Below are 60,948 nucleotides of genomic sequence, written 5' to 3' on the forward strand. Positions count from 1 at the left end.
GATCAAAGGCAGCAAAAGATAAAGTTGGATAAGGTTGAGTTGACTTACATGATTGTAGTCTATTGCAATATATGATTTGAATCCTGACAAGGACTCTGGGAGATCATTTCAAAATGCTGCTGGGATAACTCTTGGAACTTGGAACAAAATTATGGCCCACATTAAGCAAAACTGAAATGCCAGAACTGATGTCACAAACGAAAGATGTGATAAAACACAATTCAATCCCTGAGCCAGTTTTCTGACCCAGGTGCCACTAAATAGAGACCAGTTCCTCAGGAGTCCCTATGGCAAGTGAATATAGTAAGGATTCCTAGTCCTTTGCCAAAGGGATTTATAGTCATTTATGTAGGGAACCATACACTGGAAAAGTGGAATATTAAAGAATGGAAGTACAAGGAGGTTCATTTATATTTTCTCTACTTTGTATATATTTGAAGTTTTCCATAATACAAAGTTAAATAAAAATACAGAAAAGGAGTGTGTGTCAATGAATACTGTTTAGGTGGCGAGTATAGAAAACCAGGAAACTAAAACTCACCTTCCCCTCATCTCTCAGCAGCACTGTTCTAGGCACTGGGGATGCAGCAGTGAGCAAAACAGGTGAGAAGTCTTGCCTTTATAAAGGTAAGTTTCTAGTGGGGGGAGACAGACAATAAACAAAATAATTAAGACTAGAAAAGTGTGTGTGTGTGTGCAGACCCTGCTTTTTCTTCCCTTCCCTGAGGGTAGAGGATATAGCCTTCAGAGCACATGACTGGTTCAGGGATGAAGGCAGTGCCATGAAAATATCCTAAGAAAGCACTAGGATCACAGATTACATATACAAGTTCTCCTTGGATCCTATTTTTATGGTATAAACTATATTTCTACCATAAAAGGACTTACAGCATGGTAAGAATCACCTATAGGGAACACAGAGTCAACTATGCCCTCCACGAGGTTGATTTTTACTATGGGCATCACGAGATGCAAAATGTCTATAGCAGATCTACACCCTACAACCTCTGTCATTCAAGTTGGCTGGGAAGACCAGAGTCTCTTTCCCAAGATATTAAGCAAAAGCTCCATTATGTGTCATTGGCTCTGATTGGGTCATGAACCCTAAACCAACCATTGTCACCCGATGAATGAACTGCATTGATTGACTTAGGACTGCGTCTCCTGCGCCTTTCCTGAGCTGAGGGCGGAGTCTTGCTCAAGGACTATTCACATATTACAAATGGCAGGATTTGTTTTGACAGTAGAGTCAACAGGACTTGATGATGAAGTTTAAAGAAATAATAGAGCAGTGATTTTCAATGGGGGTACCACCACTCAGAAGGAAGTTTTAAAATTTTATGGGAGTATTTCTGATTGTCACAATCAGTGAAGGGGAACTACAGATATTTAGTAGGCAGGAGCTAGAGACACCCTGAGGCTCAGCCAAGGAAGAAAAGGTATACAGAGCAGTTTGCAAAGAGCAGATAGACCTCAGTCCTGCACCATTTCCACATATCTTATCTAAAATTAATGTCTGCTCTACAACGAGGTGGGCTACAAAGAGGAGATTTGTTTTCTATGATACTATCATCACCCCTGACCCATATCATAAAAAAGAAAATTATTTTGTCCCCATATTTACAAAGAATAAATAAAGAAGAGTTCGTTTATGAGTACCATACTTCCTCCTTTCTTCTTCTTTTTTTACTTTAAGAGTCTCAGTCTGTAACTTGTCTGGACACATTATCAACTTACACACTTTAATTAAGGATGGTTTCCTGGTTCTCTTATTTTATCTCCTTGGGGGAAAAGCACCATAGATTGTGAAGCCCTTCTGATTTTCCCGATGATCCTTAGGGAGGGAGGGGCCTCACACAATCAAATAGGGAAAATGGGACAGCCTGATGCTCAGCAGAGGAGGGAAAGTGCAGCTGTAGTCAAAACTTATTACACACGACACACAATACTGCGGGGGAAGGCCTGGAGAGGGGACGGGTGAGAGAGGGAGGAGGTCAAGGGGGAGGGGACATTTGTAATACTTTCAACAATGAAGTTTTAAAAAGAAAAAAACTTAGTACACACTTAAGTGGAAAAAGCTATTCAAAAGAATATTAATAATATGCATTTTTAAAACATTATAGCATTTATCTAGGGAAACATTTGAATCCTATAAACCAATCACAGTGCTTGTCCAAGAAGTAGAGACATCAATGATTCATTGTTGGTTAAGTTTTTTAACACAGAATACCTGGTATGAAGATTACTGGGCTATAGAGGGGCTGATTTTTTTTTTCAACATTGGAGTAACTGTCATTTTTCTAAAACTAATTTCTAATCCAACATTGGTTTTCAATCAGTGTCCACGTCCACTCAGATCTCTGCTCTTTTGTGTTCCTGACCTTTCTATTCAGAATGACTTCTGATCTTCTCTTAAATCCAAATGATTCCCAGAAGTAGACACAGGAATCTCATTACTTTATTGTGGATGGTTAGTTTCCACTGCTGAGTAACTCATCACCCTAAAATTTAGTGACTTAAAACAACACCATTCATTATCTCACAGTCTATCTGGGTCAGGATTCTAGGTACAGCTCAGCTGGTTCGTTTGGCTCAGGGTCTCTGATAAGGCTGCAACCAAGATATCATCTGGAGCTGTGCTCATGTGAAGGCTGAACTAGGGATGGTCCGCTTCTAAACTGGCTCATGCGGGTGTTCCAGGATTCAGTTCCATGCAGGCTTCTGAAGTGAGGGCTTCACTGACAATGGGGCAGAGGTTGTGCATAGTTTGTTTTAACATGAGCCTCTCTATATAGTAGCTTGCTTCATCAGAAGAAGCAAGAGTGAGAGCGGGCGGGAGTGGGGTTTCGGGTGGAGGGATGATGAAAGTCATAGTTTTTATCAAGAAATCTTGGAAGTGATTTCTCATTATATTGCTGTATTCTACTCTATTCATAAAGCCACTAGGTTCACCCGCACTCAAGGAGAAAGGATGACACAAAGGTATAATTTAACTAGGAGCCTTTTGAAAAGCTACTAACCATAAAGCCCAAGCATTTGCATATTAAAATATATTATATATTTATACAATATTGTGGGAACCCCTTTCACGTCCCGCGTGGCTCAGGGCTCCGGTTCAGGGTTCGGGTTCTGGAGAAGGCCGCACACAAATGAAAAGGGACTTGAAAAGTATTAATTTGGGAATATTGGGGGCCAGGCGGGAGCCCACCTCTAGTGGGAGGACAACTCCCGCTCTGGCTTTGCTATCCCTTTTATTAAGGTTATGGGATACACTCATATCCTTTAGGCAGGAAATTCCAATAATAGCCAATCAGCAAGAATTTACATAATACTAACAGGTGGAAGCTGCTTTGGCTACCAATGTCTCAGCTAAACAATGAGTGATTAGCTCCGACCTTTCAGAGAAATTAAGGTTGACCAGCCTTACGGATTCCCTGTCCACATCTCTCTATTAGTGACAATGATCGGTTTCCGGCAAATATAAGCTGTGTTATAAATTGCATTTCTTATTTCTCTATTTATTATGTTTAAGGCATTTTATTAATATTTTACTAGGTTTAAGTTATATTGTCAATGAACTTCATTTTAGAAGATAAAAGAGAGTACTGCAAAAAATTTGTTATAAAAAAAAAGACATTGAGTCTGACAGAGTGGGGGAATACTATGCCAGATTATGTACAGTTCTAATAGAATTGAAGCATTAGAGAGCTTGACATGGAACACAGAAAGGGAATAGAAGTTCTTGAGAAGCCAGTGAGATGGGAATCGGGGCACATTAGAGGGACGGAATTTCAATAAGGACAAAATAAGTATTAAAGAAACTCAGAGGAAACAGGATAATGATTTTCAAATATCTGAATGGCTATCTTGTGGAAGAGGAGTTATATTATATCCAATATTGCCCCAATCAGTAGAATTAGACCAATAACTGGTATTAGAAGTCATGATGATGCATGAATAGGAAAGAATAAATTTTTACCAATCAGAGCCACACAAAGATAAACAAGGCAGCAAGGAAATGGATTTAACAAACCTTATTGCATGCCTGTATAGGCTCCATGCCTATGCTGCCTCATCAAATGATGGAAGATTAGGACAGGAAGTGACTGGAATAAATACCATTAAGATCCCTCCTAACCACAATGTTCTCTAATATTACAAACTGACAAATGAACTCACATTGACTAAGAAGCTGTTTTATGAATACATCTATGCTAGACTTTGTTTGTATTCTTGAGGAGCTTGTCTTCTAGGAGAATAACTTTGTCTTTTTAGTTTATGTCCTGCTTGTGTGGAAGAAGTCAGCATCTTCTCAAGGTTACAGATAGTAAAGGGCAAAAGATACAAACTAGAACAAGGATAACAGAGGCAAATTGATAAAGTCCATTAGAGGGTTACATTAAATAATCTCTTCATTTAAAAATATGTATTGAACAACCTCCATGTGCCAGCTCTGTCTTAATTATTGGGAACTGTGCTAGAGGGTAGTTACAACTTTAATAGCAAGATCTCCTGAGCTGAGTGAAAGCAGGACAGGGAGAGAGAAGGACTGAGCAGCACATAACCACCTCTGAACATTTCAGCCACATGATACACTGACAACTTGGTGGAGGTTAATTATGATAGCTAAGAACATTTCATATTTGACACAGATGTGGAAAGTTTTTCTCGGAACATCCAGCGATAAGGCAGAGAGGAACTGTCTATCATTGGGCTTCTAGAGGCAGAGCATGAGAGAGAATATTTGTCCAAGAGGTTTACTTAGAGAGCAATCTTAGGAGAAGAGGAGCACAGGAGTCAGGATAGAGCAGGAGGAAAAGCCAAGCAAGAATGTAATTTCAGTCTGATCCCACAGGGAGATTTGGAATGGTGATTGTGCACAGAGTTCATCCTACCTTCAGGCAAGGGGCGGCCATTTATACCCCTGTGTCATTCAGTTATTGGCCACAGTCCATGTGGATTTAGCAACATGAGTATGATTTATGACCTTAATGGAAGCCGGTCCAGTGGTGAAGTAGGGGCACAAACCTACTTAGTATACTCAAGAGAGAATGGAAAGGGAGAAATTGCAAACAGTGGGTATAGAGAGCTCTTTTGAGAAGTACTACTGCAAATGGGAGCAAAGAAATGGCATCATAACTGGATAGATACATGGGGTCAAGTGGTGAATTTTTAAATAGAAAAAAAAGATATTGTCCTATGGTGAGAGGAATATTTTAATAGAGTAGACAAAATTGATGTTGCCAAGAGAAAGGCGAGATTTAAGGGAGCAAATGGAATAGAAGCCAGTGAATAAGTGGAGGGTGTGGCCTTAATGAGGATAATTCATCTCTAGGAACACAAAAAATATATAGAGAGAGTATAAGGGAATATATTCATATAAATAGGAGGACAGTTATGGTGATGGGAGCACGTAGAAATTCTCTTCTGATTGGTATCATTTTTCTCTGAAATAGAAAGCACAGACATGAGTGAAAAGTGACCAAGAAAGGGCACTGAAGAAGATAGAAAAAATATAGGTTTGAGGAGAGAGGAGAAAGGGTGAAATACTCACCTAGAAAGTGAGAAAGTAAATGGAGTAGGAAAAATTAAGGTTATAAATATCTTTACTAATACAAATATCTTTTGAGTTGATGTTTTGAGATCCCCTAAGCATACAGTCTGAAAATAATGGCATCTGATATTCTTTCTATGTCATAATATGTCCTTTATTTCTGTTTCCTTCTCATCATACTAGCCAAAACTTCAAAAACACAAAGTTCTGTTGATTTTTTTGTCTCAAGTATCTCATTCTACTCTTTTCTCCTAATCTCAACTATCACCACCTTAGGACACACTAACATCTTGCCTAAATACTAAGATAACCTCTTGTCTGGCCATCTTCCAATGCATTCTCTATTCCAAAGGCCAAGTAAGTTTTTCAGTACATAAATCTGATCCTGTCACCATCACTCTAAATCCTGCAATGATTCTCACTGCTTTTTGGCTAAAGACCCTAAACAACCTGCTCCTGTGTACATCTCTGCTTCATCACATACCTCTCCCTTCTTTGTAAGTACCAGCCACACAAGCCTTCTCTCAGCTTTTCTCAAGTAACTGCAAGCTTTCCCCTCTGAAATACTCTGACACTTTCCCAACATTGCTCAGTTAATGCCTATTGACCTTTCATTTCTTACAAAACATTAAAGAGAGGTAAAGAAAAATGGAAGGTACACTGAGAAGATTAATATATATTTAATTGGAGTTTCAGAAGTAATGAAGAGAGAAAGAATGAAGAACAAGCAATATTTGGAGATGTATTTACTGAGACATCAAGATGCTGTCAGAAATTTACCATTGCCCTAAAATTTCCAAAAAGACATCAGAATGTATACTCAAGTACTTAGTAAATACCAACCATAATAAATAAAAGGAAATCCATACCTGTACACAGTACAGAGAAACTAAAGAACTATGGGATTAAAAATAGGAACCAGAACAAAACAAAAAACATACATATTACATTTAATGGAGTGGCAATTAGAATTTCAGATTATTTCTCAATAGCAACAACGGAGGACAGTAGGCAGAAGAATGTTGCTGTCAAAAATTTACCATTGCTCTAAAATTGTAGACCAGTAAAAATATCTTTTAAGAACAAAGGCAAAGTAAAAAAACCATTTTCTGAGACTGAGAATTTTCCCCTGGCTGTAACTCACTACAGGAAAGCCTAAAGGAAATAGAAAGTGATCCAGATGGAACATCTGAGATGGAAGAAGAAATGAAGAGCAAAATGGTAGCAAATCAGTAAATAGGGAAAATGGCAATGTAGGACAATAATAGTGACAGTTAGAAGAGTTTAAAAAATGAATTCAGCCCTAGCTGGTGTTGCTCAGTGGATAGAGTGTCAGCCTGTGGACTGAAGGGTCCCAGGTTCAATTCTGATCAAGGGTACATGCCCAGGTTGCAGGCTCGATCCCCAGTAGGAGATGTGCAGAAGGCAGCCAATCAATGATTCTCTCTCATCACTGATGCTTCTATCTCTCTCTCCCTCCACCTTCCCCTCTGAAATCAATAAAAAAATATATTTTTTAAATGAATTCATCTTCTAAGTCCTTATATTTTTCTAGACGTAGGATAAGATGTTAATTTTAGACTTTGACAATTTAAGCATATAATTGGACTTCTAAAATTCCAATCTTTTTATTTTAACTGGACCATTTGCCCCATTTGCATTTGATTGATAAATTAAAGCTTAGCTGTGAAAGGCAAAATTTCGAAACATTAAGAGAAGTATGGAAGATGTTTATGACCTCAAGGTAAGCAAAGATGTTTAAAAACAAGACAGAAAGATCCTTTATTAACCTTTTGCACTCGGATGTCGAGTGTGACTCGACATAAAGTATCTGAAGGTTTTATAATACATACTAGAGGCCTGGTGCACGAAATTCGTGCATGGGAGGGGGGTGTCCCTCAGCCCAGCCTGCACCCCCTCCAATCTGGGACCCCTCAAGGGATGTTCCACTGCTCGTTTACAGGGATCGGGCCGTGGGGTGTGGCCAGCCTGGGTGAGGGGTTGAGGGCTGTTTGCAGGCTGGCCACACCTCCTTCAGGGTGGGGGTCCCCACTGGGGTGCCTTGCCAGCCTGGGTGAGGGCTGATGGCTGTTTGCAGGCTGGCCAAGCCCCCCAGCGGGGACCCTCACCCCATGGGGATGTGGCCAGCCTGGGTAAGGGGCTTCTTTTCTTTTTCTTTTTTTTCAGCACCTCCTTGAGTGGAGGCCAGGGCCGGCGGAAGCAGGTATCTGGGATTTATTTATCTTCTATAATTGAAACTTTGTAGCCTTGAACAGAGAGGTCAGGGCCAGCCAGAGCGGGTGGGAAGCTTGGCTTCCTCCATCACCGAGGCAACCCAAGCCTCCTGCTCGCTCCAGCTCCTTGGTAGCTGCCATCTTAGTTATCTTAATTTGCATACTCATTCCTGATTGGCTGGTGAGTGTGGCGTAGTGATGGTTAATTTGCATGTTTCTCTTTTATAAGTGTAGATAATATCGTGAGTACCATAGGAAATAAAGAGCTCCTGTTACTCAATAAGAAAAAATAATGGAAAAGATATAAACAGGAATTTTACAAAAGAGGCAACTCAAACGGTCAATAAACATTTGAAGAAATGATTAACCTTATTAGCAATATGGGAAATGCAGATTAGAACTTCAACTAACCAGCATTTTCATATCCAACAGCTGAAAAATTAAGAAGTCCAATGATACTAAGGTTATCAAGGGTATAGAATGATGGAAACTGGAATGCTTAGGGCAGTGTAAATTTGTATAACTACCTTCAAGAAAAATTGGCAATCTAGTTAGTCTGAAAATGTACAATTTTATTACTTGTCAATTTAATTTCTTGAGAATTTCTTGCATGTAGCTACATAAAATAATATTCATAGAGCATTATTTGTATTAGCAAATAAAAAGGGAAAATGGGAACAATATAAATATCCTTCAACTGTAGAAAAGAGAAAGAATCTTAACATATTCATATAATACCATACTACATTGAACATAATTCAGCTACCCACATATAACAATAAAAATTCAATAATATTATGTAAAGCAAAGACAAAAAAGCAAAAATTAGTCTCAGAAACAATAATATGGTTTATATAACAGAAAGACTTCAAAAATGTGTAGTTTATGGAGACATCAAAATGGTGAACTATAAAGAAAGGTAATTATCACAAAGTTCAGGAAAGTGGTTACTTCTGTGAGGGGCAAAATATGTGATTCAGGAACATCACACAGGGGACTTGTAAGTTGCTGCTGATGTTCTATTTTAGACACAGAGATTTCTAAATATATCTTCTATTTCTATAAATAACAAATTAATATATGAAAACAAATACACTTACGGTTTACACACTCTTGAATGCATGCCATATTTCACAATCTATCTCACATTTAAAAAATTAAGAATAAATAGTAATTGAGAAAGCTAGACAATAAATGTAAACAACTTTTTCAAGTTTTTCTGTGATACAGAGTAAAGAAATGGTTCTGTAGGCAGAGAAGTATAACAGGTCAGTGAAAGATCCTTTTAAAGATGGAAAGTAAAAGTGCCCATGAGAACAAGCTAGTAGAAAAGGAGAAATAGACAAAGCAGAGAGAGAGAAAGAGAAACTTCAGAAATAAAAGCCAGGAGCAGGATGGTGAGGGAGAATGGCATAGGTCAGAAGGGAAGGAGTTTGCTTTTAAAAAACAGCAGAGGTGTCTTACTCTTATAACAGAATGTAGGGGCAGGTATGTGTAGCTTTGGTGAGGAAAAATGAGGGATTTCCTATCTGCTGCTTGGAAGTTGAGTTGACAGCTAACAGAGAGGGACGTGGAGAGGAGGGGATATATCAGTTTCAAAAAGAGTAGAAAATATTTTAAAGAACATAGCAGAACGATGAGGGAATGCTGAGTGTTCACATGGGCTTTGTGGTCATTAATTTTCATTGAAACTCTTCAACCTAGTATACAATTTTCCCAGGTAACTTGTAACTTCCAACAGGTAAAGTTACAGAAGAGCTAGAGTTGGGTCTGTGGATTAACCAGGCTTGGAGAAGGCTGTAATCGGAGCCAGAGTTTATAAATTACTAGCGTTCCCGTTGCAGGAAAAATCCTGCAAAAGGGTTTCCTGCTGCACTCTACCCCGCCCTGCCTGCTCTCCTCCCTTGTCCCCTGCCCCGCCTTCTCCACCAGCCCGCCCACTCTTCTTCCTTCTCCCCCGGCCCCGCCTGCGCTCCTCCCTTCTCCCCCGCCCCGCCTTCTCCGCCAGCCTGCCTGCTTTTCCCTTCTCCCCCGGCCCCGCCTCCGCTCCTCCCTTCTCCTCCTCCCCCCCCCCCTTGCTTGCTTCTCTGCAGATTTGCTCCCTTCTGCAGCTCTTGGCTTCTTTGTACGCTGTCTTGATATGCAAATTAGCTGCCATCTTTGTTGGGGTAATTTGCATACTCACCCTGATTGGTTGGTGGGCATGGCTTGGGCGTAGCGAAGGTGCGGTCAATTTGCATATTTGTCTATTATTATGTAGGATAATATAGGGGAAAGAATCAAGAGGTTGAGAATGTTACCAAGAGAGGAAGAAATTAAAAAGAGTGATGTTTCCAGAGTCACAGAGTGATAAGGGAGTGTTCAAATCAAACAAATGCAGTTTGTGTGTGGTTTAAAAATTGTTGGAGTAAGTGAGCTTGAAGAAGAAGTGGCCATGAGATGACAATGAATGAATGAACTCATTGCAAACTGTTGCCTAGTTTGTACATTGCTAAGGCAAAGACCAACAGTAGTTAACATATAAATGCGAGAAGTCCGCTAGAAGGCTAGTGGACTTTGATATTCAGCAAGGCTGAAAATCAGCATTATATTACCCTGCTGTTGGCAAGATGGCTGAAGGCAATCCCCTAACCTGATAATCCTTTTATTATTTACAAAACTTTACCATTGATATGCCTGTTTGAATTCCTAAAGGGCAAATGTGTGTTCAAGTAAATAAAAGCTGATGGGTCTGGGGTTTCAGAGAGCTTCTCCGCTAGAGGGAAGTTATCCGCCTGGCTCCCCCATGCCTTCTAAATTTATATTTCTTGTCTAGTGTATTCATTTGTGCGTCAGCCCCTTTTCCAGATCCTGAATCCTTGCTGCAAAAGGTTGCGGGAGCTAAGTGGATGTCAAGAAGCCTCATGACTACCAGGTAAAGATCATCTTTAGGGATTATGTATCTCCTGGGAGGCCAAGGAGGTTCCACAGGAGAGCTCCAGATGGGCTAAGTCAGACAGATAGACAGACAGCGGAGTTATCTGGGGCTCTGAGAAGCAGAGTCAAAGAGTAAATACAGAATCTACTGAGGTTCAGGGCAGTGATAACGCCTGGGATGGGGAATGGAAGAGGAGATGAAGCCACAAGGGCAGGAGCTGAGTACACAAAGAAAGAAGCAGACACTCTGAGGGAAGACAGCAACAGAACAAGAAATCAGTGTAAGGTTCGAGGCGCAGGAAACGGGAGTCGGAGAACAAGACATATTAAAGGGGAGGTTTATTCCGCAGTAACGAGCGAGATTCATTATGGAGGAGGTAGAGAAACCAGGAAAACCGGAGGGGGAGGAGAAGAAGGGAGGGACCCAGCCGGACTGCCTCCTGCAGACTGGAAGAGACAGTAACACGTGCATGGGTGGAGACTCCGTTTAAGGGAAGGAACAGGAAGGGGTTGGGCCCAGGGCGGAACGAGAAGGGGTGGGCCCCAGAGCACTCGGCACGCGCTGATTGGTGGTTCAATGTCTCGGGGATGTCTACCCCGCCCACCAGTTGTGGGGAGGGAGGACCTATCAATCAGAAACTTTTCACAAAAGTTGTCAAACACCTCTTTCTGTAAATGTCATCCTAGGTTCAAGGCACAGGGTCAGCATGAGCACTCCTTCCCACAAAGCAATCATTATTGAATTTTGAAGAGACTAAGAAGCAACCTGGAAAACTAGGTTTGGAAAAGAAAAACTGTAGTTCAAACATGGCCAGAGGGAAGAATTCACATGAGCTGCTTCATGAAGGTCAGAGAGAATGTATGGCAAAGAAGAAAATAAGTCCTAAGTTTTTATTTTTATTTTTCAGATTAATAAAAAAATAAAAGGAAGTTAACATTTTAAATGTTGTAAAGTTTTAAAGCAATGAAACACCTTTTTTTTTTTTTGGCACTGAAATGGATCTACTCACGCCAAATCTAATGGAGTAAGTCAAGCAAGAAGCCAATTGAAGTGTCATTTATGCTTCAAGGCGGATTTATTTACCTTCCTGTTCACCTTCTAATGTATGAGATTTGAAGGTTTCAAAGGCTAAGTGACTCCCTTGCCTGTCTTCTTCCACTCTGCGCTTACTGTTCATCTCCTCAACCCTCTGCCCCTCCATAGCTTTCACTTGCTGGTGACCTCGAAAACTTTGATCTTTGCTAATACCTGTGTGCTAGTGATTCTTAACTCCTACCTCCAGCCCCAAACTCACTCCTCAGTTCCAGTCTCCTGTGTACTAAACTGCCCACTGAAAATCTCCATTTGAATGTCCATGCATACTCAAAAGAGGTTCTTCATTATGAATGTCTCCCAAAGTCTCCTCATGCAGTTTTCTATTACTGTTCCTTGAAATCACAACTACCAGAGCCCTGAATGTTCCCAAACCCCTGAAGGTCATCCCATGCTGCTTTCCACACTGAACATCCTATCACTCACCAAAGCTTAAGAATCTCACTCATTTGACATCTGATATTCAATCATTGAACATTAAAAAAAGTGTTCACTAATCAGAAAATACAAATCAAAAGTAAAGGGGAAAAATTTGTCAACCAGATGAAAACATCCTATCTAATAAAAGAGTAATATGCAAATTGACCATCACTCCAAGACACAAGATGGCTGCCCCCATGTGGACACAAGATGGCCACCACAAGATGGCCTGCAGGAGAGGGAAGTTGTGGGCAGTTAGGGGTGACCAGGCCAGCAGAGGAAGGTAGTTGGGGTGACCAGGCCAGCAGAGGAGGGCAGTTGGGGCAGACCAGGCCAGCAAGAGAGGGCAGTTGGGGGGGGGGACCCAGGCTTGTAGGAGAGGGCAGTTGGGAGGGACCACGCCTGCAGGGGAGGGCAGTTGTGGGCGATCAGGCCAGCAGGGAGGGCAGTTAGGAGTGACCAGGCCAGCAGAGGAGGGCAGTTAGGAGTGACCAGGCCTGCAGGGGAGGGCAGTTAAGGGCGACCAGACTGGCAGGGGAGGGAAGTTATGGGTGACCAGGCCAACAGGGGAAGGCAGTTAGGGCAATTTGGCCGGCTCGGAGAGCAGTTAGGTGTCGATCAGGCTGGCAGGGGAGTGGTTAGGGGGTGATCAGGCTGGCAGGCAGAAGCGGTTAGGGGCAATCAGGCAGAGGCAGGTGAGTGGTTTGGAGTCAGCAGTCCTGGATTGTGAGAGAGATGTCCAACCGCCCATTTAGACCCGATCCCACTGGGCAGTTGGACATTCTTCAAGGGGTTCCAGATTAGAGAGGATGCAGGCTGGGCTGAGGGACCATCCCCCCTCTCCCCCCCAATGCCCGAATTTCATGCACTGGGCCTCTAGTCCTATATAATAAAGAGGTAATATGCAAAATGACTGCCACCCTCACAAGATGGCTGCCTACGACCAGGCTGGCAGGGGGGTTAGTGAGGGATGATCAAATGACTGAACAGCAGGCTGTGTGGGGCAACCAGGCTGGCGGGGGGGGGCGTGAGGGGTGACTAGGTCAGCAGGGGTGGTATATAGTTGGGGGTGACCAGGCTGGCAGGGGGGGCAGTAACGGGTGATCAGGCCGGCGGGGGGTGGGCAGTTAGGAGCAACCAGGTCGGCAGGGAGGAGGCAGTTGGGGGTGACCAAGCCGGCAGGGGAAAAAGTTAGGGGTGATCAGTCTGGCACATAGAGGCAGTGAGGAGCGATCAGGCTGGCAGGGGGAAGGCAGTTAGGGGTGACCAGGCAGGCAGGCAGGTCAGCGATTAGGAGCCAGCGATCCAGGATTGTGAGTGGGATCAGGCCTAAACCGGCAGTCGGACATCCCCCGAGGGGTCCCAGATTAGAGAGGGTGCAGGCTGGGCTGAGGGGACCCTCCACCCTGTGCACGAATTTCATGCACTGGGCCTCTAGTGAAAAAGATAATACTGAATGCAGTTAGGAATCAAATGAAAGAAAGCTTTCAGTGTGCAGTTGATGGGAGGGCAAAATCTTTGCAGGCCAATCTTGTAGTGAGCATCAGAAGTCTTTAGAAATGCATTTCCTTTAACTCAGTCACTTCATGTCTAGAAATCTACACCAAGAAAATAAACCAGGAAATACATAAGTATTTAAGTACACATAACCTCACTATACTTTTTTTAAAATAGTAAAAAGTTATAAATTGCATAAGTGCATAAACAGCCTAAGTAAAGGATTTGTTAAATTATGGTACATTTTGTCATTTCTATGAAGGCTTAAGAATGATTATGTAGCCCTAGTAGGTTTGGCTCAGTGGATAGAGCATTGGCCTGCAGACTGAAGGTTCCCAGCTTTGATTTCAGTCAAGGGCACATGCCCAGGTTGTGGGCTCGGTACCCAGTGAGGGGCATGCAGGAGGCAGCTGATCAGTGGTTCTCTTTCTCATAGATGTTTCTCTTTCTCTCTCTCTCCCTCTCCCTTCCTCTCTGAAATCAATAAAAAAAAATAAAAAAAGAATGATTATATAGGTATGTATTTATTGACACAAATAATATCCACACATATTTTAATTTAAATTTTTAAATAAATTATTTGAGAGAGAGAGAAACATTGATTTGTTGTTCCACTTATTTATGCATTCATTGGTTGCTTCTTGTTAGTGCCCTGACAGGATTGAAGCTGCAACCTTGTTGTATTGGGAAGACACTCTAACCAGTTGAGCTACCTGTTCAGGGCTTTCTATATATTTTTAGACATAAAGAACAATATCAAAGCAATATATCTTGTTTCCATTTTAGTTAAAAATATATTTATGTATGTATCTAAACAGAAAAGATATTCTAGGTACTACTACCTATATAATCCTTTTTTAAATATAACATTATTTCAAAATAAAACAACTAAAGGAAAAACACTGAAACACTAGTTGAGGATTTCTGTTTGCTAAAAAAAGCATATGAACTTCATTAAGTTAAATCTTAGATCAGCACATAAATATGCGGGAGTAAACTTTGAGACCATAAAAGGTAGGATGAATGTAAAACTGCAATACCTATGATCTGAGGTTAGGGACTGCCTACTACAAAACAGAGGAAACTGCCTCCTGCTCTCTTTCTGCAGCCAAGTTGTTACTAAACCAGGTAAAATAAATGTCTCACATTTTTATATAGAAATGAGATAAAACAAAAAATTTAAAGTAAGTCACAAGTTCTAGTTGGACAGAAAATACGTTTACTTAAAGTAAAACAACACCCTGAGGCAACATATGATAAGTACCAGAGAAATGCAGGCTAAAGGAGTGGAAGACAAAGGACTCATAAGGTCAAACAGGACTTTAAGAAGAGGGCAGGCTTGAGCCTGACTTAAAAAACAGGTAGCATAGTCCGTGTGAAGCATCCATCTTATATAAAAACTGCTGTTTGAAATTTTAACCCTGCTATTTGGCTTCTGTAAATGCTTGCTTGCTTGCTTAAATAATAAGGAAAATAAGACTACTCCCACTTCAGAGAGGCCATTAAATCTTCCCCAGACAAAGTTATCAGTGCTGGCACCAGGCCAGGTCTTTGGTTGAGATCTCAAGGCCCCAGCACATAGGGGCTCTTTAAGAACTTGCAAAGGGGGATGGAAACACCCCATATTTGGGAGACAAAGAAGGTAAAAACATATAAATAGGGAAAGTTCCTCCATGTTGGAGTCCAGAATTTGAGAGACCTTTTCCTCTGGGCCCGCGTGTAATAATAATAATAATAAATGTAACTCCATCTCTCTAAGCGTTGCTTGGTTCTTTTCTGGTTTTCTGTAACACATGGACATGGGCAATAGGGTAGTGAAGACCTGGGGTGTGGGGAGGGGCTAGAATGAGGGGAATAACAGGGGGTGGAGGGAATGGGAGATGTCTGAAATCCTATCAACAATAAAAAATATTTTTTAAAAAGGTAAATATGAGAAAGAAAAATTCATTTCAATTAAGATACATATTAAAGAAATGAAATTGTGGATAATGTGTTTAGGAAAAAATAGAGGACAAACTGAAATGAAAATAATTCCCTTGTAGTAGAGCTGTGAGAGATAAAGGTAGCAAGAATTAGATGCTGTACACAACACACACGCACCCCACACTCAACATACACAACACAGCCATACCCAACATATACAATACACACAAACCCATACAAACTTGCACACCCCATACCCACAACATATATAAGACATATCTCACACAACATGCACACACCACACACAACATATGCAATCACACAAACACAGCACACACACACACAATATGCATCTAAATAAACCACAATACACAGATACACAAAAAACCACAGCACATACAAAACACATACACATACAATACATACACTACACACAAAATACACAATCCACAAAGCACACACACATATACCACACATAACACAACACAACACACCCAATATACACATAAACATAACACAACACACACGCACACCCTCCACATCCTCACACACAATACACACACACACACCACACATACATAAAACCCAAAAATCACAAACCACACACACAACAAACATCCGCCACACACAACACACAGCAAACACAAAACACACATCACAGATCATGTGCATAAAATGAGAATAAACATCTAATGCCTTGATCTAAAGTAAGTTGTATTATGGACAAGATTACATTTGGTTATAATATAACTGAATTTATTAATATTTTTTGTCATAAAATATCTGTCTCCACCTGTCAAGTTCCCACTCTCCATCTCCCTCCCTGGCTTTGTCTCCTGCAGACATATGGGGAACTGGTCACCTGGTGGTGGTGGGAAGCAGCGACCAGAAATGTGACTGTTCTATATTCAGGTTTTCAATCATTCCTCCTTCCCCCCAGGCCTGTCCCCTGTCTGCTTCCACACCTGCTGCTTCCATTGGCTCCGTTCTTCTTGATACCGCCTTCCAGAATGTTTAGATTCTGCCTTCTGCTCCTCTCCTGACTCAGCTACTTACCAGTTTGCTTCCACTTTCCAACTTGTAAAAATACTCTGAATTCATCTGATAGTGTCTCTCCTCCTGTTCTTTTTGTTTTTATGTTGATTGTTTATACCTTTGTATTACAATGATTTTTCTGTAATTCTGTTGGGGTTTGGGGAGGTTATAGAGATTGTTAATTACATGTGCTCACTCTGTGGTTTAAACAAAAGTCCCTATATTAAGTCCTAATTGTGGAAATGAGAAAGGGGTCTGGATAATAGCAATGGTTAAACCTATCCCCTCTCATTTGAGATAAAGTTTTTCTTGAACCCAATCTCTAAGTTTTTCAAAATAAATGCACACAAAAGCACACGCATGCATATCCACCCCCACATACTGCAGAGCATCGGAGGCCAACCAAGGAGCACCACATTTAAAATAAAATGATCTCAGACTCTTGGCAGTAGGAGTGCCAGCATGATATATAGCCATTTTAAGCAAAAATAATAATAATGTTCCCCACAGATATAAATTGACTCTAAGCATGCATGACTTTGCATTTTAATCCTGTCACTATCAGGTGGAACCAACTTTTATGAAACAAACTTAAACAATGGAAAGAAAAATTAGCTATTTAAAAATGAGCTGGAGTCCCTTACTCATCCATACAACTAAGAAAATCATAAACTTAAATTTCTGGATAGTGTCTAGTTTGGCTCCAGCCTTCAGATATCATGCAGATGAATCTTCAAAACAGTATTTATTTATTTGTTTCATTCATTTACTCATTCAGCCAATCTTTATTGAGCAAATACTATGTTTTAAGCACTGTTTTAAACACAAGGAATGTAGCACTGAATGAGTGGATAAGATTTCTCTTTTATAGCTTTTGTTCAAGTAATAGGCAGGAACAATGAACACACTATGATAAGAAGGAAGAAGAGAAACAATGCAAAGTAAAGCAGGCGGATGATAGTGTGGAGAGGAGTATGGGAGAACTCTTTCAGTAAAAGTGGTCAGAGTAGGCCTGCCTCTTTGAGGAATGGTACTTGAGCAGACATAGGAAAGAAGCAAAAGGAAGATGAATAATGCAAGGGAGTCCCAAATGTAGTGAAGAAATAAACTTCGGAAGGCCTGGGGGTAGAGAAACAGCTAAGTGCAAAGACCCTGGGGGAGGGATAAGTTTGGTATTTGTGGGGAAGACCAAAAAGGTTAAAGTAGCTGAGCCAAAATAAATAAGCAGAAGTTCAGAGATTTAGATAGTGCTCTTTGTAGGCCACCAAAAAAACATCTGAAGATTGTTCTAGCAAGGGAGTGTATGTGGTCTGATTTACATTGCTTAAATGAGCACATCGGTATCTTTGCTTCCATAATACTGACAGTGAAACGGAACCATGACTAGGGAGGTCAGTTAAGGAGAACTTGGAGTCATTTAAGAGAGATTAAAGTGGGCTCTACAAAGATGGTGAGAAGAAATCATACTCAAGCTATGTACCTAAGTTGGAGCTTACAGGACTTGGTGATTTATTGGACATAGGGTAAGGATGGAATTTGGAGAAGGCCTGAAGAACTGAGTGGCAAAACCTTGGGATGCAGAAAGTTTCAGTAAGGAACAATAAAAGTTTTGTTTTGAAAATGTTAAGGTTAAAATTCTCACTGCCCATTCAAGCAGTGATAATACGTGAGTGGGTGGATATACAAGTCTGGACCTCAGGTTAAAGGGCAGGGCTGGAAATACAAGTTCGGGAGGGTCATTAGCATTCAGGTGAGGTGCAGGGCCTGGAGGATTCCCTGGGGAGGGAGTGTAAATCAGGTGATCAGAGGGCCAGGAGAAGAGAAAGAGAATGCAGAGGACTGACTGGTGAAGGAGGGAAGGGTATGATGCCCTGAGACCAAGAAAGAAGTGTTTTAAGAAGGAAGAAAGGATCTTCTCTAAGCTGCTGAGGGGTAAGCAAGATCAGGACTGCAAATGGACCACTGCTGAGCGGGAGGTCACTGGCAACAAGGACAAGAGCTGTGGCCCTAGAGGAGTAGAGATCCCAACTGAAGAGAGTAGGGGGTAAGGAGAAGAGTGGTGAAGACATAGAAACAGTAAACACAGAAATAGGTGTTTGGAGAACTGATTGAAGAAGTGTACAATCAGGGACTTTTTTTTTTTTTTACATGGGAGTTAATTAAGCATGTTTGCAAATTGATGAACTAACTCAGGAGAAAGAAAAAAATTAACCATGCAGATGAGAGGAGAACACGCAGGAATGGGATCTGGACCTAATTCAAGGGTTGAACTTTGGGACAAGGATAGTTCTTCCATTTCTATTCTCACCCATTCATCTATGACTCTATCCTTGGCCTAAATACACTTATATCTAGAAATCTATCAAACTTAATGTCTAATAAATCCAGGGACCTCTTGCTGACATTATTTTTCATCTTATTTTAAAAATTTATCATGAGTATTTCAGCATATATGTATTTCCAGCTGACCTAAGTTTTGTCTCAAGTTCATTTCATTTAAAGTACTCATATTTCATATAGTTTGAAATTAAAAAGTTACAAAAAGCATACAATAAAAAAATCTCCCTTTTGCTAGTAGCTCCCAAACATGCATTCTCCCACCTGGGGGCCAACAATGTCACCATTTCAGAAATATTTTATGCATATACAAACATTTCTATTTCTTCTTTCTTTTATACTGTTAGTGACACGTGACTATGTTGCTTTATTCACTTAAACTATACGAGATATTATTTGACATCAATAACCAAGGAACACCGTCATTCTTTTAAAAAAAAAATCTAATTAAAAGAAGTCCTTATTAAGGCCCCATAAGAGAAACACGAGAACATAAGTAAGAAATGTCAAAACAGAACAAAAATAAAAGAAAAAATCATATAGAAATGAAGATAAATTGGAAGTCAAATAAGGGATAAGAGATACTATTGAAGGCATAGTAAAAAAAAAAAAAATAGAAGCTAGGGATAAGAGAAGTGAACAATGTAAATTAAAAATTTAACAGTATTAAAAGGAAGATGGAAGCTGCCAAGAACTGCAAAGAAAAACAATGTATACATGATTAGAATCCCCTCACCTATAATAATAGTAATAGCAATGATATAAAGCATATTTAAATGCATATTTAAAAATAAATTTTCCAAACATAAAAGCAAACATGTTTCTAAATAAGAAGAGCATGCACTATGGTTGAGAACCTGTATCAGTATCATCAATACAAATACATATGCTAGGAAAGTTATCCAACCTTAAAGAAAGACTCCTCTGAGGGGGTAGACAAAAAGATCAGTTTGGCTTCTGATTTCCTCAGAGAAATGGTCCACACCAGAAGACAACAGAGCAGTCACTCTAAGATGTAAAACAAACAAACAGCAACAAAAACAAGCAAACCCCTGACTCGAGGATTTTATATCAAATGAAGGTATCCTTCAAATACAAAAGGGGACAGAGTTTTGAAGTTGCACGAACTCAGTGAGCACGACACCCATTAGACATTCTTGAGGAATTCTCAGAGAATGAACTTAAGTCAACCAAAACCATCACAGAAGGGCTGGCTCCAAAGGTACTGCGGTGATGAAGGGGAAGGAGAAGAATGCATATGCCATGGTGCTGATGAGGTAGAGATGACACAATTAACAAACAGAAGCAGGGGAAGGGAATGGAAGATAGTCAATCTGCTGAGCGCTGAGAGTGGGAGGATGTGATTCAAAGCTGACACACCAGGTAAGAGAAGTATAAGCAGATCACACTGTTCAAATGTAAATCCTAAGAAATATATTATTATTAATTAGAATCAAATTAAGAAAAAGAGGAATGGGGATGATTCTAATGTCATCAATGTTGTCTAAAAAAAATAAGTGAGTAAAAAGTATGTGTAATAAAAGGCTAATATGCAAATAGACCAAATGGCAGAACAACCGGAACAACCCAACAACCGGTTGCTATGATGTGTGCTGACCACTAGGGGGCATTGCAGAACATGGCAGGTGTCGGCCACGGAGGGATGGTGGAGCAGGTGAGCGGGGGTGCCAGACCAAGGCGGGGCACCTGTTGCTGTCATGGAGAGAGTCTCTGGTGGTTACTGAAAATTCTTTGCTCCCGCGCACAGTGGTCACGCCGGTGCTCGCACCCGCTGCCGGCGCTGGAGCCGCTGCTTGCACACGCTGCTGATGCCCAGCGCCGGTCCGATTGCTCAGCGCTGTCAGCGGGTGCAAGTGGTGGCCTGCAACCCTTATCACCCCTCAGGGCTTCTCCACCTCCCACTGCTCCTGAGGGGCGATTGGGGCCGGCAGCCACCTCTTGCACCCGCCGCCGGGGATGGCCCCACTTGCACCCACAGCCCTCGCTGGAGCTGCCGCTCACACTGGCTACTGGCACTCGGCACTGGTCCCGATTGCTCAGTGTTGTCATCAGGTGCGAGCAGCAGCTGCTGGTCCTGATCGCCCCTGAGGGCTTCTCCACCTCCCCCTGCTCCTGAGGGGAGATCGGGGCAGCAGCCACCACTCGCACCCACTGACAGCGCCGGCCCCGCTCACACCCGCTGCTGGTGCTGGCCCCAATAGCTCTGTGCCATCAGCGGGTGCGAGCGGGGCTGGTGCCATCAGCACATGGGAGTGGCGGCAGTGGGAGCAGGGCTTCAGGCAGAGAGGGGACCGGGGCCCAAGGCAGGAGGGGCCGGGCAGCGGCACGGAGGATGGGCTAAAACCCACCCCTGTGCCCACTGCAGCCTCATGGCCCACAGTTCCTTTCAAGGTGCATGAATTTGTTCACTGGGCCCCTAGTTATGTATATAAAAGTAGTCAATAAAATGAGAATACATAGCTTTAATATAAGAACTCTGTACACAAAGCAAACAGATTATAGCGTAAAAGACTTTTTAAAAATACCCTAAATACTGACATACAACATAAAATAATGTGACAGAGCTAATACAAAACATATCTGTTAATCATTAAATGAAAATAGGATTAAGTCACCTATTAAAAGAGAAAGATCTTTAGATTTTATCACAAAGTAAAATCCAACACTATGTCATGCACAAGAGATATGCCCTATAAAAGTGATTCAGTTCAGATGAAAATAAAAAGATGGGTAAAGTACAACTAAGTGAATACAAACAGAAAGAAAGCTTTAGTCCTGATACTAAAATCAGACAGAGTAGAATTCTGGCCCCAAATCATTACAAGTGACATGAAGAGAACACTTTGTAATGCACTAACTACCCACAAACAAACTAGGGTACATAAGGAGAAATAGACACAGCCCGCTCATGGGAAGAGATTTTAATTCTCCTATAAGCATATGGCAAATCCATAAGCCAAAAATAAATAAATATCAATAGTGAAAAGACATGATAATATCAATAAACTGGGGAACAATATTTTCAGTCATATTCAAGACAAAGAACCTTCCTGATATAAAAGAGTTCCTAGAAATTGAGAGGGAAAATAAGAACTTATTGGGGGGAAAAAAGGAAGAAAACATACACAAAGAACATAAACTATTCACAAAAAAGCCAATGTAAGCCTTAAATGTATGAAAAAATACTCAACGTCCACCCATAATAAGAAAAATAGTTATAGCCCTGGCCAGTTGCTCACTGGTTAGAGCATCAGCCTGTAGAACAAAAGGTCGCAGGTTCGATTCACTGCAATCGATGTGTCTCTCTCATGTACATGCTTCTCTCTCTCTTTCTCTTCCCCTCCTTCCTCCCTTCTATTCTCTAAAAAATCAATGGAGCCCTAGCTGGTTTGGCTCAGTGGATAGAGCGTCAGCCTGTGGACTGAAGGGTCCTGGGTTTGATTCCGGTCAAGGGCACATGTCTGGGTTGTGGGCTCAATCCCCAGTGGGAGGGCATGCAGGAGGCAGCCAATCAATGATTCTCTCTCTTCATTGATGTTTCTATCTCTCTCTCCCTCTTCCTTCCTCTCTGAAATCAACAAAAATATATTTAAAAAAATAAAAATCAATAGAAAAAGTATCCTCCGCTGAGAATAAAAAGAAAAATAGTGATTGAAACTTTACTGGCAGGTGTAATAAGTAAGGGAACTTCTATATCAGGTTTATCACGGGTGCATAAGACAAGTAGATCTCCATACCCACCTGCTGGAATTTTATAATTTATATAGAGGCTAGAGGCCTTAACCAGGGTTCACTGACATGTTCAGTTCAGGTGATCTTAGAAACACATTACTATTTCAAGGCTGCATCACTGAAATGACTGCTGGTGTGAGAAGAGTGGGCACAACATATATTTTAAGGACAAAGGAGGGGGTGGCGGCCTCTGATTGCACTGGGTTCAATTTGAGGGTCATTGGTAGCGCATCCTCTATGACCTCTTCATACAGAGGGATTCTCTTATCTCAAAGTGCTCTACAGGCAAGAGCCCACCTTGGCAAATCTGAAGGGTTTGGAGGTTGTCCTTGAAATATATAATCAGCAGGTCTCAGTAATTTACAGGGTGCAGCAAGAATTTTCTTGACAAAAAGAAAAATGGGAAGAATATGTTGTTAATGTTGTGAGATTTAGCAAATAAAAATACAGGTCACCCAGTTAAATTTCAGATAAACAACGCATTTTGGGTATAAGTATGGCCCATGCAATAAGTATGTTCAATGTGATATACTACCAACACATCTAGTTAGAGTGTGGTGGCAATATACTTCACATAAGATTTCAGTTGTTCAGTTCAGACATTCCACCCCTACCCTCCACCCCTCCTACCTCCTGACCATTTTCTATTTTGATAACCACATCAACTTTGCTTTTGAAGCTCAACAGCCTTGACTCTGGGCTATTCTAATGGAAGCTGAGAAGAGATCTCCACATGAGGGAGTGGGCCTGAGCAGATCTCTCAAAAAGGTATCTAAAGAAATACCAAGATTAGGGTTGCTATGAGGATGGAGAGAAAATAAAGGCAAAGGAGGCAAAGAAACAGCACCTAGCACTTGCAATAGATGGATGCTATGTTTACCAGTAATTACAATGGGAAGCACTAGAATTGAAGGGTGCGGATATGTGTTTTTGTTTCATTCTGCCCTAGAATGGCATGCTGCTCTCAGTGGCATCATAGCTTCCTCTCAGATAAAGGTCAGATATGAAATTCAAACTAGACCCTCTAAGGTTTTGATTATAGGAAGAGCCATAAAATCATAGCTCTGCAAAGAGCTGTGGAGCCCACCTAGTGCAGCCCTTCATCTTGTAGTTGAGGAAAGTGAGGGCTAGAGAGGTACAATACCTTACTCAAATCAAACAGGAACTGGACATCTTCCAACTAGAATGCATTACCATTTTCATTACATGTTATGTGAAACATTGACTTGTAAAGGGTATTGTGATGATTTTTTTTTTTGACACAGTTGCACATTCTTTGAACTCTCAAGAGGTGGTATGTAAGTATTCTCCACTTAAATTTGGGCCAACCTTAATATCTTACTTATAACCAATTGACTGTAGCAGAAATGAGCCACACAGCTTCTGAAATAACATGAGAAAAGGCTAGGTAGCTTTTGTCTCACTTATTCTCTTACTTAAGTCACTCACATCTGGAGCTGCCACAGGCCACCATGTTGTAAGGAAGCCCAGGCCACATGAAGAGGCCACATATAAGCGATATAGCTGATAGTCTCGGCTAAGATTCCAGACAATGGCTAGCATCAACTGTCATGTGAGTCCATGTGGCCCCAGGTTATTGAGTCATGCTCCCTCTTCTGCCCTCTGCCTTAGAGTCTTCCCAGCTGAGCCCGAGACTGTGGAGCAAAGACAAGCCTGAAGTACTATGTCTGAATTCCTGACCCACAGAATCTTGGACCATAATGAAATGGTTGTTTTATGCCACTGAGTTTGGAGGTGGTTAGTTATGCAGCAGTTGAAATATAAACACTATTTTTCCCCCTTCTAATGGGGCTTTTAAATGGGGAATGAAGAGAAAAAAATCATTCATAGTCTAGTTTATTTCACTTGAGGCTAACTAAAGCCAAAATACTGTATTTGATTTGAGGAGAAAAATGAATTAAAACCTGGTTTTAAAGTTTAACTTTTTGTAGCACGGATTATTTGAGGAACAAATATAAGGCAATCCCAAGAGGTTTTTCTTTTTTAAATGTCACAAGATTTTCAGATGATAAACAATTGCTTAGCTGTGTAGTTCCCAAGCAAGTATCTAGGCAATTAATCACATATATATAATACTGTTTCCTGTGGAAAAAAAAATTTTTGTTGAAAAATACAGCTTCACTTTTAAAAGTATTTTAAAACAGCAAATGAGGGGCTTCTCTGCTCTAAAGTACTGTATTATATTGCTGATTTACTTTATAATGTAAACTAGAGGCCCAGTGCACAAATTCGTGCACAGGTGGGGTCCGGCCAGTCTGGCCCCAATCAGTGGATTGGGGCCAGGCCTGTCAGGGGGAGGAGGAGACAGCAGGAGGTTGGCCGGCCGGCCTGCCCCAATTGGCCCCGATCAGGGCCAGGCCGGCTGGGGGGAGGGGCCGAGGGCCGATTCAGGTGGTGGGGGCTGATCGGGAGTGGGGTCAATTGTGGGGAGGGGCTGTGGGCGGTGGGCCAGCTGGCCCCGCCCCTGAATGGGGTAGGGGGGCCGATTGGGGGCCAGCAGCCTGGGAGAGGGGCCATGAGTGGTTGGCTGACCACCTCTGCCCCTGATTGGGGTGGTGGGGGCCCATCTGGGGCGGGGCTGGCTGGGGGGAGGGGCTGCAGGAGGTTGGGCAGCCGGCCCCACCCCCTATTGGGGTGGGAGGGATGATCAGGGGTGGAGCTGGCTGGGGGAGGGGCTAGGGGCCCGATCAGGGTGAGGAAGGCCCATTGGGGGCGGGGATGGCCAGGGGGAGGGGCCTCGGGAGGTTGGCTGGCCAGCACCACCTCAGATCGGGTTGGTTCGCTGGCTGCAGTAGGAGTCATAGCAACTAGTCGTTCTGGTTGCTGGCTTTTTATATATATATAGATGTTTTTCTAATTTTGTTTTACTTTCTAGCCTTGTTTACTCTCTTTCTTTTTTTTTTTAAAGATACTTTGAAGTTCTTTGAGTCTGTAAGGGAGGAATAACTTTCTGTGTGTAGCTGCCTGTTATTGCAGATGTGTAAATGTGTAGTATTTTAAGTACATATTTGTAAATTGTTCAATTATTTAAATTGGCTTTTTCTTATAAGATCCATGAATTTGATAACGAAACCATTTCATATGCACAGTTTATTACTTTAAGACTACACAGTAAAAAAAAAAAAACACAAATAAAAATAAATTAAAAAAAAAAAAAAAGAAAACCCCTTTTTGCCTAACTCTGGAGACGCTTACAGATCTTATTGTCAGGACATTCTCCCTATTTCCATAGGTCTCCCTCTCCCTTTGTGATAGTCTTCCAACCCCCACCCTAGCTCTTTCAATAATCCTTTTGAATAAAGTCTCTCCTTACTAAGTCAGGATTTGTTTCTTATTTGACACTAAATTTGGCCTCTCACTTTGGACTGGCTCCATGTCAGGGCCTGCCAAGTTCACACTCCCGTCTCAGAGATCAGCTCTAGTCACCAGCCAGTCCCAACAAGTTCCCAGAAGGGCTTCCTTTGCCTTTTTGCTGCCTTGCTCTTCAGGCATCTGAGCAGAAAAGATAGAGATCTCTGCATTTGTTGCTGCTAGGACTCTTTGTATGTGTTTCTCTCCATCTGAAAAATTTTTTTTCCTGCTTTCTGAGTAAAGCATTTCCTTTCTGTTCCTTAGGCAAACTTGGCTTTTGTCCCCCCCCCTTTAATATTTGCATAGGGACATACATACAATTTTACAATTAACCTTGCCTAGCATAGGGCCTCCTGACAATAGTTTTAGATGAAGAATAAGAGTAATTTGTTTTAGGGGTGTGTGTGTGTGGGTGGGGGGGGGGGGGGAAGCAGTATGTTTTACACAGAACCAAACATTCTGAATTGAATCAAAAGATAGCTTTTTGAAAACCAGAGTTTTGCTGATTTTATTGCCAAAGCCGTGATGGCAATCAGTTTTTCTATGTTCAAACTATGTAATATTCTGTAATCTTGAATTGTCCAAAGCAGTTTTAAAAGAAGCAATGTTTCAAGGTTTCTAAGGGAAAACAGGTAACTCATTCCATGTTTACTATTACAAATTATGTTTTGTCGAATGCTTCCCATGTGCAAAGTTCTAGATTCAAAATGGAAATACAAGTAACAAATCAGACATGGTCCCTCCCCTTCCCTTGAGAAGCTCACTTTTTCATAAGAGAGATGAATGTTAAATAACTAATTAACATTTTTTAAAAATTACAACTATGAAAAGTGCTGCCAAGGAGAACTAACCTGCCAAGGGGCAAGGGACTGAGTGGGGTAGGGAAGGATGGGAATAAATGGGGTTTCAAATAGCTTAGGGAAAATATAGGAAGGTGATCTAAGAAACAGCAAAGACTGATCAGTTGATAAGGGAGCTACCCAGAGTTTGGTACTTGGTGCCAAGGGCTCTGCCTATTTCTTAAGCATAGGTATAAATCTATTAACAACTAGCACAATATTTTGCATGAACTAGGTACTTAGTATTTATGACCTGAATAAATGAAGCTTCATTAACACATTACAAGATACATTGCCCCCCCACCCCATTTGGGGGAGGGGCCAGCTGGCCCACTGCCCACAGCCCCTCCCCACGATCGACCCCACCCCTGATCACATTCTGAAAAGTTGACAAAAGGTGTTGAGAATTAGTAAAGAATAAGGGGGAAAAATAAATACAGGCATCTCCTTGGTAATTTCTTCATTAGAAGATTATTCTTTAGAAATATCTGTTTTTGAATAACATGCTACTTATATTTGGTTATAATTATTCAAAGATGAACAGAGGAAACACTTTTAATAGGAGAGAATGGGGGAGAGGAGGCAACAGGAAATTTAAAGAGAGTCTAAAAACAAAACAATAGAAATAGGACCATTGTCGTTGAAAGTGGAGTTCTTGCAATGTCATGAGGGAAAGAATTCCCTGAGATTTGCATGGGAGGATGGGTAATAATTCCAGTGGAACTAAACTCCTGGGTTTCCAATGTCCTTCTCGCCATGGAAACAGTCCAACCATGCCTTCAGCAGGGACAGAATAAAGGCCACTGCCCATAGTTCCTGCTCCATATTAAAGTGCAGTCCAGTTCAGCACCCTGCATGTGGAGTCCCCACAGCCAGGTGCCATGTGGCTGCCAAGGCAAATGCTATGGCGAGGGAGCTGGCAAACCCACAGGTGAGTGAGTGCTGGTCAGGGAGAAAGAAAGAGAAAGTTCCTTTGTTTCCTGGGATTCTGACCAGAAACTTGACCAATTAACTTTCCAAAATTTCATGTTGCTCCACCCCCTAGCCAATTATCTTTTTCCTGGGTTAGATTGATGGGCAAGCACCTCCCCTGAGCCATTTTCACTTTACTGAGTGTGTGTGTGTGTGTGTGTGTGTGTGTGTGTGTGTGTGTGTCTGCCTCCCCCTTTGTTCTATCCCTTCACCCCCATAAACTCTGGTACTGACTTCCCTTAGCTCTCTTCCCTTTATTAATATAAATAACTAGCTAATTATGATGATAACAGAACCAAACACATATGCAAAGTAAAAGTCACTCAACTATTATTCATTCAACATGTATTCAGCATACATTTTTCAGGTTAGCATGCTAGCCCATGGGTTTCAATGAACACAAAACTTTTTATTCTTTAACATTTGTATTTTCAATGGTCTTCCATTCAAACAATGCTGAGATAAATATTCTTATACTAGAGGCCCAGTGCATGATTTAATCATGCACCTGGTGCACCAGCGGGCTGTCCGCCGGTGCCCCAGGCCTTCCGAAAGCCTCCGGCGCTGCGGAGGCTTTCGAAAGGCCTTGCGCCGGAGCAGACAGGCGGCCAGGTCCCCCGCTTTGGCCTTTGATCGCGGGGGACCTGTCCGGCTGGCTGTCCGCAGGCGCCCCAGGCCTTCCGAAAGCCTCCGGCGCTGCGGAGGCTTTCGAAAGGCCTTGCGCCGGAGCAGACAGGCGGCCAGGTCCCCCGCTTTGGCCTTTGATCGCGGGGGACCTGTTCGGCTGGCTAAAGCCTCCGGCGCTGCGGAGGCTTTCGAAAGGCCTTGCGCGGAGCAGACAGGCGGCCAGGTCCCCCGCTTTGGCCTTTGATCGCGGGGGACCTGTCCGGCTGGCTGTCCGCAGGCGCCCCAGGCCTTCCGAAAGCCTCCGGCGCTGCGGAGGCTTTCGAAAGGCCTTGCGCCGGAGCAGACAGGCGGCCAGGTCCCCCGCTTTGGCCTTTGATCGCGGGGGACCTGTCCGGCTGGCTGTCCACAGGCGCCCCAGGCCTTCCGAAAGCCTCCGGCAGCCATGGTACAGACGCTGAGCTCGCGGCGCCAGAGGCGCCGCGAGCTCAGCGTCCTTCTGGCCCAATCAGCTACCCCGGCCACCCTGAGTCCCGCCCCCTGCGCCTCCTGCTGGCCCAATCGTGGGCGTAGCGGAGTGATGGTAATTTACATATTACCATTTTATTATGTAGGATATTGTTAGGTCATAGATAGTGCTGTTATACCTTTGGGACAAATTCTTGAAAGTGAAAAGACTGAATCATGGAGTATAAAAATTTAAAATGCTGATAGACATGTCCAAATTATACCCTAAAAAGGTTGTAATAAACTCCTATTAACAGCTGTATTTTCTCTGTAATGGCTTGTTTACATCCTTTGTTCATTTTTCTGTTGAATTATATTTCTCTTATTATTAGAAACTCTTTATATACTAATGATATTAATATCTTGCTTGCTAAATATTGCAAATATTTTCTCCCAAAGTTGTCTTTTATCTATGTAGATAAATATATTAACCTATTCATTTATACCAGTATTTCTCAAACTATGGTTGGTGGAATGCCTACAAGAGAATTATGTGGAGTGCTTCTTTAAAAATTGAGATTCGGGGGCTCAAGCACTATATGAGAATCTCTGGGAGTAGGGTTTTGTATTTTAAAAAATCTCCAAGTTGTAGAACCATTGCTTCATATTTTTATGTTTTACATGATTGTCTTTAAAAATATTTTAAGCTTTTGAATAAATTTAGATTTCAATCCATCTTATATTAGTTTTTGTTCCTGTTATGATACAAAAATCTAAATTAATTGTATCTTATTTTTAATATCTTTATTTTAATTATGACAGCATTTATTAATAAATCACTTTTTCACTAAATTAAAGCATTATCCTTATCATATATTAGATTGTGACATTCTCACATTCCTGTACTACTTAAAAGAAACATCTATTCTTTTAATAAAATATCATACACTTATTATAAAGAATTCATGACATGCAAAAAAATACTAAGAAAAAACTTTTTAAAATTCAACTATTGCCTGGCTGGTGTGGCTTAGTGGTTGTGCATCCACCTAGGAACCTAGAGGTCATGGTTCTATTCCTGGTAGGGGCACATGCCCAGGTTGCATGCTTGATCCCCAGTAGGGGGCATGCAGGAGGCAGCAGATCAATGATGTTTCTCTCTCATTGATAATTCTATCTCTCTATCCCTCTCCCTTCCCTCTATCTATCTTCCTTCCTCTCTCTCTAAAAATCAATATATTAAACAAAATTTTCAACTATTCCCTGGCCAGTGTGGCTCAGTGGCACATACTTGGATTGTAGGTTTAATCCCAGGTCCTGATTGGATTGTGTGTGGAAGGCAATCAATATGTCTCACATTGATGTTTCTCTCGCTCTCTCCCTCTTCCTTCCTCCCTTCCTCCCTAAAAAATCAATGGAAAACTTATCCTCTGGAGAGGATTAAATATATATATATATATATATATATATATATATATATATATATATATACACACACACACACACACACACACACACACACTAGAGTACACACACACACACACACACACTAGAGGCCCATTGCATGATATTTGTGCAAGAATAGGACTTCCTTCCCCTGGCTTCACTCCCGGCCGCCCGGGAGCCTGCAAGTCCTCACTCCCGGCCAGAGCACCGCTCCTCTAGCTCCCTCCCACTCCACACCTGCATATGCAAATTAACCTTCCATCTTTGTCAGGTTAATTTGCATACTCATTCCTGATTGGCTGTGGGCATATCAGAGGTACGGCCAATTTACACATTTGTCTATTACTAGGTAAGATATATAGTAGCAGATTGAATAGTATGTCCCCCCAAAATTCATGTGACCTGATTTGGAAATGGAATCTTTGCAGATGTAGTTAAGTTAACATGAGGTCATAATGGATTACAATGTGTCCTAACTTGGTAATTTGCATTCTTGTAAGAAGAGGACACACAGTAAATAACATGTGAAGACAGAGACTAAAATGGAATGCCAAGGATTGTCAGCAACCACCAGAAGCAAAGAGAGAGGCGTTGATTAGATTCTCTCTCAGAGCTTCCTAAAGAACCAGTCTTGCTGACATCCTGATTTTGGACTTCTGGACCCCAGAACTGTAAGTGAAAAAGTTTCTGTTATTTTATACCATCAGTTTGCAGTGCTCTAGGAAATCAATATACCAACTAATTGGAAAAACTGTCTTTAACATTTGATGGGCATCATTCCAAATGTATGTGTATGTATGTGTGTGCATGTGTATAATATAGATAATAGATTGGTATAAATATTTCCAGTATAATGGGGTAATTCTATACATTCTAAATTATTAAATGTTATTTTACTTAAATGTATCTGAAGAAAAAGAATTAGATTATCCTTCTATTAAACTGATTATTTTCCTATTTCTGTGCTAATACTTTTGTGTTTAATTTTTTTATAGGGCAAACCCTTACTACTCTTTTCTTTCAAGGTTTTCTTTATAATTCATGACTGTGTTATTTTCCATATAACATTTAAAATTATTTAGTTAGTTGTAATTCATCCTCAAGAGAATTTGGCTCTCTGATGGAAATTGTGCTAATTTTGTCATTTGACTTGGGAAGAACTGGCATATTTTTGATACTGATTTTTCACTCAAAAAAGGGGCATATTTTTTATTTACTCAGGTTTTGTTTCTGACTTTCAACAAAGGTTTAGGGATTTCATCATCAGGATCTTTTAACTTGTTAAATTTGATTCCAAAGTATTTTGTAGTTTTTGTTGCCATTGTGGAGAAAATGTTTTTATTTCACTTTTCATAGGTTATTGCTTGTTTAAAAGGACAGTAGCAGTTTGTTGTACTATGTAGGATTACAGCTTTCCTGGCTAGGGCTTGGTGGGGTTACTGGTTATGTGCAAGGATTTCGCACACTCCTGCTCTGCCACCTGCTCGCTGTGTGACCTGGGCAACTTTACCCTCTGGACGTCAGCGTACCCATCCCTAAAATGAGAATTAAACACCTGTTAATAAATGCAAAGCATTTAAAAAAAATGGCACATGGAGGCCTATATAAAGCATAGGCTCCCACTTATCAAAGCCTATTTTATCTCCTGTAAACCTCACAACCACCTCAGAAAGTGTGGTTATCTCCACTGTACAAATGAGGAAGCCAAGCTCAGAGAGGCAAGTGATCTGCTAAAGGTCACTCTGATGTAACTTAGGGCGGCCTGACAAAACCAGATCCTAGAAAAATAAAGCAGTCAATTCATGCCAAGACATGATTTCGTTCGCACCACAACGTATTAGGTTCATTCTTAAAAGGTGTTGGCATCTTACCAGAAAGCAAAAGTGTACTATGAGCTGAAGCCAGGGACTTCGGCTCTTGCGCTTTGGGAGGGGCGCGGGGGCTGGCGGAAGGAGCCGAGCGCACTCGGAAACGCTCGCCTCGCCTTCGGCAACAATCGCCCGGGGGCGGGGCTCGCGCGACAGCGCGTTCCGCGCGGGGCATTGTGGGAAGGGCGGCCGGTGCAGCATCGGCTGCCATCTTAGTAACTCCTGGTGTTGCGGCCTTGTCTTTGGAGGTGGCCTTCGTGGCGGCCGTGCACCTGAGGGAGTGACGGAAAGTCAGCTGGCTGACAGTCTTCCTTCCCCCGGCTTCGGCGAGACGGCCAGCCTGCGTCCGGAGGCCCAGGCGAGAGCGTCCAGGCGCGTGCGGGTCTGAGGCCAGCGGTTAGGCACAGCGCCGCCCGGAAGGATGGGCCGGTCTCGGAGCCGCAGCTCGTCCCGCTCCAAACACACCAAGAGCAGCAAACACAACAAGAAGCGGAGCCGGTCCCGGTCGCGGTCCCGAGACAAGGAGCGCGTGCGGAAGCGCTCCAAGTCCCGGGAGAGTAAACGGAACCGGCGGCGGGAGTCGCGGTCCCGCTCTCGCTCCACCAACACGGCGGTGTCCCGGCGCGAGCGGGACCGGGAGCGCGCCTCGTCCCCGCCCGACCGCATCGACATCTTCGGGCGCACGGTGAGCAAGCGCAGCAGCCTGGACGAGAAGCAGAAGCGAGAGGAGGAGGAGAAGAAAGCCGAGTTCGAGCGGCAGCGAAAAATGTGAGCGCCCGCGGGGGAGGGGCGGGGGGGGTGGGGAATGGGGAATGAAGGCCGCGCCGGGGGGCTGCGGAGGGAGGCGGAGGGTCGCGAGGACCCTCCGGAGAGCCTGGGGCAGGACCTGCCCAGGAGTGGGATGGGGAGGAAAATAGTGGGACTTGGGCAGGATAGGCGTAGAGGGGAGCACGCGATTTTGGCGCGAGAGGGTGGAGAGTGCAGGAAGCAGGGGGTGGAGTTCCGCGTGGGGCTGGAGAGCTGCGTGGCCGCGAGCGCTAGCAATGAGCCAGCCCGGAGACGTGTTGGGAGAGCTTTTGCAGACCCGCAGGAGGAGAGCAGGAAGGAATTCACCCGTGGGATGCAGATCGCAGCTGCCCAGAGCATTGCATTGCCGCTTACATTTGGGACTGGGCTTCTCCGAAATAAGATACTTTTTTAGGTCTAGGTCCAACAGTACCCCCTCACCCCCAAATCCATTCTATTTTAATGTCTTCCTAGTAGTTTCAGATGTCGCGGCTGCTTTTCCGTTTTTGATTTTGTTATTTGAGGTGTAAAAACAAATTGTACCCACCTTTAAGTGTGCGGTACAGTCAGTTTTGACGCTTGCATTCATCTGAGTTAACACCATCCCAATCAGTCTGCTCTTAACTGCTAACTGCTTTTATTTAGCTTTGAATTACATGCTTCTGTAGCAAACTTCGGTACAGTTTTGACATTCGTTTCCCCTTGTAGTGTACTTGATGTTTTAGACTTTGCTCACATGCAGAAAGTCTTGTTGGGTAAAATGTATTTCTCAAGTATCTTTTGATTCAAGGGTAGGTGTAAATAATACCTAAGGAACTTTTGCGTTTAAAATGTAGCATTTAGTTTTGGTACTCTGCTCTGGATAATTCCTTTCCCACAGTTAGGTTGGAAGGTAGAGTTGGATATGTTCACTTCCGCTATTTAACTAGCTGTCTTCCTCCGTTCTTCAGTGCATGTTTAAAAATGCTCGTGAGGCAGGAACTTTAAAATTTTCCTGAGACAATTTTCCTTTAGTTGATGTGTACTAAATTGTCTGGGTTTTTTTTTTCATTTTTGTGCATTTAGGTTTGTGTTAATGTAGATTTTTCAGCAAAACTTGTTTCTAAGAGCAAAGTTATTAAGAGGTAGGGGACTGGAACACTAATATTACATAGAATACAGTACCTGGAGAGATATTTTGCTGCATTCTTTTAAAATGTTAAGCAATGCTTTCATCTTTCCTTTATTTTTCAGAACTTTCAGTGATATATATGAAAACCAAGTACAAGTAATTGTTTCACAACAAACCTTGATTATATAGAACCCAGGTTTTTGGTCTGGAACAAGATTAACTCTAAAGATGTAGCTCTCAAATAACTATCAACAGATGGATATTTTTTAAAATTGCCTAAGATATTGCATACGTTTTTCATGTAAAAGCAAAGGAGACCTCCAAAGACACTTTCCATTCGCTAGAAAGCTAAGACTTGTAGGACAAGTGAAAGGAAATGTGGTATGCTAAGAATAGTTAGAATCATTTAGCAGTGAGCAACACATAAATAGCAGAGAAGTCCAGGGATGAAACTCGGAAAATAGAGCAGCTATGTAGTTCCGAGTTGATAGGAAAAGCAAACTACCTTTAGCATTTATAAAGGAAGGAATGGGCAGAGCTAGCAACCACCTGTACACTGAATTCGTGTGTCATGCTGTGGGCACTACTTAATATGGTCTATTGCCTTTGAAATAATGCAAAGGAAATAAGGGAAAGACCCAGGTTTTGAAGCCATGAGAATGGGCAGAACTCTGCTGTTTGCAAATCCCTATTGGTTAGCTCATTCAACTACCCAATTTATGGAGCATTTACTGTGCCAGGCAGTGTACTAGGTGCTGTTAATATAAAGATTGACCCCTCTCCAAGATCTTGATCTGACTGGAAGACATAAGTACCAATTCAGTGATAGTGACGTGACTGTAGAAAGGAAGAAGTATCTTGGATGGGTCAACACTTTAGTTCTCCTAAGGAATGAGTGGTGGATAAAAATAGAGATTGTCAGGGTAGGCCTAGAAGGATACTTGTGGAGTAAAAAGGTGAATGTTAATTGGAACATGAAGTTCTATAAATACTAAAGTCATGGAGTAACTGTAAAGGTCAAGTAGAAGCAGGGAATCATGGGAAGGGTCTTGTATGCCATATTAGGGAGCTTGGATTTCACCCTAGAAACAGAAAAGGTTTTAAGCAGATAAATGACATGAGGCCTTTTATAAAAAAACAACAACAAACAGATCCCTGATTGCTGTATAGGGTAGAAACTAGTTATAGTAAGTCCACACAGGAGTAGTGGGGGGGCAGTTGTGGGAATGCTAAAGAGAGATTTAAACATTTAGAACAAATAAAATTGGATGTGAAACATAGGGAAAGAAAGCAGTAATAATGTTGGTTCATGTTTATATTGTGGCTATTACATCTCAGCCACCAAATGTTTAACTACTGTCTCAGACACCGGTTAAAATGTCAGAAACCAGTGGAGAGAAATGAGGGAAAAATCAAAGGGAGTTTCTATTTCACACTTTCACTTTGGGCACTAATTTTTGGATATAGTTGGTTTACACAAGGTTCATATAGGGACAAACCTGGGGGAACCTTGAGAATGGAATGACCCCTGGAGAGGGTGGAAAAGAGCAGTTAGTTCCAGGGACTGAAAGAACCTTAGGGAATGTTTGTATTTTCAATTGGGTTGGGTAAGGGGAAGCTGAGAAAAGGTACCAGAAGAACGCCTAGTGTCAAGTGTACCTTCAAGAGGTCCAGTGTGCAATGGAGAGAGACAGCAAAATTAGAATCTTTCTGTTGGGCTTAACTAATTAGAAAGTTTGTGGTAAGGATGGAAACCAGATTGCCTTGCCATTTTAACAATTCTGAGGCCTTGAATAAATTACCTACCTGTAAGTTTGATTTCTTATCTGAAACAAAGATACTTGTCTTGCTTATTGTGAAGATTAGAAATTGTGCATTTAAATTATCAAAACAATGCTTGGCATATAATGGGCCTCAATAAGTAATATTGTTTAATATAATTTATGTAAATGCAGCCATATTGAGCCTGGTGAATTTAAGAAGTGATCTTACAAGTTACAATCTTAATGCAATAAAAGATTTTAAAAGATTTTTCCCCCTTGTTTTTGCATAGCTAATTCACCTGGTTCAAAATTCGGTTCAAAAGCTCAGCCTCTCCTCCCCGAGTCCGGGCCATTTAGTGTGGCTCCCTTTCTGCCCTCCCCTGCACCCTTATTATCATTTTCATATGTTATCTTTGAGATGCTGTATGCATGTTGTATTAACTGATGAAAAGTGGGCAGCTGAAAATGACTTGCAGCAAATCAGGAAAATGGTAATTGGCGATATCTAGATTCCAGAAGGCTTAGTGTTTAACTGCATAACCAATTGGGAGCCTGCTAAGTTAGAATATCTAAACGGAACATGGGATCTGTATGAGTGTTTATTTGAAGAGAATACTTGAACTTGTTGTGAGAGCAGCATTTGTAAGCAAATTTAGTAGATGGAACTATGTATTTGGGGGAGGTGAGGGCATCAGGGCATACAATCTAGCTGGTATTGATAAGATTTTATGAATTTTTAAAATAATTATTTTGGTATTTAGATCGTTGTGTATGCCTTTGTCTCTCACTTTGGTCCTGGAGAAACAATTGAAGGGTAGTATAGGGCTTAAGATCATTAGCTTTGGAGTCTACCCAGATTGAGAATCATCTTTTAGCTTGTGCAATGAGGTATAGCCCAGTTAGTAAACTGCTTAGCCTCAGGAACCATCAAAGATGTATGTAGATGATGACATCCTATATAATAAAAGGCTAATAAGCAAATTGTCCCCTCGTCCGACTGGGAGTTCAACCTGGAGTTCGACCAGGGGGCAGGGTCGGCTCGCCCCCGGTTGGCCTCCCCCACCCTGATGGGGCAGGCAGGCTGGACCCCACCTGTGCAGGAATTCGTGCATCAGGCCTCTAGTGGTATATAAAGCTGTTGGCAGAGTATTTGGTACCTAGTCAATACTTAGTAAATGTTGTTTGGTAATATTATGAAGCAGTTCTGAGAATTAAGCTCCTAGAGTTGAGTTCATACATTTTAAAGACATTTTAAAATAATGTTTCAGGCTGCTCTGTACAAATTCATGATCTCCTTTAGCTGCTGTTTCTCTGGGCTCTTGATATTTTAATAGTTGCCATTTTAAAATAGATTGTGACTAGTGTTTTTAAGACACCTGAGATCATGGAGAAAAAGGAGACCTAATGTTATGCCATTTTCGTTGAAAAACTTGAAAATTTTGATCATCTCTTTCATCAGTGCCCCAAAATCTAGGCAAGGAAATGGACTCTGCAGAAGAGCTTGAGGAAAAGATTAGAGAGATAAAAGAACATCAAGAGACTGACAATTCCTATGTCAAAAGTTTTAGGGAGTGGATAGGCAATGATATTAGATGATACATCTTTTATAAGGTAACAAAAGTGCTTATTTGTTTTAAGAAAGTTTCAGTGCCTCTTATGAGTTAGTGTAATAGCTGCTTTATCATTGATTATGGTAAATTTGTCATCAATAAAGATTAACTCATGCTTAATTCAGTTGTACAAGTGCCCTTTGGTTTTCTGAATTCAGTGTTATGTATGGTGAGGAGAATTAAAGCAATATTAGATTTTAGCTCTTTCAGCACTAGATCTAAAAATTGATTTAAAAAATTTTTTTTCTAATTTACTGGAGTAGCAATTTTAACCTTACCAAGAATAACAGCAACAACAAAGATTATGTTCTTGATACTACTTTGGGGGGGGGGGGGGGGAAACAGTTCTGTTGTAGGGCTGTAACCTTCCTAGCCTGTCTCCCAGTTGGACACAGCAGCAAGGCTTAATTATAGTCATGGTGGGCTGCTCTGTGGCTCCTCTAGGAACAAAGGGAGATAAGCAGCCTTGTGAGAAATTCTATGAGGCCATTTCTCATCCTCCCTGTATTAGTTGAGCTTGGGACTTTCCACTTGCCCTCCCCTTCAGGCTATAAAACTGCTGAGCTGTAGTTAGAATTTACTTCTTAGCAGCAGAGCAACCCACCACCTGTGCTTGTGGTACCTGTCACCCAGCCCCTGTGGTTTGGTATCCATCAGTGGGAGCAGAGACATGGGGGAGCTAATACCATGCTGATCTGGCTTTTGCTGTAAGTGATAAACTGAATTTATTTAGGCTCCTTTTCTCCTTGCTTGCTTACATACTTATCTATGGAAATGAGGCCCTATTAGCCCTTGTGCTGTTGCTATTACTTACAAACTGGTTGACAAAAACCCTGAATCTGTATCAGGTCTTTTTACCTTTACCAAATTTCTAAGTTAATTTGGCAACTTTTCTGTTGATAAGCTAACCAAAGCTTTTTCCTGTTCTTTTCCTTCTTTTTTACTTTACATGGAAAATTTTAATTGGAACTTTTTACATTGTCCTTCCTTTAAGAGTTGAATTGTACCATTATAAAGTTTCTTCTTAGGTTTCTCTACATTTACTAATTGCATAAGAATCAACTAACAAAATATGTATATATGGGTGTGTATACTTTTAAAACTTTGTGTTATGAAAACTTTCCAACTTAATGCAAAAGTAGAGAGAATATTATAAAGCTTAATACACCCGTCATCCAGATTTAGCAGCTGTCAGTCTTACTTGTTTTATCTTTTATTTATTTTTTTCTGGATGAAGTAGAGAAACAAAAATTTTCTATTTGAAATGTAGTTTAATTTCCATTGAAATTGCTGCCTGATTTCCTTTAGACATTCCTAGCTATTTTTAATGTTGGGATAGGTATCTATTCTCTTACTGAGCTGCTATAATGTTTATATCCTAATGCTGTGTTTTATTGGATATTAAAAAGGAGTTAAAGAAAATTTTAGTTAGAGCATGTTAGGCTTTTGTGCCTTTTTAAAATAAAAATCACTAATGTAGTGGTGGGGAGTAGTTATTAAAAAAAAAAAAGCAACACAGTGTGGTGATGGCCGGAGGGAAGGAAGGGCGGGGGCTGGGGAGAGGTGGGCAAAGTGGGGGGAAATGGGGGCATCTGTAATAGTGTCAGTAATAAAAAGAAAGTTAAAAAATGAAATAATCTCCAAAATAGATTTTTAAAATTCCTAGAAATTAAAAGAAATTATGCTTTTTCAAGTAGCTACTATCTTGACAGAAAAAAAAAGTAGAGATTTTAAATGCAAAAATAACTTTCACATGAATCAGAATGTGAAAGGTAAATCAGTATTAGGATGGTATCACTGTGAGTAAGTAACAGGAATTAAGAATGAAAGCGCTAGAGTGGAAATTGAATCACCCCCCAAAATATAGTTGAAGTGGATTTGTGTGTTTAATGCTCACTTTATTAAACAAAGAAACCAGTGAAATTAATTTTAATATATTTCCAGTCTATCTCAAAATATTGTCATTTGATGTAATCAAATCAAGATATGAGGTCTTTTTTGTGTTTTGGTTTTCAATTCAACCTAGATATGTGTGAGGCAATCATTGGACACCAGTGGTATAAACAAGGTTTCCACTATACTGACTTGATAAATGATAGTACTTTCAGTGCAGAATTTTAAGTAAGTTGATTCATAATATCAAAATGGAGTTAAATAAATCAGTATTATGGTTCATTGGGCTTTTTAATAGAACTGATGATACATTTTTTATCCACTTTCCATCTCTAGAAGAACTTTTAATTGAAAACCAATTAAATAAAGAAAAGATACAGTAAAGTTCAGAATCTGAGTAAGGTATATTTTCACTAAAAAGTTATACAACGATTGCCTTGGCATTCTGAAACTCTTTGAGTCTGTATTCTGACTTGGCCTGGAGCGAGAAGAGGGTAATGAGTTTTGCTGGTCTGAATTACTAGTATTTGCTACATAATGATTGTTCCTGACTTCTTTGCAGCTCAACCCTTAAACTGGGTGGATTGGTAAATGAGCAAATCCATATACTCATATTTACAGTTTGTCTTTTCATTGTAAAGTTGATAACAAAAGTGGATTTCCTGTTTCACATTTGCTCTACATTTCTAAATAAAAACTGGTGAATTAAGCTCTTGTATATACTGTCTTTAATTTCAGAAAGTGATGGAATAAAACATGCTTTTATGTTTAATTTCTGTATCACTTAACATCATGGTTTCTATTATATCCTTGAATGTTGCATGAAAATGAATTGTAAAATCATAGAAACCTATAATCAGGCTCAATGTTTTACAGATTTACAGATAGTTTTAATTTTTAGGTTTATTTCTTATATTATCTAAATCATTTTTTCCATTTTGTTTGCTAGCCGGCAACAGGAAATAGAAGAAAAACTCATCGAGGAAGAAACAGCACGAAGAGTGGAAGAATTGGTAGCAAAAAGGGTAGAGGAAGAATTGGAGAAAAGGAAGGATGAAATTGAGCGAGAAGTTCTCCGAAGGGTGGAGGAAGCCAAGCGCATCATGGAAAAGCAGTTGCTCGAAGAACTCGAGCGACAGAGACAAGCTGAGCTTGCAGCACAAAAAGCCAGAGAGGTAACGCTCGGTCGTTTGGAAAGTAGAGACAGTCCATGGCAAAACTTTCAGTTTTGGGTGTGCCTCCTGCTCAGTTCAGAAAGAGATGGAATACAGACTAATTCCTTTCTCATCTAAACTTAACATTGCTGCGAAAGTTAATTTTTTAGCTATTCAGAAGTGCTGACTGATATTTAAAAGTTATTTTCATAAAACATATTCAAGGAAACTTTTTGATTTAATGGAACTGGCTTACATATTTGAGAAGTGTTTGAAACTTTTGCCATGGCTGCAGGACTTACATTCTTTTTTGGGAGGATGGGGGGACACAGGGAGTTGTAAAGGGAAAAGGTTAAAAATCCACCTGTGGTTATGTATTCTTTTCTGTTTATCGTTCTTATTACCTAGACTGTGAGAGGCTTTTTGCCTTCAGTCAGATTAAGAAGAGCAGGGCCTAACATTGAGTGATGAGAGCACCTGCTTTTGATAAATAGGTTTTCTTGCTCCTTTTTTCCCCTTCTTTTATCCCTCATCTCCTGCCCCAAATTCTGCTTCAACACAATGGACTAATTCTAGTGTTTTGATCATAAGGCCCTCCATTTTCCTAATGTGTTTCAAAGAATCTTTTTAGGAAAAATGTCCATATTATTCATCCACTTTTTAGTATCTACTAACAACTCCTTTTTTTCTCTAGAGAGTTATGAAGGAACAGGTTGTCCTTGTCTGGAGTCAAGCTAAACACATGATTTGTTTTATCAGCAGCTGGAGCAGAAGTTGAAAATGTCTTTCTGTGAGACAGTAATTTGCTACTGAAGCTTTATAGCTTATTTGCACTGATTACTCCAGGATCCTAAAACTTGTTGAAAGTCTCTGAAACACACTCAAAGCAAATTACTTTACAGCACTGAGTGTCCCTCAACATAGTTTCCATAGTGAATATGAATTTAATTGGTGTATGCCACTGGAAATCCTATAGTTATATTTTCTTGAATTTAAATATTTGACTCAAAATCTATGCTTCATTGTCATTTTTAGTCCTGGCATTATTGTGGACAAATTGACATTAATTTCTGTTTTCAGTAAGCTTAGCTTTTCAAATGTATTTTCCCTTGTTCTGTCTTTGACTACATATACATGTCTGTATTTGGTGGATATCACAGACTTGATGCAATTGAATGTATGAAATTTTTGTATCAGGGCTTTTAATTATGAAGATATTTTTGGAGTAATGGTGCTGTGTTGTAGCGAGTTATTAATCATAGGAAGATCTTTTTCTCTTCATGTGCTTTTTGTTTCATATTAACAATATTTTTTTTTACACGGACACTACCCTCTGCCAGTCTTTCCAAATATTAAAATCATTTGAGTATGTATGCTGTGATCTTAACACTGCCCAAACCATCGAGCAATCTTCATATAGTTTGCATTATAAAAATCTCATTAAATTCTCCAAGAAAATATAAACTACAGAATTTTATTTCCTGACTATGCACCCCATGGATTCCTGAATTTCAGTTCAGACTGTAGATGACAAGATAAGCTGCCTTTAGAAATTGTCAACATCTGAATGTTAAGTCCATTTTCCCCATGGAAGAAGCCCTTAGTTCCATGAAGTATGGATTACCATTTGTATTTTTCACTAACAGTAAATGTATTTTTCTTATTAATTGTTTGCCTTAGGAATGATGAATTACATTTTTTGTTCCTTCTTACCATAAACATCTGCATTCCTCAGCTCAGCCTTCCTTGTATGTTGTTTATAAATGGTTGAGCTGCTGATGCAGGTATTGCCAAGCTAACAGTACAAATCATTTTAAAGAGGAAGCTGGCGTGTATGGCAGCCGAGGAGCACACTCTGCAGGACACTGGACAAGACAGTAAATATTCAACTTTTAATGCTGATTAAAGGAGTATAGGTAAAGAATACGTAGGTATACATAATTGGTGAGACAAATATTCACTTTATTTATATTTTATATTATTTTTTTTTAATTTGGTAAATACTATTCCAGTTTTGTTAGTTGTCCTTGTTGATTTGTGTGATATTAAAGTACTAGTAATAATGGCCAGGAAACTATCAATTAGGGAGGGTTTAGTCGGTTGCTGTTTGGACTGGGAGGGATGATTGAAATTTAGGGTTAGAAACAAATTTTAGTGGCTGCACAGTTTATCATTTGTCAGACAGAAGGTAGCTTTATATAAAGCTACCCTGTAAATCAGATCAAAAAAGTTCAGAGGAAGATTAGTAAATATTTATCAATAAAATTAAACATTTTGTTTTTCTAACATCTTAACATGTCCTCCCCTTTAGGAGGAAGAACGTGCAAAACGTGAGGAGCTAGAGCGAATACTGGAAGAGAATAACCGAAAAATTGCCGAAGCACAAGCCAAACTGGTATGTATAAAGCATACCTGGATAATATTTTTTTAATAAGTTTGATTTTTTAAAATATATTTTTATTGATTTCAGAGAGGAAGGAAGAGGGAGAGAGAGAGAGAAACATCCATGATGAGAGAAAATCATGGATCGGCTGTCTCCTGCAAGTCCCCCATTGGGGATCAAGCCCACAACCCAGGCATGTGTCCTTGACCAGAATCGAACCTGGGACCTTTCAGTTCGCTGGCCGACGCTCTATTCACTGAGCCAAACCAGCTAGGGCTGAATAATATTTCTTTGTTTTTTTTTCTTCTGAATTTTGTTGAATAACTTCGTGCTCTATGATTATTAGTTCTCAGGGTCATTTTAAGGTATTTGAGGCAAGAGTGGAATAGTTGACTAGAATTTAGCTACTGTGTTCCAGAGTAATCTATTTGGGGGACAATCCAGATATTCTAATTAATCTGAAGAAAACTCCGAAATTTGCAGTTGTTTAAAACCGGTTTCCTGGAGAAAATTGTACTACCTTCATTCCCAATTTTTTTTAATTCTAACTTCATTTACACTTCTGTGCCTGAAAAAATGAAAACAGTCTTAAAGGTATTTAAACCAACTAATAAGCAACATTTCACTTTGCATTAGTTGCCTTGTTACCGATTGCTAGACAGAATAGATAGATCATATGTGTGTGTGTGTGTGTATGTATGTATGTATGTGTATATATATATGATAAGTGCACCAGATTAGTAAATTCTTTTTCTTATTCCAAGTTTATAATCTAACAAGTATGGAGAATCAGTTAATTATAACATGATATAGAGATGGAAAAGGTGACAAAGCAATTTTTAAATTTTAAAGAAGCCAACGTAAGGATATTGAGGTAACTTTCTTCCACTTATTTATGCATTCATTGGTTGATTCTTCTGTGTGTCCTGACTGGGGATCAAACCGCCAACCTTTACATATTGGGACAATGGTCTAGCCAACTGAGCTACCTGGCGAGGATGAAATAATTTTTTAAAATTATAAAAGACTGATGAAAGAGAATGCTAGAATTAAAAGTCTATGGACATAAATAATCCAAAAAATGAAGGATAATCAGACATTTCTGTATAGGGGAAAAAATCCTTTTCATCATGAATGTGGCATATGGGTGATTCTACTTCAAAGTAAAAATATAAGTCAGAGATGGAAGGGATTTTACTTTAGGATGAATGAGGGATTAGTGATATTTAGTACCCAGAATGAAGACATGTCTCAGAAGGGACTCTTGGTTCTAGATGTCTAAAAAAGTTTTGTCTATTTAGAAATGTGTTGAAAATCATACAGCCATAGGAAGACATTTGCAGCTAAGTCATATTGATGACTGGAGGGGGAAAAGCAAGTTGCAAGCTCTTGTTAAGTAGTTTAGAAAAAACAAAATTCTGTGACTGTATTTATAAGGGCACTGAAAAAGATCTGGGATGGTATTAGTAATTAACAGTGGATCTCATTGAAGGTGGAAGTGAAAGAGAACCATAGATAATGTATCCATAGTTGATAAGAATATAAAAAAGTTTAAATCATGGAGGTAGTTGGTTCTAGAGCAGGGGTGGGGAACATCTAGCCCACAGGCCATATAAGGCCTGCAAAATCATTTGGTCTGGCCCTGCCAAGGCATTAGGGGTAAGTTAATTAAATGTTTGGCCAAATATAGCAGGCTAGTTTTTAAGTTGATAATTTTGTATGGCCCTCAAATGATGTTATAGGTATCCAAATGGCCCTCGGCAGAGAAAAGGTCCCCCACTCTTGTTTTGGAGCATGATTTTTTAAAAAAGATATTGTGCCCCCCCCCATATAAGAGCCAATGCTGGAAATATCTTAAGCAACTTAGTGAGCACAGTATAATGAATTCTTAGTTAATATTGCTGTCCTGGTTTTTTTGAAGGCCAGAATGGAAGGAGAAGACTTAATTCTGCTTTTTCAGTGAAAAGACCTTAAAATCTGCCTAAGTAGAAAAAGCAATACAAATGGAATGGAGAAGGAATAAGATATATTAAGATATATTGCTACTTATCAATAAGTATTGGGTGGGGCAAAAGTAGGTTTATAGTTCATGTAAAAATACAATAATAATACAAGAATAAACTTGTGTTTTGTGTACTCACAACTATAAACCTACTTAAAAAATGTTTTATTGTTTAAAGTATTTTTCCTGATTGACCGCCCCCGCCCCCGCCACTCCCACCCCTGCGGGCAAGCCCCCACCATCCCAGTGTCCATTGGTTATGCTAATACGCATGCATACAAGTCCTTTGGTTGATCTCTGACCACTTCCCCCCCCCCTCCCCCGCCTTCTCTCTGAGGTTGGACAGTCTGTTCAGTGCTACCTTGTCTCTGGATCTATTTTTGTTCATCAGTTTATGTTGATCATTATATCCCACATATGAGTGAGATCATGTGGTATTTATCTTTCTCTGACTGGCTTATTTCACTTAGCATAATGCTCTCCAGTACCATCCATGCTGTTGCAAATGGTAAAAGTTCTTTCTTTTTTATAGCAGCATAGTATTCCATTGTGTAGATGTACCACAGGTTTTTAATCCACTCATCTGCTGATGGGCACTTAGGCTGTTTCCAAATCTTAACTATGGTAAATTGTACTGCTATGAACATAGGGGTGCATATATCCTTTCTGATTGGTGTTTCTGGTTTCTTAGGATATAATCCTAGAAGTGGGATCACTGGGTCAAATGGGAGTTCCATTTTTAACTTTTTGAGAAAACTCCATACTGTTCTCCACAGTGGCTGCACCAGTCTCCATTCCCACCAGCAGTGCAGGAGGGTTCTTTTTTCTCCACATCCTCGCCAGCACTTGTCCTCGTTGATTTGTTGAAGATAGCCATTTTGATGGGTGTGAGGTGGTACCTCATTGTCGTTTTGATTTGCATCTCTCAGATGATTAGTGACTTCGAGCATGTTTTCATATGTCTTTCAGCCTTCTATATGTCCTCTTTCGAAAAGTGTCTATTTAGGTCCTTTGCCCATTTTTTGATTGGATTGTTTATCTTCCTTTTGTTAAGTTGTATGAGTTCCCTGTAAATTTTGGAGATTAAGCCCTTATCTGAAATAGCATTGGCAAATATGTTCTCCCATGCAGTGAGCTTTCTTGTTGTTTTGTTGATGGTTTCTTTTGCTGTGCAGAAGTTTTTTATTTTTATGTAGTCCCATTTGTTTATTTTCTCCTTAGTTTCCATTGTCCTAGGAGAAGTATCGGTAAAGATATTGCTACAACATATGTCTGATATTTTGCTGCCTATGGAGTCTTCTTAGATTCTTATGGTTTCCCTTCTTACATTTAAGTCATTTAACCATTTTGAGTTTGTTTTTGTGTATGGTGTAAGTTGGTGATCTAGTTTTTTTTGCATGTATCCGACCAGATTTCCCAGCACCATTTATTGAAGAGACTGTCTTGACTCCATTGTATGCTCTTGCCTCCTTTGTCAAATACTAATTGAGCATAATGGCTTGGGTTAAACCTACTTTTGTACCACTCTGTATGTGATAATGTTTCTTGGTGATTACATGTAAGGAGAAAATCTCATTGCAGTTAGGAGGAAGTAAAGTGTGCATCTTAATTTGAGCTTTGAAGGTTGAGCTTTGAAAAGTAAATACAGTATGGTTTGTAAGGCATGGATATTTCTAGAAGAGAGGGGCCCTATAATTGGTATTTAAAACATTGAAACAGAATTTCCAAGCAAGTAGGATAGAATTTCACTTAGGACATAAGAGATTGGATAGTGTAGTGAGTTCACTTTGTGGGTGGCCTGGAATGCCAGATTGTGACTTCTAGAACAAAGCTTGTTAACTTAGTATGCCCTGCCAAGATTTTGATTCCTTGTAACTCTGGGTTGGGTGTCTGGGTGCCTAGGTGTCTAGGGACAGTTTGTCCTCTTTGATTTCATCTAGTAGCCTTTTTGTTTACCCTCATGAACCTTAATTTTCTGTGTGTCTGGGAAAAGATGAGCAAGTATATTACAGAGCAGTATTGCTCAAGTGGTGGTAATTTTTCAGTTTTTGTTTTGTAATTTCAATTAGAGTCCTACTTTTGCATAATACTGTTAAGACAAATAATAGAAAAATAATTGTTTTTAAAGGTTCTAAAACACTTTTAGACCTGTGGATCTATTAGTTTGCAGACTGTCACTGGTCCATGGGCCTTTAGACTAGCACTAGTGGTTCTAGAATATTTGTGTTTGACCTGATAGACTGTGGTAACACTATTCTGACTTCATGTTATCAATAAAACTTCAGTGAAAAGTTATCTTTTGGAAAAAGAAGTTTGGATTTGAGAAATTTTGGTAAGAATTTGGACATAATTAACTAATTTACTTCTTGTGTTCAGTAAAGTTGGAAGCATAAGAAATTATTGTTGATGTTGGAGAAACTTTTTATTTGGTTCTATATGCTTTCAAGGAAAGTAGAATATCCTTTGTGTAGGAGGACACACAAAAAATGTTATTGTAGCCAGGCTGGTGTGGCTCAAATGAACCAGGTCACTGTTCCTCACTGTCCATTTCCTGGGTCAGGGTACATGCTGAGCTAGACCCCCGGTGGGGGTGTACAGGGGACAGCCAATTAGTGATTCTCGCTCATCATTGATGTTTCTATCTCTCCCTCTCCCTTCCTCTCTGAAATCAATAAAAATGTATTTTTTTAAATGTTATTGTATAAAGATTCAAGGCACATATTGAGGTTTCTATTTTTGTTGCCCTTTCATCTTCCTATTGAAAGCCCCATTAAAATCCTATCTAATAAAGAGGGAATATGCTGATTGACCACCACTCCGTCACAAAGATGGCTGCACCCACAGCTGAGGCCAAGTTCCCTTAAGGAGCCTTAACGAGCAATCAGCAGGGACCTGAGGCTATGCTCTCCCCCCGCCCCTGTGGGGCTTGACCAGGGACCTCAGGCTGCTCCCCCTGCCCCAGCGCCAGGCTGGGGGACCTCAGGCTGCACACCCCCCCAGCACCAGGCCAGGGGACCTGAGGCTGCACCCCCCTGCCTGGCGGGGCTTGACAGGGGACCTCAGGCTGTGCTCCCCACCCAGTGGGGCTTGACAGGGGACCTCAAGGTGCACCCCAGTGCTGGGTTGAGGGAACTCAGGCCGCGTCCCCCACCCAGCAGGGCTTGATGGGGGACCTGAGGCTGTGCCCCCCCCTCCCCCCGCCAGTGGGGCTTCATGGGGGACCTAAGACTGCGCCCCCATCCCAGTGCCAGGCCAGGGTACCTGAGGCTGCGCCCCCCCCGCCTGGCGGGGCTTGACAGGGGACCTCAGGCCATGCCCCCCACCCAGCGGGCACTTGACAGGGATCTCAGGCCATGTCCCCCACCTGACGGGGCTTGACTGGGGACCTCAAGGCACGCCCCCCCGCCCCATCTGGGGGACCTCAGGCCATGCCCCCCCGCCCCCCCCCCCTTTCCTGGCGCCGGGCCTGGGGAACTGAGGCTATGCCCCCTGCCTGGCGGGGCTTGACAAGGGTGAGACTGGCCGGGTCTGGATCTAGCCCAATGGGGGAGGGGGGCACCCGGTTTTGGGTCTCACATGATTTTGAGGTGCATGTGGGTGGGTGGGGAATTGACTCTGAGTCCCGCTTTTAATGTGCACGAATTTCGTGCACCGGGCCACTAGTAATAAATATTTAAGAAAGGAAGGGGAATATGATAGTGTTGTAGGCAGCATGGGACTTTAGGTTAGTAGTGCTAGTTTATCTTGTTGAACCAACAGTTTTGAGTTATTTCTTAGTGGCATGATTCCTAATTATAATATTTTTTCCCATCATTCTTATAACTTATATAAAATATTTCTATCTGTATTTTTAAAATTTAATACATGTTTCAGGTAGAGAGTAGTAGATTTCAGTATTCTTATTTGTTAAGAGACTGCTGCAAAGGACTACCTTGATCTAAAACCAGACAGTGTAAGAAGAACGCTTATGATAATTTTTTAGATGGCAGTAAGACCTTTAGGTAAAGGAAGTTGGGGCAGAAGGACAGAAGATACTGAGAGGGATAAATAGGCCCTTCTATAACGGTATGTTTTGCTTTTGTGTATTTCATCTCGCCATTTTTTGGAGTGAGGTGTAGGATTGAAAGCCATCTTTGTGAGACATAACAGGGCCCTGGGTGTAATGACTCTAGTATTATGGGTGCTAGCTTTCTCTTTGGCCTCCATGATGCCTACCACATAACTCTTATAGGAGAACTAAGTATTGTTCGTACTTACACACATGCACATACCTTCCTCCCTCCCCCATTGAGAATAATGCCTTCTGCATAAATTTGAAACAAGAGGGGAAAGAACAGTGTATATTCTCTAGCAAATGGAGTCATCAGGAACGATACAGCAAGTCAGGCAGTTACTGCAGAGAGAGGGTAGGGTTTAGAAGAGTACCAAACAAATACGATATAGGGTCGGACCATACAGATGGATGGGCAGGAAACCCGTTTTTCATCACTTGAGAGCCACTGTATTAAGATGAGAGATGGCTTTGGTTTTTACTAGACAAGTTTACTTTTCCTTTCTTTCTTGTTGTTTGTTTGTTTTTGCCAAGGTGTGATTGAATAACGTTTGTGCTTAATTTAAAGGTATAATAGAACAAAATACAAATATTTAATGTAAAAACAGGATAGTCACCTGTTTAATCCTATCTAATAAAGAGGGAATATGCTAATTGACCATCACACCCTCACAAAAGATGGTGGCACCCACAGCCAATAAGGTGGGAATATGCTAATTGACTGCCACGCCCTCAATGATGGCGGCACCCACAGCCACAAGATGGTGGCGCCCAGTCCCTTCAGCTCCCCAGCCTCCCAGGGCCGGCCTGAGGCGCAGGAGAGCCTCGGATGGCTGCTGCTCAGTTACCCAGGGCTGCCCGAGGCTCAGGTAACCAGGGCTGGCCTAGGCTTGCGCTGCCGGCAGTGGCAGCAGCAGAGGTGTGATGGGGGTGTCACCTTCCCCTGATTGCCGGGTCGCCTCCCGCCCCTGAGGGCTCCCGGACTGTGAGAGGGGGCGGGCAGGGCTGAGGGACCCCCTTCCCCCCCTCCAGTGCATGAATTTTCATGCACCTGGCCTCTAGTTTATTTATAAAAGTTATTCTATTATCAAGTACTTATAAGACACTAGGGGTACCACTGTTACCTGTGGTATTACAGCTGCTGTACACACATACATACTTTTATCTCTTACACACTTGAGTGGCCAGATTATTATGATCTCTGAACGCATAATAATCTGGCCACTCAGTGTATATCATCATCATCATCATATCTAATAAAAGAGTAATATGCAAATTAACCATCACTCCGCCATACACACAAGCCACGCCCACAAGCCAATCAGGAACGAATATGCAAATAAACCCAACCAAGATGGCTACCGATACAGAGAGCAGGAGGGAGGCTTGGGTTTCCCTGGCAATGGAGGAAGCCAAGCTTTCCACCTGCCCTTTCCGGCCTAGGCCTCCACTCAAGGCTATAATGTTTCAATGATAGAAGATACATAAATCCAAACAGAAATGGCGGCAGCCACGGAGCTGGAAAGAGCAGGAGGCTAGGGTTGCCCTCGGCAATGGAGGAAACCAAGCTTTCCTCACACCCTGGCTGGCCCAGGCCTCTGCTTAAGGCTACAAAGTTTCAATTATAGAAGATACATAAATCCCAACAGAAATGGCTGCCGCCACGGAGCAAGCAGAAGGCTTGGCTCCGCTCCAGGCTACAAATTTTCAATTGTAGAAGATAAATAAACCCCAGATACCAGGGCCTCCGCTTGGGTCTCAGGAGGTTTGGCCGGCCTGCAAACCACCACACGCCCCTCGCTCAGGCCACCCCACGCCCCAAGGGAACCCCCACCCTGATCCGGGACACCCTTCAGGGCAAACCAGCTGACCCCCACCCATGCACCAGGCCTCTATCCTATCTAATAAAAGAGTAATATGCAGATTGACCATCACTCCCACACACAAGATGGCTGCCCCCATGTGGACACAAGATGGCCACCACAAGATGGCCAGCAGGGGAGGGCAGTTGGGAGGGGCCAGGCCGGCATAGGAGGGAAGTTGGGGATGACCGGGCCTGCAGGGAAGGGCAGATGGGGGCGGGACCCAGGCCTGCAGTGGAGAGCAGTTGGGGGGGACCAGGCCTGCAGGGGAGGGCAGTTAGGGGTCACCAGGCCTGCAGAGGATGGCAGTTAGGAGTCACCAGGCCTGCAGGGGATGGCAGTTAGGGGCAATCCGGCTGGCAGGGGAGCAGTTAGGCATCAATCAGGCTGGCAGTGGAGTGCTTAGGGGGTGATCAGGCTGGCAGGCAGAAGCAGTTAGGGGCAATCAGGAAGGCAGGCAGGCGAGCAGTTGGGAGCCAACAGTCCTGGATTGTGAGAGGGATGTCAAACTGCCCGGTGGGATCGGGCCTAAACGGGCAGTCGGACATTCCTCGAGGGGTCCCAGATTGGAGAGGGTGCAAGCTGGGCTGAGGGACACTCCCCCCGCCCCATGCACGAATTTCGTGCACCGGGCCTCTAGTCCTATATAATAAAAGGCTAATATGCAAATTGTCCCTTCGACCAGGAGTTTGGCCAGCAAGCAGGCTGGCCAACCGCCCATGTTCCCTCCCCCTGGCCAGGCTGGTCCTGGCCAGGCTGGCTGCACCCCACCCATGCACGAATTCATGCACTGGGCCTCTAATACTCTCTCTCTCTCTCACTGAGTGGCCAGATTATTATGTGTTCAGAGATCATAATAATCAGGCCACTCAGGGTATTTGTGAAACTGAAACTTTTTCTTTATCCAATCTAAAAGTAATTTCAGTGCAGTATAATTAGTATTGTTTGTCTATAAAAGTAGTAACTTTACTTTTAAAATCTTGTTTGTTTTTAATTTTTTGATTAGGTAATGTGATTGCATGATTCAAAAATTTCTTATAGAAAAATAAGCAGTGAAATCTTCTACCTTTTTCCCCTGTCCACCCACTTTCCATTCCCATTTCCAAAAGGTATATTCAATTATGTTTTTATTTTTTTTCCCAGAGTTTATAATGCATTTTTAGGCAGATACAAATACATACATTTTTATTTTCCCCTTTTTGTACAAAAGTAACATATGATACATAGTATTTGGTACTTTGCTTTTCTTAATAGTATAACTTGGATATTTTTTCTATTTTAGTATATAAGGGACTCCTTTTTTTAAAAAAACAGCTTCACAATATTTTGTTTTATAGATCTGTAATTGATAGTTCCATATTGGTGAATATTTGGGTTTTTCAGTCTTTTACAAACTATGTTTGAAATAAATAATTTTGTATAATTTTGCATGTGTGCAAGTTCACTTATAGAATAAATTCCAGAAAATTACATAGCTGGGTAAAAGTACTATGAAGATGCAATTTTAGTAGATTACTCCCAATATACTCTTCATAAGCTGGCATTTGATATTATACTTTTGAATTTCTATCAATATGATAGGGTAAAAAATGCTATTTGTAAATAGATTTCTCTTATGTCTTGATGTTGTGATGTTCAAACCCTTCACTCCCCAAGGTTCTAATCTACTTTCCTCGGGGCTGAATTAGAACCTTAGGGAAAAGTGAGTCTGGGTGTTGGTGAGGGTTTCCCAAGGATATGTGCACTCACTAAGAATCTTTACTTCAATTCAGTTGCACATGCCAGCTCTTACCCCCAAATGTGTGATGATTTATTAAAACTATGGGTAAAGTAATTGGCATATGATTTCACTGAAGATGGTCAGAAGCAGATAATTTTTTATTATAATTACCAGTGAAAGTCTAAGCAGGAGAGAGGTGATTTGAAGTGGATTTTGGCGTGCAGACTGGATTTCAGTAGGAGGAAAAGTGGCATGAGCAAAGGAGGAGGAGGGGAAGCAACATAGAAAGGATAATTTAAAAGAGAATAGTAGAAACAGTTGGGGCCATATAAAAGGAAGTCCTAGGTAGTATGCTATCGTATTTTCCGGCGTATAAGACGACTTTTTAACCCAGGAAAATCTTCTCAAAAGTCAGGGGTCGTCTTATACGCCAGGTGTCATCTTATAGGGCGGGTATATCCCAAACTATATTTTAACTGGAAAAGTTGGGGGTCGTCTTATACGCCGGAAAATACGGTAATTTAGGAAATTAGCCATATTCTGTGCACATTGAAAATCATTGGAAGCTTGAGGGCAGGAGAGAGCAATGCTTAAGAAGGGTGAGACTTGCAGCATTGTGTAGGGTGGATCAAAGGGCAGGGACTGGAAACAGAAACCATTTTAAGTTTGTAAGAGATCTGCCCTGAACAGTTATGGTAACAATTGGAAATGGAAAAAAAACGCTTAGGTGAGAGAACTTAACTTGATGACTATTTGATGTTGTCAGGGAAAGAGGAAGGAGACAGAAAACTATAGTATGTGGATGGCAGTAGGGAACGTAGAAAGGGCTGGTGTATTTTAGGATTAGGCTACTGGAATTTAAATCTTGAACATGCTGAAATTTGAAGGTACCTAGAGTTTTCCCAGGTGTGTGTTCATTAGCCAGCTGAAAATGTAGCTTAGGAAAAAGATCTTAGAGGAAGAAGATATATTTCAGTTCTGTGTTGGATTTTTCACCTTATGAGACTACGAAGACCTAGAAATACATGAAAATCTACTTTTCCATCTTGCCTAACCACCAGATTTCCACTATTATAATTCTGATCTTCCTCATCTCTGACCTTATTTGATCACAGTGGATTTGCCCCCCACTGTCTTATCTTCCACCTTTTAGCCTGTCACCACCACCACCACCCCCATCTGAAAGCAAAAAGTAAAATAAACCTCTTTGTGTTAATTATGTATTTTAAAAAATGGGCTTTTTCTTACCCACAAGATAAAATTTCAACATTTTATCTTGCATTCTGAGTCCATTACCTATCAGTGGAGATAAACAGGAGACTCAAGTTCAAGGGCAGGAGAATGACTGAAGAGAAAGGGCAGGCACTAAACTTATAGTTAGCTTTTGACCATGTAAAAAATAATTTCAGTAGAATTAATGGAGATGGAAGTAATGACATTTTAATATTTGAGTTTTCAAATAGGTAGGCATACAAAGGATGCAGTGAATGTTTAAGATCAAGGTCAGATACGGAAAAAAGGACAACTCATTGATCATTAAGATTAAAAATCCAAGGGTTAGAAAATGTTTTCTCAACTTTGGCACTATTAACATTTGGGGTTAGATAATTCTTTGTTGTGGAGGGCTGTCCCATGCATTATTGTAGGATGTCTTAACAGCATGCCTGTCCTCTATCTGCTAGATGCCAGGAGCCATTTCCCCCATTGTGACAACCAAAATCACCACCACACATTTGCCTGATGTCCCCTGAGAGAGAGGAGTAAAGTTGCACCTGGTTGTAAATTAATAAGGGAGAAGGCATGGATGGTACCTTTGGGGCTCAAGGAGAGACTTGTTGAGGAAGAAGATCATGTGAATGGCCTGTATTTTCTTGGTAAAGAGGGGAAATCTATAGTGAATGCTTAAAGGAAGTTGGTTGCTTGAGACTGAAGGAGTTGAACACACTGCAGGAGTTAATTATACAAGTATCCATTTGAAATTGATAGCATTTTATAGTCAGCTAGGTCAAAAAAGTTTTAACTTTTTTCTCTCCAAGGCCTTTACTATTTCTTGGTTGTATATTGAAAATGTAATGTAGTCCCAGTGAGGATTTCTCCTATAATTTTTTGTATGGCTTGCTAATTATGTATTTAGCTATCATAGTTGGTAGGTAAAATATTCTGAATAAGTCCATACCTTGGTTTGTAATTGACAATCTGTTAATCTAATGGTACTGAAGGTATCTATAAAAATCTGTAACAGGACTAAAAGTATACTGACCTCAAGCATGGCTTGTAGAAATTTTCATTTTCAAAATGTATAAATGCTTTTCTATAATTTCTTTGTTTTTTCTTTAAAAATTAGAAAATGTAGGAGTAATTAATAAATTATCTAATTCTCAATATTTTTCTTCTCACTGTTTGTGTGATGTTAGGCCAAGTTTTATTAAACATACTGTTGTTTGCTTCTATTGATTATAAATTCTCACCTAATTTCCCAAATACCACGAGTGAAAGCCATGAAATTCACAGAATTTTCTACTTTTTACTTCTAACTTTCAGGCTGAAGAACAGTTGAGAATTGTTGAAGAACAAAGAAAGATTCATGAGGAAAGGATGAAACTAGAACAAGAGCGACAACGTCAACAAAAAGAAGAACAAAAAATTATCCTGGGCAAGGGGAAGTCCAGGCCCAAACTGTCCTTCTCCTTAAAAACCCAGGATTAAATTGCAAACTCTGAACTTTTTACAAAGAAAAATGGAAAAACTTTGTATTGTAGCTTCATGTTGAAGTGTTTTTTTTTTTTGTTTTGTTTCATTTTGTTTTGTTTTTTTAATTTGGAAAATCTGGAAAGTTAGCTTGTTCTAATAGGGGCTATGCTCTGCAGTTCCTTTTCTTCCCCCTTAACTTCTATTAAGTGAAATCCTTATCAGATCATTGTTGTCTTCTAAAAAGTGATATATTTTTCACCTGTTTGGATTCTGTGTTAGTGATCTGAAGAAGAGCAGATCACTTTATAAATTGTGGATGGTCTGATAAGGTTTTTACTGACCCACAGACTTCGGAGTTATACTCTGTTTACTACATCATAATGCTGGTTTTGCTGACTTTTTGTTTTTTTATATATTTATAAAAAAAGAAAAAGTTGGTAATTGCATTGGAAGCTCCCGGGGTGTTGTTGGACCTATATGGTGTATTGTTAAATCAGTGTCCTCATGATACTGTTGCTCTTGATGTTCCTGATACAGGTAAGGAAACAGTTGGTCAGCTCTAACACAAAATATATACAGTTCAGTATTGTCTCTGTTCAAATTGTTTTTATTTCACTGACAAAATCAAACCAGCATTCCCCATTGTGTAAATAAATGATTTTGCTGAATAAAGTCGTCTTAAATTCATATGTTGAAGCAATTTTTTTTAAAGTTGAGTTCTGTTAAGTCTTAAAGAGGGTGGTTTACTTTTTGATGGTCAGCAATTTAGAAATCATAGAACTATGCTATATTTCCTTTCATACTTTTAACATAGGATTTATATGTATATTAAATATACTCATGGATTAGTATTTAATGGCTATTTTTACAAATATTTATGCTGATAACAGCAATTATGACATCAGTATTACCTTTAAGAAGTACTAAGCACCCAGAAAAAGATTTAAATTCTCAATCCTGTACCTCTATTTTAGGATATAAATATCATCTCAATAAATTATACTTAATGAAAACTACAGAAAAATGCTTCTCAAATTTATAGAATCTTAGATTATTTTCAAAGTGGGCCATCAGAAAGAACTTAGCTTTGTACTTTCACAAAAGGCTAAGGGAATCAAATCATCTTCAATGTAGGGTACTTGCACGTTTATTTTGGGGACAAACACATTTAAATTTCAAGTTTTTATTTTGTTTTTGCATGTGATGTGGATGACTTACAGAGTAGAATCTGCCTCATTTATCTTTACATATGTTCTTTTAAGTGTACTGGTATTAAAACATTTATTAAAGAAAAGGATATGAATATAAAGATGTTACCTGAGATGCATAAACATGTCATCAAAGTAGAGGAAATGTTCTCCAATATTTTGAGACAGTTTGATCAGTCCTTAAAAGTGAAAACATAAGTTAATGAAATGACTAAGTGGTAGATTACTTTGTGTGTGCATGCTAAGAAAAATGCTGTTGCTTTAGTTTGAGCTCTATAAGCCTAATTGTGGTACAGAACAATAAAATCAGTTTACACATCTTTAAAGATAGAATTTTAAATAGGCATGAACTGTAGTGAGAACTGACTTAATAAACATGATACTTATTATTCTGAAACATTCACTTTATTTAAAGTATATAGGTTGCTTACAAGTTATTTTTCAACTTCTAAATATAGGTCAACTAATTTCATGATTCTTACTCTGTTTTTATTTTTTTTGTACAGATCCATTGCTCCTAAGTTGTGTATTCAAGTTTTGGGAAATGTTTATTGAAAAATTGTTTTGCTATACAAGTGTTTTAAACATTGTATCTAAGTAACCCAGACTTAAAATATTTGATATTAGCTTACACGTGCCTTTAATTTTTAAAAAATATCTTACTGCCACATATGGTGTGAAATCACAGTAAGTTGGTAGTAACATATTGCAGTATCTGCTTGCTGTTGGAGACTCACATCATATATTGAAATTGTTCCTGTGCCAGGCTATAGGAAAGAGGATGTAATTGTTAATAAAATACACCCGATTTTTTCTGTGCTGCAACAATGTGTAGTAATTTGTTTTCTTCATTTGTTTTCACTGCCTTTGTGTATATATTATAAAAGTTCATATTCTCAGTCTATTAGTAGTTTGGATGTTCCCTAATTTATTAAATATGCCTTTATTTACAATTTTGTTTTTTAGGTTATTTCTTAGTGCATTATAGAATTAACATGACTATTTTTATTACAGTATTTTAAATGGTTATTGCCATTTATATTGTGAAGTTTGCAGAATTAAATCATTTTATAAACTAAACCTTTAAATTAGTTTGGTGTGAGGACTGGTTAATGTTTGCAAAGAGGGGAAAGGGTTTATATTTAAAGATTTACTGCTCCAGTTTTCCTTATAAAGATGTAATCATTTAGGCCGTTTCTGTCCTCAGTTTAATATTGAGTCATTTACTTGTGCTAATATGTGCATGGCCACCAGCATCTTAAGAATTTCAGTGGCTTTGTACGTTTTTATTTTGTGAAGTAAAATAGCATAGGATCTTGGCTAGTTGAACTCCATATATCATTTGAAATGCTTCATTTTATATTAAGGATCCTCCATTTGTTACTTAAAATTTCTTCAAAGCTTTACTATTAATGAGAGCTTCTGTTTTCAGTTCTCAATTTTGTTTGTTTATACCCAGAACCATTTGTTTTATATTACTGGCCGTGAGAAATTTTGAAGATGGGCTATCTTAATTTTTGAGACCTGTCACTCGCTCCAGTATTCTCTATATATTTTTTATTAGTGACTTCAGAGAGGCAGGGCGAGAGAGACAGAGAGAGACAGAGAGAAAGAAATTAATGATGAGAGAGAATCACTGATTGGCTGCCTCCTGCAGGCCCCACACTGGGGATCTAGCCCACAACTCAGGCATTTGCCCACTGGAATCGAACCTGGAACCCTTCAGTCCACAGGCCAACACTCAACCATTGAGCAAAACCAGCTAGAGCCCTCCAGTATTCTTATGAACACTCAATTATCAGAGTGTTATTAATTAGTGAAAGGACCTAAGAGGACTACTGAAGGTAAAAGAATTAAGGGCCTCAACTTAGGAATCAGGAATGTTTGTTGAAAGCCCAAGCAGTAGACCTAACTTTCTCATTTGTTGAATTGCCGTTAATGGTGGTCTTGATTCCTTTGCTATTACCTTCGTTATTCATTTTGTTTACTCATGTTTAAAAAAAACCAACAAACTGAAATAATTGTCCATAATCTTGGAGTAGCTATTACACTGCACTATACATTTTGTAGCAGATTTGCCTTTGATTTTCAGATTATTAGATTGCATTGCCTGATTTTACATATTTAGTATCTGCAGTTACTAGAATAACTGATTTGCAGCTGGGAAACACTGGAATAGGATACAGATGACCCACTATCAAAATTGTGTGTGTGATTGAACATCGTTGGAAGTCTTGAAGGTTGTTCTTTTCCTGGGTCTTCAATGGTTGATTAGGCAGCGGTCGCCAACCATTCGGACCTCACGGACGACCGCTGGATTAGAGGATGTTCAAATGGTTGTATTTTTTTAATACATATTTTAGTCTTTCTATGCCTGAAAGCCAGTAAGTTGAAAATTACAACTTCACTGACATAGCAGTTTCACTATCATTCAGGCAAGAGTGAGCCTGTGTGTTTAATAGTGTCAGTATATTTTCTACTGTTACTGCCTAACATGACTTTAATAACAGAATAAAATGGGTTTGTACTTTGTATACATTTGGATAATGATTGCTTCCTTCACTTTAAAGGTTTTCACTATGGATCAAATAAATGACAACAAAGGAATATATAATTGCAGCTGTTTCTAAATGTCTTACTATAAAGTGGGTTAAAGAGGGAGCAAAAATGATTTTATCAACCCATTTTAGGAGACCTTTTATCAAATGACTGCTGTCAGTAATATCCCTTATATGTTTAGAGCAGAATTTAATAATCTGCAGTATATATCAGATCAGTCCATAAAGTGGGAATGCTACTTAGAGAATTTAAATTACAATTGAGTGACAAAATCAGAACTGCACAGCTAGTTATCTGTATCTTCACCAAACTACCAATTCCACTTGGAATGGTGACGAGCTTGGTTGTTCCTCTTAACCTGTTCTTCATTTGCAAATAAGGAAATGAGGTTTCTTTCATGCCAGGTGCCCAAGATAGTTGGAGCCATAACTATTCTTTCCACTTGTGCTGCCTTTTTTGCATTAATGTAAAAGCAATGGTAGATTGAGCTAGAGATTTAGATGACTACTGTAGTGGAAAATGGTATTTTGGTTTCATAAGAAATATGTTGTATGGTCTATAATGTATGATTTGTCACTAAATTTCCAAAAGGGAAAATTTTTCTTTTGACCAAGAACCCACTGTAATTAATACTTTCCTACCAAACTAATAAGTAGATTTAAGAAGCTTTAACATGTGATCTGAATTTTAGGAGCTTTATTGATGGGGCAGGAGTGTATGACAAAGTTGATCTAAGAAAGGGTTTTATTTTCTACTTGTTTCAAAGTTTTCCCCAGTAAATTAAGCATTTGCAGAAGAGTTCTAAAAACTTAAGTGACTAGTATGAAATAAATTGCAAGCTATGCCAGGAAACAAAGGTACAGTTTTAGTAGAAATATAGAGCTACATAGAAAGTTCATGGCTTGGACAACATTTAATCAAGTACATAAAGTTTCAGTAATTTTTTTAGTAATGTTAAATTTAGATAAGGCTTTTGTTCTTTGTTTTTACAGAAGTTATGTTAAAGATGTCTTTTGAAGTACTTATTAGAATTGATAGGTTACCATGCAAGGAATATATAAGAAACTTAAGTTCTAAAGATAAGCGCATGCTCGGGAATTCAAAGGGGCAGAAACATAACTAGTAAGGAGAATTTACTTGGGCAAAATTGATTGCCCTCTTGTTTTTTTAAACTTGCATTAAGCATTTGCCACCTCATTTGACGTTCAAATTTATATCTATTTTTGTAATTGACTAAGTTCCAAATTTTTTAAATTTGACTTTTAGAAATTTTTTAACTCTAGAAATAGTTTAAAGTAACTTTTTGTGCTAAAATAAAATTTATTTTTGATGGGTTAATAATGTGCTGGTAAATTATAGATTTTCAAAAAAAATCATGTTTCTCCAACAATTTAATTGTAAAATGAAATCCTTTAAATGCAAAGAAGTATTAAATAACTGATGTGATTGGTTCTTCTTGGATTCCCATACTTAAAAAGTCAGCTTTGTCTTTTGTACATACGACTTTTTTTTTTTTGGCCTTGCATGATACATGATTTGAGGCGATGCTTTTAATTGCTGAAATTACTATCTAAGCAGCAGTGAAACATTAGCATGTTGAAGTTACTGCTGCTGATGCTTTTCACGTAGTATATATAGCTAATTATTCACATTTACTGCAAGTTGATACATGTTCACACACTCCAAAGTTATACAACAGGAATCTTGTGTAGGATTTTAATTTTTGGTCAAATAAAAATAGGAAGTGAGTTTATACATACATTTATATTTTTCTCAAGGTAAAATGCTGTGGATGTGAGAATATCTGATTTACTAAAAATGGAAG

General features: G+C 40.3%; 1 protein-coding gene across 1 annotated transcript; it reads left to right on the top strand.

Annotated features, from left to right (window-relative positions):
• The first annotated feature begins 32,505 nt into the window (after window positions 1-32,505).
• Window positions 32,506-56,043, top strand: ARGLU1 (arginine and glutamate rich 1). The gene is made up of 4 exons (XM_079778616.1): window positions 32,506-33,098; window positions 40,443-40,668; window positions 42,959-43,042; window positions 55,207-56,043. The coding sequence occupies exons 1-4, from the start codon at window positions 32,752-32,754 to the stop codon at window positions 55,369-55,371; spliced, it is 822 nt and encodes a 273-aa protein (XP_079634742.1). The 5' UTR covers window positions 32,506-32,751; the 3' UTR covers window positions 55,372-56,043.
• Window positions 56,044-60,948: the final 4,905 nt, after the last annotated feature.

Source organism: Cnephaeus nilssonii (assembly GCF_951640355.1).
Source record: "Cnephaeus nilssonii genome assembly, chromosome: 8".
In the NCBI taxonomy this organism is placed as follows: Eukaryota; Metazoa; Chordata; class Mammalia; order Chiroptera; family Vespertilionidae; genus Cnephaeus; species Cnephaeus nilssonii.

What these genes read in the sequence shown, in the direction of transcription:
- ARGLU1 (XM_079778616.1), top strand. Translation starts at nt 32,752, where the DNA reads ATGGGCCGGTCTCGGAGCCGCAGCTCGTCCCGCTCCAAACACACCAAG. An exon ending in TTCGAGCGGCAGCGAAAAAT is followed by an intron (nt 33,099 to 40,442) that starts GTGAGCGCCCGC and finishes TTTGTTTGCTAG; the next exon opens with CCGGCAACAGGAAATAGAAG. An exon ending in CCGAAGCACAAGCCAAACTG is followed by an intron (nt 43,043 to 55,206) that starts GTATGTATAAAG and finishes TCTAACTTTCAG; the next exon opens with GCTGAAGAACAGTTGAGAAT.